Source organism: Wyeomyia smithii, chromosome 3 (assembly GCF_029784165.1).
Source record: "Wyeomyia smithii strain HCP4-BCI-WySm-NY-G18 chromosome 3, ASM2978416v1, whole genome shotgun sequence".
NCBI classification, from domain to species: Eukaryota; Metazoa; Arthropoda; class Insecta; order Diptera; family Culicidae; genus Wyeomyia; species Wyeomyia smithii.
In genome coordinates, this window is record NC_073696.1 from 146,931,894 (window position 1) to 146,994,764 (window position 62,871).

Below are 62,871 nucleotides of genomic sequence, written 5' to 3' on the forward strand. Positions count from 1 at the left end.
TCATTAACGTGTGAAAACTTTTTGTGAACCGAACGTTTTTGTTTTACCGCCGATTTGATTAAACTTTGATACTTTGTTAAATACTTGAAAATAACTTCAGAGAGTGGTAGTGTTGTATCGATGGCCAAGAGGCAGAATTTCGGTAGTTTAAACATTAATATTCTTGGCAAAACTGTATTTAATTTGTGCTCTGCAAATGGCGTTCAATTTATTGCTCGGTAGTTTTACAGTTATCTTTTTAGATCAAGAGAGTATACAAAAAGGTAGCAACATTTTACTTCTCAAAAGGTGGTAACATTTTAATGGTCAATGTAAATACAACGTAAGGTATAACAGCTCTTCCCTCCTTGCGAAATCTTCTTCATAGGTCCAACTTCCTCGGTGGCCGAATAACTCTTCCAGATCTTCTCGGTGACTGATATGTCTCCTGGATAGACTGGTCTTCAGAGCATCTCGCAGATACCGAAACGGGTATAACAGAATCTTGCCTACCTTCGATCTTAATCGGGGCTGTTGATATCGCAGGTCTCTGCTGTGAATTGGTTGGTATATGCACCGCTTATTAATCATACATGCGCGGCTATTATTTCAGAACCTGTCTGTGAGAACGGAATGTCGCGATTCATTCCTAATTTGAGGAACATGTATGGACAAAAATATTCCTGTCCATGGGAATGTAATGCAAGACTTTATAAGAATCAAAAATTTTTCCTAATTTCTTGGAAGGCCTGTTCACTAATATGTGGACAAACTCTTAGAATTTTGATGTTTGGTCTTAAAACAAAATGGCGTCGAAAAAACCGCAAAAAAATCCAGTTCCTCAAAAATTCAAAATGGCTTCATTGTTGCCCCTTAAGTTGAAATATGTTCAAACTCAGGGAAATGTATTTTCGCATCAAACTTCATCAAAAAATCATACATAGGAGCCAAGGCAAAAAAATTGTTGCACTGTGTTATTATTTCAACTTTTGAGTACATCTAGCCCAACAGTGACTCAGCTATGGTCCCATATCCACTATCAGGAGCTTAACGATGATCCCGTACTAGCTGCACAGCGATTTACCGCGTTTCACTAATGACAGCTTGACGTAAATTTTTTTAACATATCAATTCTTTCGCTGGATTCCAGCAAACCTTCGTTTACTGTTTTCTGTTCAGTAAATAGTTTTGCTGTATTTCCGCGAATTACTGAATAGATTACTGGTTTTCAGTAAATTTATCAATGAAATACTGGTTTGCAGCAAAAATAAAATTACTGAGCGAAACTCAGTAAATTGTAGAACTGAATTACAGTATACTTTTGAAAAAAATACTGTGATTCAGTGAACAAGTGGTTTGCTGATACACTTTTAGCAATGTACTTTGCTGGACCATAAAGAGAAATTTTGGTGTGTATGATTCAAAAGGTTTCAAACAAAATCAGTCATATACCTACTGTTATAACCAGTGTTGCTGATTATCAGTTCATTACACTCAAATACGTTGTCTGCAACCAGAAGTACTCAGTTCAGTGGCAACAAAGCATGCACTCATAAATGAAACGAACGCATTAATTGTCCCGTGCCATGGTGAGTGACTCACGTATGGGAAGTTTGTTTTTCTCTTCGCACCATCTTCGCTTCGGACTCGATCAGATCAATAGGGAAGACAGAGGTTTTTTTCCGTGGTAATCTCATCACTCAGAATATTCAGATGATTCGCATCATTCACTTCATTTGCATCGTTCGCACCGTTCGTACGATTTGCAACAGTCATATTTTTTGGGTCTTTTTTTTTTGGTGAACCGAAGCGATTAGCTTTCTTCAGCCAACAGTGCTACGTAGTTGTAGTTGTAAAACAAAAAGAGTCTAGCAGTGATGAACTGCCGCGCGTTAAAAACAAAGATGATGGATGTTGTTGAGGAAAAGGCTGCTGGCATAGGGGCAATAAAATATAGGTGCCTTATCGATGCTTTCAGCTTTGTTAAATTCATTCCAAATTTCAGAAACCTATAATCAGTTGACTTCAAGAAACATAAAAATTAAAACATACATTGAAAGAATGTCATTTTTTCCTTTTCAAACATCTCGAACAATACGTGCGAACATCTAAACTAATTCCTTAAACTATATTCCGCAAAATTTATTCTGTCTAAAATACATCTCTTCTCAGATGTATCGAACACCCTATTCGATAATTCGCTTGCCCACCCTAGGCGGCGACGTTTGTTTGGGTCTTGTACGAATCTATTCTTACCAAAACCATCGCTGTTTTATTTCATTTGTAAACATCATTAGTCCTTCCCGACGCTTCGTTCGCTTCGTTAGATTCGTTCGCTTCAGCTGTAAGTCGAATTGATGGTGAGTAACTTTTTTTCGGGTGGCCGAATGTGGTAACTCAGTGAGATACAATAGCAGGAGAAGAAGTAAAGGATAGAATACACCCAAACAGTTCATTAAGCACTGTTATTCGCACTTGATAATGCGATAGGCTGCAGCTCTAGTACTAAGTCACTAGTGAGCAGCGACGATGATGAATCATGAATGATTGTGATAATCAGCAACTTTGGTTATAACAAATTTTAAATTTATTGTCACTTTGATTCTCCCGCAGCAATGAGTTCAAACGATTTTACATTGCCAGAACTGTTATATACGAGTCTTATACAAGAAAGTGCAAATGGCTGGACACGTATAACTTGAGACCCTAATGTGGCCATTCACCTCTGTCCAGCAACTCCTATCCCAATCTCCAAGTGTGGCCGACTGGATACGAATAACCGTAGCGAAAATCGGGTAGCCAAATTCCCGGTGGAAACTATGGTCGTATGCTGACTGGGAAGGGTGTCGTACGCGGCTGTATCCCCATATAAGGGGCGGCGTACAACAGCGTCTGACCCGGAGCAGGCGACTGAATTATGGAATGCTGTATCCCGCCAGCTACACCTAAGATGGCAGCCCCATCAGCAGGATGTATGTATCGCGACCCGGGTAAGGTGGCATACCGAAACCTTTCTTCAACCACGACAATGAATTTAGAAACACGGAACGGATCAATCGGCAAAGACCTTAGCTACGAACACGGAAAAAGATTAAGGTAAACGATTGGAAATTGGATACTTGGAACGTCCGATCTCTCAATGAACCGGCGCGGACTGGCTTACTTGCGAGAACTACAGTGGCAGGGAGTCGGAATCGCAGCGATTTAGGAGGTTCGGTGGCCAAATTCCGGAGAAAGGGAATTCCGTGCAGTAGATACTATTGCACGCACTTCTTTCAAGTACCACATCTACTACAATGGCGGCAAAGCAGCAAACCGAGGCGTCGGTACTGCTGGGAAATCAGAAAACAAGAGTCATCCGGTGGAGGCCCGTCGATGACCGTATATGCGTGTCTAGGATTAAGGGCAAATTCTTCAACTACAGTTCAATCAACACCTACGCACCGACAAACGACAAATCCGATGAAGTCAAAGATGAGTTCTATGACAAGCTTGAGCGAATCTATGACGAGTGCCCAAAACACGACGTAAAAGTCGTCATCGGAGATGCAAACGCAGAGATTAGGAGGGAGGAATTCTTCCGTCCGGTCATTGGAAGCATAGCCTTCACTCGTCAACCAATGAAAACGGCCTGAGGCTGATAACCTTTGCCGCGGCCAGAGGAATGACCATATGTAGCTCCTATTTTCCACGTTTGAATATTCGGAAACACACCTGGAGGCATCCAAAGAGAGAAGCCTGCTCCCAGATCGATCACGTACTGATTGACGGTCGGCACTTTTCGGATATTACTGATGTTAGGTCTTTTCGGGGACCAAACATTGACTCTGACCATTATCTCGTCGTTTGTAAGATCCGCACACGGTTGTCGAACGTGCTGAAATCTCGCACAGAAAGTACGACGCGTTTCAACATTCAGCGGTTGAAAGCTGATGGCGCGGCAGCAGAATACGCCAGAGAGCTGGATCAACGGATCGCAGAACAGCAAGAGGAAGGAGTGTAAGACATAAATGGGCTGTAGAGCAGTATCCACGGCGCCATCGAAACGACTGTGAAAGAGGTGGTAGGTACGACGCGTGGAAGACAGCCTAATGACTGGTTCGATGCCGAATGCCAGAGAGCGACAGATGAGAAGAACCGTGCCAGGAGCCACATGCTCACTGCGGCCACGCGTCAGAACAGAGAGAGGTATAGGCGGGTAAGAGCTGCCGAAAATAGAACCCACCATCGGAAGAAGCGCGAGTACGAGGAGGATTTTTCGAAAAGGTCTGTTTATTGAGTAAATTTTTAACCCATCCGATGAGTAACAGCCACCAATTAGTCTTTTGATAAATTTAACATTTAATTCTTTTTTCGCGCAACTTTTTTTACGTGATTTTATTTTCACAATTTTTTTACTCTTGAAATTACGCGATTTATGACATGGTAAGCATTTCTATATGAACCAACATATAACACACATTCCGCGTCGACGACTCGACAGTTACGGACGTGCAAAGTGGTCGTTCCATTATAATTCGGTCTGTGTGTACGAATAGCCAAACAAAAGAGAAAATAATCCGTGTTTAAGGCCAACTAGCATGTGATCTGTGTCGCTACGTTGAAGTGATTCCGTACCCAGCTCACAGCAGTGGCTGTGTTGTTGTGAACCTACCAGCTGCAGCTTTTGACGAGTGAGTTGTGTCGCTACGTTGAAGTGATTCCGCACCCGGCTTGCTGTTTGGCTGTATTGTTCTGCTGTTAACGGCTACAGCTTCGAAAGGTCGGACAACCAACCCCGTTGGAAGGGAAAAGTAAAGAGGTACGTGTCCTTGTCAGCGCTAGTGCGCTAGATTTAGCGCGATGGATGTAGATCCCTCGCCTCCCGCTCCGTGTCACAGTCAGTGACCTGAAGCAGGCCAATGATATAGCTTGCTCCGAGCTCTTTACACGCGAGTATCGCGTGTATGTACCCGCACGAGACGTGGAGATCGACGGTGTCATAACCGATTCGAGTCTGACTGTCGAGTGTATTCTGGGAAGCGCCATCGGCTGCTTCAAAAATACCGAAACTCAGGCGAAGATATTGGATTGTAAGCAATTGCGGTCCATGACTATCGTCAGCGGTAAAAAAAGTTTACACTCCGTCAGACTCGTTTCGTGTTACGTTTGCCGGATCTGCACTCCCTAGCCACGTGTCGATCGACCGGGTTCGTCTGCCTGTGCGATTGTATGTACCCCGTGTTATGAATTGCACCAATTGCAAGCAGTTAGGCCACACAGCCGCCTACTGCTGCAATAAGGCACGATGTAGCAAGTGTGGAGAAACTCATGCCGAAGATTCTTGCAGTGTAAATGCTGAAAAATGCATTCACTGTAGGGAAAATCAGCATGAGCTCTCCACATGCCCGGTGTACATGCATCGCAGAGATAAAATCAAGCGGTCACTTAAGGAGCGTTAAAAGCGTTCCTACGCTGAGATGCTGAAAAAGACCGTGATCACTTCTACCATAACATCGGACCCCTTTGATCTGTTGTCCTCTGAAGAAACCGATTCTGACAATTCACCAGCGGGAACATTTTATGCCAATCCTGGGGAGTCTAGAAAGAGGAAAAATATTTCTTCTGTTAAACTTCCCCGAAAAGGTCCTAAGGTTTCCCAAAGTGGAATGAAAGATACAAATAAACCAAACAGTGCTGCGGTTAAACCGAAGCAAACTCCTCCTGGGCTTGCAATCTTACAGTCCCAGAAGGAGTTCCCAGCACTGCCAGGAACATCTAAAACCCCAGTTGTTCCTTTTGCACATCTAGTTGATGAAACAAACTCTGGACTAGTGAAATTTTCTGACATTGTGGACTGGATTTTTGAAACTTTCAATGTACCCGATCCAATTAAAATTTTTCTTACAGCATTCCTCCCAATAGTTTTGAATTCCGTAATCATTTTTTTCCGAAAAAATATCCTGAGATTGGCTCATATTACCACGGGATGTAAGTGCTTCTTACGGAAAATTTCCCGAGAAATACGATGAAACCATCAAATTTAAAATAAAATTAGCTGCATTGGCCGCAAAATGCAAATTTAATTTTATAATACAAAAATAATCCATCTGGCAACACTTCTGGTCAAAAACAATATTTTTTCTGGATTCCTTGGTATATTTTCTTCAAAATTCACCTCTCACTGTTCGGGTGTCTTACGTCTATAAATTATAAAATAAAATAATTACGAAAATTACAACCATTTTTGTAAAAATGTTATATCTCGAGATTGGCTCATATTACCTCGGGATGATAGTTGCTTCTTACGTAAAACTTTCCAAGGAACACGATGAAATTATCAAATTTAAAATAAAAAGGGCTGCATTTGCCGAAAAATGTTAATTCAATTTTCAAATACAAAAATAATTTATCTGGCAACACTTCCGGTCAAAACTTATATTTTTACTGGATTCCTTGGTTTATTTTCTTAAAAAATCATCTATCAGTATTTTTCGGACATCTTACGTCTATGAATTGTAAGAAAAAGAAAAAAGAGGTTTTTGACAAAAATTGCGTGACTTTGCAATAAAAAAAAAAAGGTCTTACAGAGCGGAGGGTATTCCAATCGACACCAAAATTGGGATTTTTCCTAAGAGACAGTAGATGAATAATTACCCAAATTTTGAGAAAAATCTGTGATGGTTGTGTCCAAGTGGCATGTGCCCTTCGTATGGAATGACCCCTATTCTAATTTCAATTACTAACAGGTTATTACTAACAACTCGCACGAGACCAATTGATATTCCGTATGACCTCACACGGAATATCGATTGGAAGTTATACAAGAGAAGGTTTCAGAAGCTGTCGAGTCGATTCAACATCATTCACTACTTGAAGAATACAACCTCCTAGCGGGCTTGATTCTCGACGCCACGTTGCAAGCCCAAACGAAAAACTATCCCGGTGTAACGATCAAAGAACCGCCTTTTACTCCGTGGTGGGACAAAGAGTGCTCCGATGTCTACATGCAAAGATCCGAAGCGTATTTGGCCTTCCGGGATACAGATAATGCCGACGACTTTCAACGTTATTCGGAGCTTGATACCAAGTTTAAAAGCTTGGCTAAAGCAAAGAAACGCGCATATTGGCGTCGGTTCGTAAACGAGACGTCGAGAGATTCATCAATGAGCACTCTTTGCGGAATCGCGTAACGGTCAATCTTATCCCTGCAACGTGCTGAGATAAAGGAGATCTTACATCATAATGTAACTTTGCAAAAGTACATATCAGACTAAAAACATATATAGAGTATAAGTTTGCACGGTTATCGGGGAGGATGTTTTCTCGGGCATAAACCACCAATCCAACCCCCCCCCCCTTGCCTAAGCTTATGAGATAGAGCAAAACTAATATTTTTGTGTTACTCCCCGTACTCGAAAACCCGTATGTACAAATTTCCACGGTAATCGGTTCAGTAGTTTTTGAGCCTATAAGGAACAGTCAAACGGACAGACATTCGCATTAATAGACATAGATTTATATTTGACTGAATTAACCGAATTTACCTGAAATAATTCACAAATAATGAAGTTCAACACACCCCCTCTTTACTACGCCACTGAGATACAGAAAAATCAATGTTATAGAATCATACCCACTTATCGAAATTGGCATGGTAATTGAATTTGAGAAGTTTACAAATAACAAATTTACTCCCCCATCCCCTCTTGCCACGCTAATGGAATATACGAAATTCAAAGTTGTTGAGATACACCAGCTACTATGGATTCTACATACCGAATTTAATGCTGATCGGTCCAGTAATTTTAAAATCATCAAAGGTTTACATTGTTCACCCTCCACCCCTCCCTCATCCTTGCAACGCCTCTGAGATACACGAAGGTCTAACATGACACGGGCAAGACTACATCTCAGACACAAAAACATTCTTGATATAAATTTGCACGGTTATCGGGGAGGAAGCTTCCAAGTTCATGAACCACAAATTCACCCCCCCTTGCCTGCGCTTATGAGATAGAGCAAAACTAATATTTTAGGATTACTCCCCGTACTCGAAAACCCCTATGTACAATTTTTCACGGTAATCGGTTCAGTAATTTTTGAGTCTACAGGGAACAGACAGACAGACAGACACACATTCGCATTTATAGATATAGATATTTATTCATTTATAAGCAACTACCAACAGACATAAATAGCTAGTCCTAATGGTTAATAATATAGAACACTACGAAACAGAGAAAAAAATTTGAGCGTAAAACTCGATGCGATTGATGAAAATCATAGGCAGATGAAACTCGGTTTAAAAGAAATGTACTTGGCTCAGTTAAACATAAATTGTATCGTGTCGTGTCAAATAAACTATTTAAAAACTAAAAAAAAAAAACAAAACTCTGCAGCAAATCGGTGCCTAAGCTTTCGCATTCATTTTTTACTGTTCCATCCTATATTGATTTTACAGTGCATCGTTCGAACAGTTCGCTCCAATAGTTTGAACATGCACCATAAAACTATTTTTTTTTTTTGCTTTAATGACCAGGCAAAAAGGTGACCTTGAATAGCTGAATCTATTAAAATCAAGTTTAGACAGAATCGCATTCAAGAGATCTTCAATGTGGAAATTCAGTAACAATTCACAATCAACGTCAATAAAACAAATTAAACTAAAAATCATTCAACCATTCAAACATTGTCTAACAAGTTTTATTGGATCGTACACCTTACGACTGTTAAAACTTTTTTAACCTGTTAGTTAGTATTTACTTGAATATTTTCGTTGGACTTAGAAACCGAATTTCTCGATCAACGACAATTTTTTTTTCGTACCGTTTTTTATACCTAACATTGCTAGAAATGCATATCAGACGCGCTGTAGCACTGCTTACGACATTAGGTACAATGTAAAAAAATGATTGTCGTCAGTTCAGTTTTCAACTTGGGCAACAATGAAATTCATTAAAAATATATCTACATAAAAACCGTTGCACGTATGCGGGTAGTACTGTACGTTTATCATGAAAAGGCACCCTTGCTATACAGTACCGGGGAGAACAAAAGATTCTCTCGATGAAAAAGCGGCGAGAGCTCATACATTCCTTTTGTTGAATGAATGGAATATAAACGTAATGAAATTTCGAGTGTAAAATGCATTCTCTCCACCGCTAGATGTCGATACTTAAAATAAAGAGATTTTGTCTCGTTTTTGGTTCTTCAGTTGAACAGATGTGACTGTAGTAAGTGCGGCGGAAAGGTAGTTGCAGCGCAGATGACCTACGCAGGTTTAGGTTGATCAAGCGGATAATGGCTGGGCAATCGATCCGGGACGTCAAAACGTCCGACACTACCATGGCGCGTGCTGTTTCTCGACGAAGCTGGAGAAGCTGGCAGCGGTCCTCATATCAGGTATTGCGCATGGACTGTCGCCAGGGGAGCATTCTAAGTGCGTAACGCCCAAACCGGCGCTGGATACTTTTGATGCGATGAATTGCGTTGTTGTAGTGAGGAATCCAGACAGTAGAGCAAAATTCTAGCGAGGACCGAACAAGCGAGCAGTAGAGTGTCGTTAAACATTGTATATTTCTAAAGTCCCGCGTCAAGCGACAAATCACACCCAGTTGCCTAGAGGCTTTAGCAACAATGAACGATATATGTTGCTTGAAGGTGAGTTTGGAATCAAGGAGGACTCCAAGATCCTTGACGTGTTCGACTCTCTGTATTGGAGACCCATCCAATGTGTAATCGAAATGTAGTGGGCGGTGCTTTCTGGTAAACGTTATCACAGAGCATTTGTCGGGGTTATGTATCATGCAATTTAACTTACACCAGCGTGCAAATAAGTTGAGCTGTTGTTGAAGATGAGTGGCTTCTACGACGTTTTTGATTTCATTGAACAGTTTCAAGTCATCAGCGAAGGCAAGGCGGGGACATTTTAGCGAGTGATGTACGTCATTGAAATACAACAAAAACACCATCGGGCCAAGATGACTGCTTTGGGCAATCCCGGAAGAAGCAACAAATGATTCCAATATTTCGTCGCCGATTTTTACTCTAAGAGTTCGTCCTCGCAGGTAGGATTCGAACCAGTGAAGCAAGCTGCCGCTAAATCCGTAGCGGTCGAGTTTGGCAACAGTGATTTGATGATTTACTTTATCGAACGCAGCTGAAAGGTCCGTGTAAATCACATCGGTTTGACATCGTTTGTCGAAGCTATCAAGCACGTAACTAGTCAGGCAAAGCAAGTTTGTAGCACAGGAACGTTTAAGAAGAAATCCGTGTTGGTCGTCCGCAATAGTGCATTGGCAATGAGAAAAAACTGGTTGGAGGACGATTAGCTCGAATAGCTTCGAAATTGCACACAAAGCCGCAATCTCTCTATAATTGTCTATTTTCGAGCGATCGCCTTTTTTGTGGACCGGAAACGAAAAGGCCTGTTTCCAAGTTGTGGGAAATCGACCAGTAGCGAGTGATAAGCGAAACAAATGAGAAAGCGGTGTGACCAAACCAGTAATGCATTTTTAAGTAGCGTTGCTGGAATACCATCCGGGCCTGGGGAGTACGAATGTTTCAATTTACTAGCAGCGGCAAGGATAGCATTGTCGTCAATGTTGACCGAGCTGATGGAGCGGCCAGGGAAATTAACGTTATTAGCAGCATTAGAAATGTCCCTATCCGTTGGTGTATCGTTGCTGAACACGCTTGAAAATTTAACTGCGAACTTTCTGCTTTCTTTTGTTCCTGCGCCAAACTTTGTTCGCGATGCGTCTCCGAGCCACGTCGCGATAGAATCACCTTTTATGAAGGCAGAATTTTCAGTTGCCCTCCTGTCCTGTAACAATAACGTGCCTGGGTTAGATAGAATCAAATTCAACTTGTTCTTCACATTGTTGAAGAATCTACCTGGCAATGCCAAGAGGCGCTTGTTGAACTTGTACAATAAGTTCCTGGAGCAAAACATTGTACCGCAAGATTGGAGGCAAGTGAAGGTGATTGCCATCCAAAAACCAGGGAAACCAGCTTCTGATCACAACTCTTAAGGCCGACTGCAATGCTATCCTGTATCCGGAAATTGATGGAAAAAAATGATACTCCGTCGTTTAGACCATTGGGTCGAATCAAATGGTCTGCTATCAGATACTCAATTTGGCTTCCGCCGTGCCAAAGGACGAATGATTGTCTTGTGTTGCTTACAACAGATATTCAGTTGGCGTATGCTCGCAAAGAACAAATGGCGTCTGCGTTCTTGGACATTAAAAGGGCTTTTAATATCGTTTCTATTGACATTCTTTCGGGTAAACTTCACCTACAAGGATTTTCTCCAATTTTGAACATTTTTTTTTGAAAAGCACATGAATTTCACGCACGGGGATTTGGCAACTTTTTGCATTAACTACATGGGTCTTCCCCAGGGCTCACGTTTAAGCCCCCTTCTTTACATTGTTTATGTAAATGACATCGACGAATGTCTGGCAAATTCATGCACTATAACACAACTTGCCATGACAGCGTGGTCTCTGTTACAAGAGCCAAAGCTGCCGATTTGCAAGGACAATTGCAAAATACCTTGGACAATTTGTCTGCTTGGGCTTTACAGCTAGGTATCGAATTCATTCTGGAGAAGACTGAGATAGTAGTTTTTTCTAGGAAGCATGAACCTGCTCAGCTCCAACCACAATTAATGAGTAAAACGATTTCTCAGGTTTTGGTACACAAATATCTTGGTGTCTGGTTCGACTCTAAGGGCACCTGGGGTTGTAGCGTGAGGAATCTGAGGAAAGAATATCAACAAAGAGTGCATTTTCTTCGTACAGTAATCGGACAATGGTGGGGAGCCCATCCAGGAGACCTTATGAGGCTTTACCAAACAACGATATTGTCTGTCATTGAGTACGGGTGTTTCTGCTTCCGCTCCGCAGCAAACACACATTCGATCAAACTGGAGCGAATCCAATATCGTTGTTTGCGTATCGCCTTAGGTTGCATGTAGTCGACCCATACGATAAGTTTGGAAGTCTTAGTTGGAGTACTACTGTCGACTTCAGGAGTTTATCAAGAAGAACGTCTTTCTTTTAAAAAGGGTTAGATTCCTCGGGTTATCTTAACCGACGTGCAAAGGTCCTTTTCGCATTCGAAAGGCTTAAACACGCAAGGGACAACCTCTGAAATCTAACGTTCGGATTAAGAAAGATCTACGCGAGTTCGATTTAGCTAGTGGTATGATTTTATTTGGTAGCAAATCGGGTATATATACAAAATTTACAAATTCGAATCTTATGAACTATGCCTACGTATGGAAGAGAAAATGAGAAAGAAGATTCTCCGAATCTTCGTAAGGGAACAAATAAGAACGCGACAGAATTTTCATTCGCCTAGTCAGGTCAAATTTGCCTTCCCCTAATCCGGTACCTGAACGGGAAAAAGGTTCCGAACGTTATCGGCTTTCTTTACACGCGCCTACGACAACATTCATTCAGATAGTTACAATGTTTTACAAAGCGTCGGATTTGCATTCCCTATTTCCCTACATAAGATGATAATGCGTACGCAGACGCGCCGGCTGATAATAGGACTTATCGCCCTTTTCTTTGAGCATTACTCGTCCATAATTCGCATAGTCATTGACGCTGGCTAAACCTAACAGACTAAGAAAACAGAACAGAAAATAGACCGCTTACGATTAGTGGCCTCGCACGGATCTATACCTGCTTCTAATCTAGCACCCGCACGAAGGGTCGGTCGGGGATTATTTATGTAGCAATCTCCTCTACGACGGGAACCTATTTGCGATTATTAAATCTATTCTAATTCCTTTTATAAGAACAATAATAAATGAGTTGCTGAATGACTATATTGTCAAGTTCTAAATAATGCGTTTGCTACATTCTGGGCCCCATAAATCTACTAAGATTTATCAAAAAACTATTACGCATTATTTCAAAATTATACATCTTCTCAAAGTAAACATATTACATTTACGGTTCAAATACATTACTAATTACAGCTACACTGTATCTTCTGTGGTGTGGTTCGCAGCCGTGTAGCGTCTTCTGGCGGCTTCCTTAATTCACGATTAGCCATATAACTGCATATAACGTAGATATACATTGCTGCTATCACTATTTTCAGTGGCAGTATCGTAGGCATCACAATCGAGACAAATGGTTGAATCTTCTGGACAGTTTTTCTGACATTTCTATGTGGACCGCTTCACGCCGTATTCGCCCAAAACGTTTTCAACTTAATTGGGAAGGATCCTTCCTGTACAATGTATTTCGACGTACCTCAGATGAGCGGCTTTGCAATTTATTCTCTTCTGCCATAACCTGATGATAAATTTGGTAGTGTAGTCTCCGCCAATCGGAGAAATCGTTTTTTATTTACGAGGTCACATTCGCCGTTGAATAAGGTTTCTTCTATTTCTGTAACAGGTTGATTACCGGGTAACGTTCAACCGTCGAACCGTAATTCGAAGTGTTTTGGCTCATTTTACCATTTAATTTCTCCGACATATTCTATAGTAGCCTCATCTGCCGTATTGTTTTCAGACTATACCCAACGCCATTGATCTTTGGCAGTGGTATCCAATATATCGCCGACTCGGACGTTATTGTATGATGTATATTTTCTTTTCGTATTAGTTATCCATGCTAGCACTGTCTTCGAATCTGTCCATAATGTGGCAGATTTTATGTCCAGACGTATCTCCTTTTGAACGACGTCTAATAGCCTTGTCCCCATGACTGCCGCATGGAGTTCCAGACGTGGAATAGATACTGGTTTAATTGGCACAACTCTTGTTTTGGCTGTAATTAACTGCGTATTGATTCCAAAGCTTGTTTCAGTTCTAGCATATACACAAGCTGCAAGTGCTTTTTCAGAGGTGTCAACAAAAACATGTAACTCTATCGGAGCGTGCTCTGTTAGAATGCATCTCGGGATCGATAAGCTTTCCGCTAGTTTAAGTTTATGTAAGAAGTTCAGCCATTGATCTTACAGCTCGTCCGGAACAAGTATATCCCATTGCTTGGAATATTTGTGTAATTCCTGCATTAGTATCTTACCATGCACCACTAAATGAGAAATTAGACCCAGTGGATCGTAAATACTCATAAGCAAAGATAGTACCTGTTTCTTCGTAGGTATTTCGTTAATATTGAGGATTCCTACTCCTATATCGTTATGATTAAATCGGTAACTTAGCGTGTCTCTACTGGTGTTCCAATACACACCTAACACCTTCTCAATTTGAGATTTCTTATCTTCGAACGGTTTTATATCCGCGCTTAACCGTCTTGTTACAGGTATACTTCTCAGAAATTCAGTATTATTCGAAGAGAAGTTTCTAATATGGAAGCCTCCTTCCTGATGAATTTCAGTTACCTTTTGTACAAGATCTTTTGCCTTTTTTGGATCCCAAAAACTATCGACGTAATCGTCGACGTAATGTTGTTTTATTATTGCATTTACAGCCTCAGGAAACTGTTCCAAGTATCTCTCTGCGTTATGGTTTTTTACTGCTTGCGCGCAGTATGGCGAACAAGTCGAACCAAAAGTTATGACTTGCATGACGTAAATATCCGGTTTTTACTACTGTTGCAGTCGCGCAATAAGAAACGTTGCGCATTTGATCTTCTCGGCGCATTTTCACTTGATGGAACATCTCCACATACAGGTATTTTTCCTTCTCGAAATCGTAGAAGAGTCCCAAATAATGAAGTCAGTTGATCTGGACCGGGCAGCAACATTGAGTTCAAAGATATTCCATTTACTTTTGCAGCTGCGTCGAAAACTTATCTTGGCTTCGGTGGAAACTTGTTTTGATTGAAAACGATGAAGTGCGGAAGATAATTTAAAGTTGGAAGTTTCGTAGCAATTCCTGTTGATTGAGCTTACGAATATATCTTTCTTCTTCTTCTTAGATTTTTACCCACGGAAGAACTGTTTAAGAGGCTGACCAAAATACTGTTCTAATAACGTTCAATCGTATTTCGGCCTCAATAGCGTTTACTGTCTTCAAAGCGTGTTGTTGCAATTCCGATGGGTCGAGTTTATCTATAGAATCCTTTAGTTTTATAATCATCGAAGGTATTGGCTTAACTTCATACAGTTCAACCTTTCAACGTGTAATCACTAGCACTTTTTATATTTATGGATATCTTCTCATAATTTCACTGCCTTTAATTCACAGGCAGACTTCGGTTACTTCTTTCAATTTTACTTCAAATTCTCCGCAGATGAGAAGCTTTTTGTTATCACTTTCAATTCTCCTTAATATACTACGGCGATAGAATCATTTTCTTCGCTCAATAATTTTTTCTATGACTTCTATGTTGAAGATTTTAACTTTCATTAATGTCTCATCGTTGCTCCAATTCGGAAACGAAAAGCTTGCAAAGTTTATTGACAGGTTGATGACTTTTTGATGTATAAGGGTTTGTTCTTTATTTTCCTTCAAACATCCAAATTTGCAACCTTTACGGAAGATTGCATAAGTATTCCTTTAGCATTCAAATAAGCAACCGTCGACTTTTAAAGGTTCCACCAATTTATTCCATTCACTTCGTTCTTTTGCCGAAGATTTCAAATTTATACGCTTTCGATTCAAAAAAATTATCTCTTGGACCTTTTTCCAACGAGTTTTAACAAGTTTGAGAATCCTCGATTCATTATGCCATGTGAGTTTTTTAATAACCTTTTTCGTAGTTTCATCGACTGAACTTGCATTGCGTTGTATCCAGCGCCTTTCATCGATGTCTTCCTGAATTCCACCAACTTTAACATTTATTAGTGATATGACGTTCTTGCTAACATCTTCATCCTGCGTTGAACAAGTTTAAAATTTAGTGGATTCTAGCATTATTTTTTCCCTTGTTGATATTCTATTGCAGCTGAATATTCCAATATGTTCATCCTTTTGGCCAATTCGTCGTATCGTGTTCCAAAGCATGTCTGGAAACTTTTCGAATTGTTCCACCTTGTCGTTAGGTGGTTCTGCAATTTCCGACGAATATGGGTTCGATATACATCCTAACATTTCAATATTATTCGATAGGATTTTGCTTTTGCTATTGAACCCATTTTCATAGAGGCTCTTGACAGCCGCGCTTAAAAGATGATTCACAAGTTTTATATCCGCATTATGATGTTTAACAATTGCATTCTCTGCGTAGGAAAATTCCTCAGGACATTTAAAACCATTGCAGCTCCAAAATTTCATTGCTGCATCAAAGAATACATTGTCCTTCATGACAATTGTAAAATTTCGACGAAAATTCAATATCAAATGATCTTTTATCAATTCCACTGATCGTTGCTTCCGAGCAACGTAGTTATTTAAAACATCATTCCTGGCCACACACTGCTTTATAGTGTCTAAGTTGTTTTCAGCGTAGTTGTAGCTTACTATCGGTTTGTTACGCCTAATTTTCCATGATGATCCTGGAGCATATCTTCCGTTTTTGGAATTGATGGCATCTGCAGGTGATACTCTCGTTTTAATAATGTTACCAGGTTTTCGTTTTAAAACCGTTGGACTTCTCAACAATTTATTATTATTCGATGAGAGTTTAATGCCCTTATGTTCATTCACTTGATAAATTTTAGGGTCTTTCTTTTTATTTTTGAGCTTCCCCTTTTGAGAGCTTATCTCTGATTTTTGGCAATCTTGATAGCCTTGTTTTACTGGACATACTTTAGTGGCATTAGCTCGTGCAGGTTTCTTTTCCACAAGCTTTGGGGAATTAATAAGAACCTTTCGCGGTTCTATTGATTCTTCAGAAATGTTTATTCTTTTAACTGCTTTGAATATTTCTTCATTTCCTTTTGAAGGCTTTGGATTAGATTCGTGGTGATCAACTCTTTGGTGATTCCCGAAAATTACAACAGATGTTGTATCCTTGTCTTTGGGTGACTGTTCATTTTGTGCGCTTTTCCTGGCGCACATAGGAATTGGCGGTGGTCGTGATCTCCGCCTCATTGCATGCGCTTCAACATGTGGTTTCAGCCAGTCGTTTAATTCATCTAAGTCTTTGACTTGAGACTTTTCCTTAGCCCAACAGATTTGTATGCCGAAAGAAAACTTTCCAATAATATCCTCCATCAGCTGAGGATTATTTAATAGGCAAATTTCATTCATGGCCTTTATACTAGACACAAATTTGTCTAGTGCTTTGGAGCAACCCGTTAGATTCGAAGTCTTACGGATGTCATTAAGCAGGTTATTATATTCCAACTCATCCTCGTACCGGATGAGTTGATCCAAACATTCTGGATCTGCTAGCCTGTTCTCTGCTGGAACATGATTTGCTTCTCCACTGAAGCGAATCTGTGATGATTCTGTCTTCGTTTGATAAACTGAATACATCTTTCTTACCATAGTTTCTCCATGGTCTTTAAATCTTTGCGATATCGTATCGCTGGTCTTTAAACATTGCATTATTGCAAGACCCATTTCGATGTTTGTGCATTTAACACAAATCCATCGTTCTTCAGGTAATGGTAGCCTTCTAAGGTGTCCACAGTTTAAATGAAATCTGCGATCGCACTCATCACATGCGACCATGTTTTCCTAAGAATCTTTCTCCTTACACAAGCGGCAACTACCGTTAGGATTGTTAACAAAATAACTCATCGTTGAGTAATGAGGGCGGTAGCGGCTTTCTGATGATTTTCTCTGTGGCTTCGTAGGGTTGATCGTCCTGATGACTTCCAAAGTTGATCGCCGTAGAAAGAATCGTCGCAAGGTTGAAAGAAAGGACCGATACCAACTAGCTCCTCTCTGGAGTGACGCCAAATGTCGACTTCAGGAGTTTATCAAGGAGAACGTCTTTCTTTTAAAAAGGGTTAGATTCCTCGAGTTATCTTAACCGACGTGCAAAGGTCCTTTTCGCATTCGAAAGGCTTAAACACGCAAGGGACAACCTCTGAAATCTAACGTTCGGATCAAGAAAGATCTACGCGAGTTCGATTTTGCTAGTGGTATGATTTTATTTGGTAGCAAATCGGGTTTATATACAAAATTTACAAATTTGAATCTTATGAACTATGCCTACGTTAGAAGAGAAAATGAGAGAGAAGATTCTCCGAATCTTCGTAAGGGAACAAATAAGAACGCGACAGAATTTCCATTCGCCTAGTCAGGTCAAATTTGCCTTCCCCTAATCCGGTACCTGAACGGGAAAAAGGTTTCGAACATTATCGGCTTTCTTTACACGCGCCTACGACAACATTCATTCAGATAGTTACAATGTTTTACAAAGCGCCGGATTTGCATTCCCTATTTCCCTACTTAAGATTATAATGCGTACGCAGACGCGCCGGCTGATAATAGGACTTATCGCCCTTTTCTTTGAGCATTACTCGTCCATAATTCGCATAGTCATTGACGCTGGCTAAACCTAACAGACTAAGAAAACAAAACAGAACAGAAAATAGACCGCTTACGATTAGTGGCCTCGCACGGATCTAGAAATTCTATACCTGCTTCTTATCTAGCACCCGCACGAAGGGTCGGTCGGGGATTATTTATGTAGCAATCTCCTCTATGACGGGAACCTATTTGCGATTGTTAAATCTATTCTAATTCCTTTTATAAGAACAATAATAAATGAGTTGCTGAATGACTATATTGTCAAGTTCTAAATAATGCGTTTGCTACAACTACCATTGAAAAACCGCTTCTGGAGCCTGTCTTCTCGTATTCTTATCAAATGTGAAGTCTTGAACCGTCCTGTGATTGAAAGTTTTGAAAGGTTAATCGAACTTAGATCTCAAACCCGTTTTATGACATTGTACTTCAATCACATGTCCCAAAATATTAACCCTTCTTCGAATATTCCAAATCGTGTCGACTTATCAAATACTTCTGATTCTGCGTGCAGCAGATCCCCAAATTTTTTTCCAATCAATATTGAAACACAAACTGCGACAATATGTTCTACACTGACGGATCACTGGCTTCGGTATTTTCAATAACAATTTAACCTTCTCCCATAAGCTCGATAATCCTGCTTCTGTTTACGTCGCAAAATTAGCTGCAATTCAGTACACCCTAGGGGTTATCGAAAAAATGCCCACGGACCATTATTTCATCTTTACGGATAGTCTCAGTTCCATTGAGGCTCTCAGATCTATGAAAGATGTTAAGCACTCTCCGTATTTCCTGGGGAAATACGGGTACATCTGAGTGCTTTATCCGAAAAATCGTTTCAGATTACTTTAGCGTGGGTCCCTTCTTGCTGCTCGATACCGGGCAATGAGAAAACGGACTCTTTGGCTAAGGTGGGCGCAACAAAAGGTGGAATTTATGAAAGACCAATTGCCTTTAATGAATTTTTCGCATTTGTACGTCAGAATACGATCATCAGTTGGCAAAATTCATGGACTAAAGGGGAACTGGGAAGGTGGTTACATTCCATAATCCCCAAGGTGTCGACGAACCCGTGGTTCAAGGGGTTGGATGTAGGTCAGGATTTAATTTGCATGATGTCCCGGCTTATGCCCAATCACTATAGATTTGAAGCGCATCTCCGTCGTGTTGGGCTCGGGGAGAGTGGTATCTGTGCCTGTGGTGAAGGTTATCACGACATAGAGCACGTCGAGGGAGATAACCACGTTAAGACCCCGGATCCTGAACCAACAACCAGACCCGCACGATACTCCCAGCGCCCGAGGAAGATAACCAATATATGCCAGTCCGTAATATCTCGGCCCAGCAGCGGAACATATTGCATATGCTGCTCACCTAAGACAATGGAAACCCATCAAATAACAAACCATTCTAGCTTAAGTTAGCTTTAATTTCAGATCGTAGTCGGCAGCGAAGATAAAAAATTTGCTTTTAGTTATTAAGATACTTTAGAGAGTAAGAAATCAGATATAATTGGCGCCGTTAAACATCAATTTGTATTTGTACCGTGTCAAATAAATATTAGATGAAGAAAAAATAACATATAACACACATATGCATAAACATACATACACACACATATGTACACATATACACCCCGCATACACACATACACGCACACATACACGCACACATACACACACACTCACCACGTAGCGAAAGATTTTGTCAAAACGACGCGATCTTTTTTACATAATCCGCTCGAAATTACGCGATCTTTCTTTACACGATCGCGTATTTGAAGAATGTGTAGTTGATTTTCAGAAATTGAATTTTGCACTTTGTAAAATATCATTCTAGGGGAACTGCATTTAATCACGCTTGATTCATATGAAATACATTATGAAAAACACGAACACAGATTTGCCAAAAAAAATTACATCTTGATAATTTCTAATGGATTCATAGTTTATTCTAAATAATTAAATTGGGTAGCCAACAGCACAATACATCCTAGGATTGCCAAATACGATCCAGTAAAGGGGCCATCCACATACCACGTGGACAGCTTTTGGAGGGGGGGTTGGCTAATGTCCGCGATCCATTTTTTTAAAATTGTTATGGGCTGTTGTCCACGAAGGGGGAGTGGGGGGGGGGTCAAAATCGTAAAAAATCTGTCCACGTGGTATGTGGATGGCCCCAAAGTAATTTCCACTCTTTGCGTTCCAAGAATAGCGATATTGTATATCATATAAATGAATTTCATAATTTCAACTAATTATTTATTTATTTATTCAACTTCAACTGACAAAGTCTAAATGAAGTGTGCAATGGGAAAAGCCGACTTGAGCTGATAACATCATAACCACTCTCAAATCGGCATAAAAACCCATTTTTAAATAAAGTGTACAGAGTTTACAATTACAGATCACATACAAAAATCAGTCGAGAATTATAAAAAGTAATGACACTATAACACATTTTCGACGATTAATCAAACATATCACTTCGAAGGATTCGGTTTTTAAAATGCTCTATTGTTAAAGAACAGTCAAACAAATGATATACAATATTAAAAACACAACACATCGCTTGAACTGGTTCATGTTTCCCATAGTCGGTTCGATGAAACGCAGGTCGAAGGAAGTCTCGAGATCTTAGAGGCCTGAAACCGACGTTTAAATTCAACAGCGACAAGAGCTCAGGAGCATCAATTTCACCCATTAGCAGTTTAGCGACGAAAACAGCTCTTGAAGCATACCTCCGTTTGTTTAAAGTGTCGATATTCAACAGGTTGCATCTGTCTTCATATGGTGATAGGTTTACTGTGTTAGACCAAGGAAGATGTTTTAGGGCGAATCTGATGAATCCGTGTTGTACAGCTTCTATTCTGGATTTCCAAATTTGTATATGCGGGCTCCATACAACAGATGGAGCGTACTAGCGAGAAGTAGAGAGCTCGCAAGCAGTACGGGTCGCGAAAGTCCTTGGCCATGTGCATAATGAAACCTAGGTTGCGGTTAGCTTTCGAAATGATGCAAGAGTAGTGGTTCTGGAATGTAAGCTTGGAATCCAGTTTCACTCCCAAATCTTTTACAACGTCAACTCTTCCAAGAGGAGCATCGTCAATTTTATAATTGAACAATATAAGATTTTTACGTCGAGTGAAGCTAATAATAGAGCATTTGGAAACACTAATCGTAAGGTTGTTCAAGCGGCACCATTCTGCAAACTGATTAATAACATTTTGTAATTGCTTGCAGTCTTCTGAACACCGTACAGCAAGAAATATCTTTAAATCGTCAGCATATAGTAGTTTACATCCAGATGGAATTATAAAACAAACATCGTCAAAAAATATCAGGAAGAGTAACGGTCCTAAGTAGCTACCCTGTGGAACTCCAGACTGGTTGCAGAAGGTACGAGATTCAGTGGGTCCAATCTTCACTGAAAGGCTGCGGTTTGTCAGGTAAGTATGTAGCCAATTAACAAAACCGTCAGAAGCACCGAGTCGGCTTAGTTTCCGTAACAATATGTGGTGGTCAATGCGGTCAAAAGCCGCCTTAAGATCTGTGTACACTGTGTCAACTTGAGCATTTTCCTCTATTTTCTCAATGCAAGACGAGCAGAATTGAAGCAGGTTTGTGTTAATCGAGCGTTTGGGAAAAAAGCCGTGTTGTTCTATTGTGATGTACGGTTTCACTTTACTAAATAAAAGCTCACCCACGAGAATCTCCAACAGTTTTTACCCGGCACATAGAGATGTGATTCCGCGGTAATTCGTAATGTTGCATTTATCTCCTTTTTTATATACTGGGAAGATATATGATTTTTTCCATGATTCAGGAAACTTATTTTGTAAAAGTGACATATTACAAATTTTTTGTAGTGGCTTGCATAACACTTCAGCACATTTTTCAAGTACAATTGACGGTATTCCGTCCGGCCCCCCTTTTAGAAGTCTTAAGCTTTAGGAGACCGGCTTTGATATCAGCTTCGCTGAAGTGAATTGAGTTTAACTCGAAAACATTTTTAGGGAATATTACGCATGGCGTCGTCAATTTGTAAATCAGAAGCTACGGTAGGACTGAAAACACTAGCAAAGTGTTTCGCGAACAGGTCACAGGTAGTTTGAGTATTAGCAGACACCAGGTCCTCAAGAAACATATTAGATGGGAGTCCACTCTGCTTACGCTTCTCGTTAACAAACGACCAAAATCGTTTAGGCTTCTTTTTCAAGTCGTTTTGCGTACGTCTCACGTATTCGGAATACCGAAATTGATTATAAGCTCTATACTCATTACTTATCTGGAAAAAATGTTGCTTTGTCGTGGGATTACGCCTGTAAGTATACTTTTTCAGAGCCGCAGATCTTTTGCGCTTCAAAAATCGTAGTCTAGCATTAGACCAAGGTGGATTCATGCGTGGACCAAAAGTTGGTACGTGATGTCGAAAAAATTGCCTAAGCGTGTCACTGAAGAAGTCAGCCGCTAAGTCAACGTTTCCAAAATCGTCGAGTACAGACCAATCCGTTTCAAGCAGTGATTGGTTTACTCCAACAAAGTCAGCGTGTCCGAAATTGAATTCGTTACTAACGCTGCAGGACTCATACGACGTAGGCAACGAGATGCACAAAGTGAGCAGCAGCGGAGGATGAAACAGATCGGCTTCGATAATTGGCTCATGGGCCTCAGATAGGGTACACGCATCTTTAGCTACATCATTGACAAATACTGGATCCAACGTGTGATTTCTGTTGTTCACTATTGTACTCATTTGTCTAATGCCCAATAGAGCAAATCCATCGACGAGTGCTGAACTGGCTCCAGAAAAAGCTGATGTGTTGGGATCGGGAAACGCATATCCATTCGAGCAACTTATCCAGGACAAGTTAGGTTGATTATAATCTCCAAAAACAACGTGCATATCGTTAGGCTGCAAAGAGTTCGATTGTCTTAGTGCAGATTCTATGTGTGCATCGATTGAAATCACATTCGAAGCGCAATCAGAGCTGATATAAACAACACCAAGACTAATAGTTCTGTATAAGCCGACAATTTTAACCCATAGCTGCTCCACTATATCAGATATTCGTACAGGAGATATTTGCGAGTTTAATCGATTCGTAACTGCTATCAAAACACCACCGCCTCTTTTCTTATTTGTGCTGTGTGGATTCCGATCGCAACGGTACACGTTGTAAGCATCACCAAACAGTTGCACGGAGTGAAAGCATTCATTGAGCCAAGTGTCGGTCAGCACTATGACGTCGTATTGGGCATCAGATACCGCAACAAAGAATTCATCTACTTTTGTGCGCAATCCTCTCACATTTTGGTATAAGACGCTGATAGCGTTATCAGACACACTGCGCCGACTCGTAGCCGTAAACGGTGTCAGAATTTCAGTATCTGGAGCAGGGGAGAGAATAGCAGACAGCTCACTTGCAGTGCAACGCTGAAAATTCACTTTATTTAAATTGAGTGTAGAATCCAGCCTAGGTTCGACAGGACATATACTATGCATTTTTTTACCTGGCAGAGCAGGTAATTCGTCTAACTCTGTGTCTTTGGGTTACGTTTCATTCCAAATTTTTCGAACCACATAAAAATTAATATGAAATAAATTACTTGTTAGAGACAACCCGTTCGTATGACACCTATTCTGTTCAAATAAGTTATATAATCTTCGACATAAGAGACTCCTGTTATTTTTACAATTTGATACATAATGGTTAAAGCAAAAGTCTGACTGTAATAAAATGATTGAGAAGCTTTTGGACAACTCGACCTTTTATTTGTTTAGTCATGCCCTGTACACCGCGACGCCAGGTCTAAATTAATAGCTTCCCTACAGGCCGAAGGTAGGCAGCCGGCTGTTCCTGTTCATGATGTCTTGGCGAGTCGTGACCCACCCTACATGTCCCTTATATACGTTTTCCTGAAATCCATCCATGCCCCATTCTAGTCCCATTCCCTTCCGCCTACATCCAACCAAAGGACAAGAGCACGTTAAGACCCTGGATTCGGAACCAACAACCAGACCCGCACGGTACTCCCAGCGCCCGAGGGAGATAACCAATATATGCCAGTCCGTAATATCTCGGCCCAGCAGCGGAACATATTGCATATGCTGCTCACCTAAGGCAATGGAAAACCATCAAATAACAAACCACTCTGGCTTAAGTTAGCTTTAATTTCAGCTCGTAGTCGGCAGCGAAGATAAAAAATTGCTTGTAGTTATTGAGATACTTTAGAGAATAAGAAATCAGATATAATTAGCGCCGTTAAACATTAATTTGTATTTGTAAAAATCGACCACATTTTGAATTCTAAGATGGCGACTGCCGGTTTCTGAAAAACAGCTGAAAATGACCAAATATAAGTATCTCCGGAGCTAGAATGTTGCAAGAAGCTAAAAATTGACCTCAGACACCATTATGTATTGCAGGATGGCAAAAATGGCCGATTTCCATCTAACATGAGTATCTCCGGATCTAGAATTATACACAGCAGCTGAAATCGACCACATACCCCATTCTAGATTCTAGGTTGTTTTCCGGTTCCTGGGAAACAGCCGAAAATGATTGAAGAACACCCAATATGGGTGTTTCTTCAACCAGAATGACGCTCAGAGGCCAGAAATTATCTTAAATACAATTTTTAAATCCAAGATGGCGACTTCCGGTTTGTGAAAAACAGCCAAAAGTAAATAATTACCATCCAATATGAGTATCTCTGGAACCAGAATGATTCAATGAGCTAACAATTGACCTCAGGCACCATTTTGAATTGCTAAATGGCAACTTCAACACACATATACATACAATATGGATATTTCCGTGATCGAGATGATGCATAGAAACCAAACATAGGCCCTGGACACCATTTTGAATTCAAAGACGACCACTCTTAGTTTCTGAAAAAACAACCAAAATAACTAAATACCTCCCAATATGGGTATTTCCGGCGTCAGATTGATGCCAGAAAATCTGCTGAAAATGACCGAATACCACCCAATATGAATATATTTAGAATTAGAGCGATGTACAGAACCCAAAAGTCGAGGATGTTGTCATTTCGATAAAACCAATTATTTCAAACGATTTGTTGTTCGACTTTGATCATATCCTGTGGCTGATAGTACGATACCAAATTTAAATTATGTTTACTTATTTATTTATTTATTCATGTGTCAGCAGATAAAATAACTACCCCAATGACAGATTAAAATTAAGATTACCTAAGATTAATTACGTGATCGTTGGCGCGGTCACCATATCTCGGCGGTAGAGGAAATGCTTCGCCAACCCGGGCGTCTGTCCACCAAGATGGTGCGGCTCAAAACAGCGTCTGATCTCCATGTTAGGAGCGGCTGATCAACGTCCTGGTGTCAGCGTGGGACTCTAATCAGAGCTGACACGATGGCCCTCCGGCGAGACAGGGGGTTGGGGAAGGCCCAACAAGCCGCGATGCCAACGATGTGTGAACTTTGCAGCCTCTCGCGGTATGGTATTCAGAAGTACCTTCTTCCCCCGCAAAGACATCCACAAAGCCACCTGGAGATCACCTGACTTACAAGTGGAGAACCAAATCGACCACGTTCTAATCGATGGTAAATTCTTCTCTGATATCATCAACGTTCGCACCTACCGCAGTGCGAATATTGATTCGGACCATTACCTTGTTGCAGTATGCATGCGCTCAAAACTTTCGACGGTGCGAAACACACGTCAAAGTCGCCCACCGCGACCAAACATCGGGCAACTACGGGACACCGAGGTTGCACGGGAGTACGCGCAGCAGCTGGAAGCAGCATTACCAACGGAAGAGCAGCTTGGCGCAGCTACTCTTGAAGATGGCTGAAGGGACATTCGATCAGCCATAGGTAGTACTGCTGTAGCGGCGCTTGGTACTATGGCTCTGAACAGGAGAAACGACTGGTTTGACGACGAGTGCAAACAGTTAGTGGAAGAGAAGAATGCAGCACGAGCGAGAATGCTGCAACACCAAACGAGGGCGAACGTGGAGCGCTACCAACGCGCACGGAACAGGCAAAACTCGGTCCTACGGAAGAAGAAGTGCCAGGAGGAAGATCGAGATCGCGAGGCGATGGAGGCACTGTACCGTGCGAATGACACACGAAAGTTCTACGAGAAGCTGAATTGTTCCCGCAAAGGCTATGTGCCACAAGCCGACATGTGCAGGGACCTGGGCGGCAACCTTCTCACGAACAAGTGTGAAGTGATTGACAGGTGGAAGCAGTACTACGATGAGCACCTTAATGGCGATGTAGCAGAGGACGACGACGGAGTGGTAGTAGATCTCGGTGTACGCGCAGATGACGACAGAATCCCAGCCCCTGACCTCCAGGAGGTTAGAGAGAAGATCGGCCGGCTGAAAAACAATAAAGCCGCTGGAGCTGACCAACTCCCCAGCGAGCTGTTAAAACACGGTGGTGAATCACTGGCTAAGGCGCTACACTGGGTTATTGCCAAGATTTGGGAGGAGGAGGTAGTACCGGAGGAGTGGATGGAAGGTACAGTGTGCCCCATCTACAAAAAAGGCGACAAGTTGGATTGCTGCAACTACCGCGCAATCACGTTGCTGAACGCCACCTACAAGGTACTCTCTCAAATTCTGTGCCGTCGACTCTCCCCATTTGCAAGGGAATTCGTGGGGCAATACCAAGCGGGATTTATGGGTGCCCGCGCCACCACGGACCAAATATTCGCGGTACGGCAGGTCCTACGGAAGTGCCGTGAGTATAACGTGCCCACACATCACTTGTTCATCGATTTTAAATCGGCATACGACACAATCGTTCGAGACCAGCAATGGCTGATTATGCACGATTACGGCTTTCCGGATAAACTGACAAGGTTGGTCAAATCGACGATGGATCGGGTGATGTGCGTAGTTCGAGTTTCGGGGACACTCTCGAGTCCCTTCGAATCTCGAAGATGGTTACGGCAAGGTGATGGATTATCGTGCTTGCTATTCAACATCGCTTTGGAAGGTGTGATACGTAGGGCTGGTATCGACACGAGTGGCACGATTTTTAGAAGGTCTGTTTAGCTCTTTGGTTTCGCCGATGACATTGATATTGTAGCACGAACCCTTGAAAAGATGACGGAGACGCACATCAGACTGAAGGCTGAAGCCGGACGAATTGGACTGGCCATGAACGCATCGAAGACCAAGTACATGAGAGGAAGAGGCCCCAGAGAAGACAGTGTCAACCTCCTGCCACGAATTCATATTAGCGGTGATGAAATCGAGGTGGTAGACGAGTTTGTGTACCTGGGCTCACTGGTGACTGCTGACAACGACACAAGCAGAGAAATTCGTCGACGCCTTATGGCAGGAAATCGTGCCTACTTTGGGCTCCGGAGGACACTCCGCTCGAATAAAAACCGCCGTCGCACGCAGTTAACCATCTACAAAACACTGATCAGACCGGTAGTCCTCTACGGCCACGAAACCTGGACTATGCTCGTGGAGGACCAACGCGCCATTGGGGTTTTCGAACGAAAGGTGTCCATCTGTGGTGGAGTGCAGATGGAAGATGGATCATGGCGGAGGCGGATGAACCACGAGTTGCATCAGCTGCTGGGAGAACCACTCATCGTTCAAACGGCGAAAATCGGGAGACTACGGTGGGCTGGGCATGTCGTTAGGATGTCGGACGACAACCCGGTGAAAATGGTTCTTGATAACAACCCGACTGGAACAAGGCAACGGGGCACGCAGCGAGCAAGGTGGCTCGATCAAGTGGAAGACGACCTGCGGGGCCTCCGCAGACAACATGGCTGGCGAGCTGCAGCCATGGACCGAGTTGAATTGAGACGACTTCTTCGAACAGCAAGGGACACTTCGGCCTGGAGCTGACTGGTAAGGTAAGGTAAGATAAATCAACTGAAAATAAGCTTAAAGCTATTCTTATTCCTAACACGAGAGACATTAAAATCAAACACAAAATAGCAACGATTGAACACACGAGACATACTACGCAGCGGTTCATTTAACCCGTAATTGGTTCTCGAAGGCTGGATATGAAGGAAAGTATGAGAGCGAGTATTGCAACGCCGTGTGTTTATGTCAAGAAGACCCAGTAGAGCATTGCAGTCAATGTTTCTTGCAGCAGATCGCCTACAATCGCCTCGCTTCTAGAAACTTTAAATTGATAAGTTTGCAACGATCGGCAAACCCAGGTAAGTTGAGGGGGTCTCGCCAAGGAAGCCTACGCAGGGCAAAGCGAACAAACTTCTGCTTAACGACTTCAATCCTCTGTGTGTCATTTTGATAAAAACGACACCAAATTATTTCAGAATAGTCCAGTATTGGGCGTACCAGAGCACAGAATAGAGCCTTTAGGTAATAAATGTCGCGGAATTGTTTTAGAAAATCTTGAGATAAACCCTAACTGGGAAGAAGCCTCCGAAACGATGAATGAAACGTGTTCTTTAAAGTTTAGCTTCGAATCAAGTAGCAATCCTAGATCTTTAACTGTCGTTTCACGCTTCAAATCAGTACCAAAAAGCGAGTAGTTGTGATGGTATAGAGCACGCTTACGGCCAAACGAGATTTCTGAGCATTTAGACACGTTCCACCCCAATATAATAATATCCGTATCAAGAATGATACACAGGAGCTAAAATCGACCTCAGATACCATTTTGAGTTTTAAGATGGCGACTTCCGGTTTCTGAAAAACAGCTGAAAATGACCAAATACCACCAAATATGAGTTTTTCTTTAACCAGTATGACGTTCAAAATCCAGAAATTGTCTCCATATGCCATTAAGGAATCCAAAATGGCAACTTCCGGTTTCGGAAAAGCAGCGGCAAACGACCAAATACCACCCAATATGGGTATTTCCGGAATCGTAATGATGCACTGGAGCCACAAATCGACTTTAGACGACATTTTGAATTGTAAGATGACAACTTCCGGTTTCTGGCGACACAGAACAGGTCCTGAAATGGCCGATTCCCATTAAATATGTGTATCTCCGGATGCACAGAAGTTAAAAATTGATCACAGACACAATCTTGAATTTTAAGATGGTGACTTCCGGTGTCTGGCAAACAGCCGGAAATGAACAAATGCCATTCAATATGAATGTTTTCGGAACCAGAATGACGCCCAGATGACAGAAAGTGACCAAATACCACCCAATATAAGTATCTCCGAAGCCAAAATGTTGCAAGAAGCTAAAAATTGACCTCAGACACCATTTTGTATTGTAGGATGGCAACTTTTGGTTTCTGGAAAACAGCTAAAAATGGCCGATTTACGTCTAACATGAGTATCTCCGGATCTAGAATTATACACAGCAGCTGAAATCGACCACAAACCCCATTTTAGATCCTAGGTTGGTGATTTCCGGTTCCTGGGAAACAGCCGAAAATGATCGAAGAACACCCAATATGGGTGTTTCTTCAACCAGAATGACGCTCAGAGGCCAGAAATTATCTTAAATACAATTTTTAAATCCAAGATGGCGACTTCCGGTTTGTGAAAAACAGCATTAAATAACCAAATACCATCCCACATATCTCTGGAACCAGAATGATTCAATGAGCTAACAATTGACCTCAGGCACCATTTTGAATTGCTTGATAGCAACTTCAACACACACATACATACAATATGGATATTTCCGTAATCGAGATGATGCATAGAAACCAAACATTGACCCTGGACACCATTTTGAATTTAAAGACGACCACTCTTAGTTTCTGAAAAAACAACAAAAATAACTAAATACCTCCCAATATGGGTATTTCCGGCGTCAGATTGATGCCAGAAAATCTGCTGAAAATGACCGAATACCACCCAATTTGAATATATTTAGAATTGAGGCGATGTACAGAAGCCAAAAGTCGAGGATGTTGTCATTTCGATAAAACCAATCCTTTTAAACGATTTGTTATTCGACTTTGATTATATCCTATGGCCGATAGTACGATACCACATTTAAATTATGTTTTTTTTTTATTTATTTATTCATTTATATGTCAACATATAAAATACCCCAATGACAGATTAAAATTAAGATTACTAAAGATTAATCAACTGAAAATACTCTTGAAGCTGTTCTTATTCCTAACACGAGAGACATTAAAATCAAACACAAAATAGCAACAATTGAACACATGAGACATACTACGCATCGGTTCATTTTTAGAGGCTGTATCTTACCTCTACCAGGACTTTCTGACAGATCCTGTACGCACAGTCGGCGCGGAATTAATACACCAGATTAGAGCTGATGATAATTAATTTTTATTTTGTACATCACTGCTTAAATATACCCTGCAGGTAACTCAGAGCGAAAGGCTTTTCCCCTTCTATCCGGTCACCACATACCTAGCTGTTCTATACTGGCCTATGGCATTTCTTGGCCTGTCTCTTTCTTGTGCTTAACATTTATTTACCTGTATGGACTTCCTCACTGCGACCAGAATCGTAGATCTATTGTGAGATATGCCGGGTGTCTGCTGTACCTCGCACTTCTGTTAATAGCAATACCTCTATTGAGAAGTGGCATGCTTATTATTATTGTTCATCAGTGCTTGTGTGTAATGTGCTACTCTTCCTTACACGCTTACTGATCTACTATACCGATACTCGTTCCTCTTGCCAAATATCACCAATTATAATTCCCTGGAGAAGTTTCGTCGTGCGTCCTTCTGGCCAGTTTTATTGATAGGAGGGACTTATTTTTTGTTTAGAGGAAGTCACGCAAAGGTATTTGTAGATTTCAGCGTAAAGGGAGGGTAACTGGTGGGGAGCCTGGGAATAAACCCATGCTTAAAGTCCTTTTTGAAATCGGATGGCCTGGTTCTACTAAGATTCAAACCCACGACCATCCGCTTGACAAAGCGGACTCTGTAACCTTGTGGCTACGCAGCTCCCCTTAACATTTAATACATTTTGGGCATTCTGATTGAGAGCGCCATAACATTTGTTCCCAAACACGTGCGCCAGCGTAAGCGCTAAGAATCCGCGCGTAAGCATGGGCGACGCTGAGCGACGCTACCGTTTGTCTAGTTCTTTATTTTTGTTTATTCAATGCCTCGGTGGCTTTGGTGACTATTCATCGCGGAAGGCAAAGTGCTATCGCCAACGCTTGCATAGCAGAACCGTTCGCGGTCTTTCTTCAAGATCTTTCCTGCTTTCTTCACAAATGATCTTGTTTTGGGGGACAACGGCAGGCGGCCGTGGTCACATGGTCCGTTCTGACGGCCGATAGGTGTGCTATTTTATTACAATTATTTTCGCGTTTTTATGAAACTATGTACATATTCGTTCTTATGTAATATGCCTTAATTCTTCGGCACGTAAAATTCAATGAAGTACAATGGTGATACATATCGTTTCTACATAAATTAACAATATCGGACATGGAATATCTTCATTAAAAAACGTTCGCTAGCCTGGTGCGTTGCGCCTTGTAGATATCCGCTGCTTGGCTGTCGTGTTCAAGCGTCGGGTTACAGGGGGTTTGGAACGGGAGGTTGCGTCTGGCAATAGAGGTTCTCATCGGTTGGTTGTGGTGTCATCCTCGCGAACTCATCCTTAAGACTTCATCGAGTTATTTACAATAGTTCAATGGTTGCCATTGCACTCTAATTAAGGCTGCAGTTCAGCTGGTTGTTTTACGATTGTTCAGAGTTTGTTGTTGAACTTCAATGTTGGATTAGCCGTGTCCCTTTGACATAAATCAGCTGTATTTTGTTTGGCATATAATATTATTACGCACCGTGTGGCGAAAAGATTTGCGAATGTCACCGGCTCTGTTGCATAATGCAGTCACTTGGTTTAGCATCCTTAACCGCCTGCGCGGGGTGTCCAATTACCCGCTAACATATGTGCGTACACTTTCAAATCGTAGTGCGGAAAGAACATTGTAGATTTCAAAAGAGCAAAATTTTATAGCGTCATTTTGCTTGTTTGGCTTTGACCTCGAATCCTCGAATTTGTAGAAGTCAATAACTCTCAATGAGTAATATATATTTAAAACAAATTATTACGCCCTTTGCTGTGTAGTTTGCTGTATTCGTCTTCGCGCTGAAGTCTCGATTCTGGCTCGACCATGAGCCGCATTGATTGAGTTCGGTTGCACATCTGGCCTCTTCAGGGGTCAAAAACTGGATACTGCTCGTCTCCTCTTGGTAATATCGTTTGGCTTTATCTCCATCTCGACCATAGACACCCGCCATTCAACTCCCCTCGCAACCGTCTGTTTTCCTTTTCGCGCTGTATTGGGCATCATGGTATGCCCCCATCTCAGCGTCCCTTGTAATCGCCTCGGTAGTCTTCGATGATCGGGAACTCGTCTCGTTGTCATTTCTTAGATGCTAGCTGCCCTACTAAGCAAGTGGTGCATTTTTTGCCATTATTTCTTCAAACCTTTTTTTGGTTTCGTTACTTTTTCCACTTACTGTTTAAAATTACTGTTTACTCGTGTACGGGCTTCTTACATTCTATTATCTACCTACTTCTACTTACAATCAAGGCCCGTATTTTTCTTCTTTTCGGATGACATAATTCGGTTTCTTTTCCCCTACTAAGTTGTACATCGTTTTTAGTATTTGATTTATTTATCCGATTCTACAAACGTAACATTTCAAATGTGCATTTTTTACTAATTTTTTCCATCGTGCATCCTCTAACATTGATATTCGATATTTTTTTTTTGTTTTACATTAAAAATCATTTCCGTCCGAAGGTGCGACTACTCGCTCTAGTGATTCCTGAAAGATAATAAGGTTAGGAAATAAAAGAAAAATCTTGCACTTTCATTCATACTGGGTTGACAACTCCCTTGTCCGTTCACCTGATACGCATTCATCTCAATCGTTCCGTGTAGTCACTCCCGTTGTTTCCACTCGCCCGATCTTAGCTAACAATAGATAGGTGGAATCTTTTAACACCAGTTCCACCCTCGTCTGAAAGGTTTAGCCTTCTTGTCCAAAGTCTCTCCTAGTTTTATTGTCGTCCGTTATTTAGCTTATCTCCATCACAAAAAATTTCCCAATAGATGATCAATCGATTTTCTTCTTCTATTTATTATTGGGCCATTAGCTATTTTAAATTAATCTCGTTTTCATGAGGTCTTTTGTTCGCTATATAATTTTTCCATGTTAACATTTGCATTTTACAAAACAAAAAACAAACAAATGCTGTTCTAATTTCTTTTAACTCTTTATTTTCCATTACCACCTTACAGGTCATTCTAGTCATTCAAATTCCCCAAGTTTTCTATTTATTTTAACTGTTATCGGCTGGGTTCCTCGTCTCTTATGCCTCCATTCGTATTTTAATTTTTCCAATTTTGTTATGCCATTTGACCGCTATCCTCACAGGCTATATATCTCTTTCGGCGACTTTTCGTATTTTTTCACGTCATTTCCTTCTTTAAACCCTGTCAAGCCTTTTGATTCCTGTCATTGAAAGGCTCTTTATATTTTCGGCGACTTTTTCTATTTCTTCACGCCTTTACTTCAGTATACTTTATTCCGTTTGGTTCTGCCTATTAACTCCCGTCAATAAAATCATTCATCTTTTTCGGCGACTTTTCGTATTTCTTCACGCCTATATTTTAATTCCTCCTTACTTTTTCATACAGGTTTAGGTGCTTGCTATTATATGCCATCCAATGCCATCCAATATCGTATTTCATTAAATATATTCTGTCCGTTAACCTTGAAAGAATAGTTTAAGTTCATATAATCAGTCATAATAACGCTTAAGCCGGTTATTATGAACTTTTTCTAAACGATTGCCGTTTCTAATTACTGTGGTCATTTCACTTGGAATGTCCACTACTTCATATGGTCCCTTCCATATGTTCTGAAGCTTTTGGCCTGCACCAGTCGCTACGGCCTTCACTAATACTTGTTCACCCCACATGGGTTTGTAATCATTAGATGACCTGTCGTAAATTTGTTTGCGACTCTCTTTACTCCTTTTCAGGTTGACTTGTGCGTTTGCATGTAAATCGTAAAATATTTTCTTCATTTCATGTGTGTATGCGTCATATGTCATCTTTTCCACTCCGTTCCGCTTATAGATTGAAGTCGGGATTCGAGCTATCCGTCCGTACAATAATTCGAACGGCGTATATCCTGTGGACGAGTTTACTAATATATTGGATTCAAACGTGTAAAACGGTAACAACTCGTCCCATGTGTGCGGCTTTCCGCCAATAAATTGTCTCAAATACGTTTTTAACTCGAGGTTTGATCTTTCTACTAAGTTAACCTGTGGATGATACGGGCTAGTAGTAATTTTCTTGATCTTTAAAATGTGCACACCTCTTTCATCAGTGAGCTCACAAAATTTGCGCTGTTGTCTGTGACTAGCTCCAACGGGGCACCAAATTTACAAATAAAATTTTCTACGAAAGTCTTGGCTACCGTCTGGCTTTCTTGATTCTCCATTGGAGCGACAATTAGGTATCTCGTCAAGTCATCCTGCATGACTAGACCATAACGGTTTCCCATATCGGACTCGGGTAACACCACGATATCCATGTTTAAATAAATAGTTTAAATAGTTTATTTGACACGGCACGATACAATTTATGTTTAACTGAGCCAAGTACATTTTTTTTAAATTCTAAATTAGCAGGGAAAAGAGGGAGGCCTTTTCTTTTGGGGATTTAAGGTGAGAGGAGGGGAGTTACAATTTTGATTTTAACTATATTGAGTTATACGATTTATTTATTTGTACATGGCTAAGCAGTGATGTTCTATTTGAGCAGTTTGGACTGAGGTGTCTGCGTGAACATAAAGATGCCGAGTCTTCGTTTGAGTGTCTCCAGCTTAGTGTATCATCTTCTTTCAGCGTGTAGCGGGAATGGTAATCTAACAAATAGATAGAAGAGTTTCATATTTTAATACCAGCGTGTTTTATGAACACGTATAGCTGTGTCATGTACTGGAGATCACCGCTTCCCAGAATGTCTCTAACGGGTACGTTCGGTTGTTTTCCTCGGGCCCGAAGGGAATCTATAAGCACAGACCTAACACCACAGTATTCGGTACACGACCAAACAACATGCTCGATGTCATGGTAGCCATCGCCACAAACGCAGTGATTACTGTCTACAAGCCCTATACGAAAGAGATGCGTGTTTAACGTATAGTGATTGGACATAAGTCTGGACATCACGCGAATGAAGTCCCGACCTACATCCAACCCCTTGAACCATGCTTTCGTCGATACCTTAGGAAAAACGGAATGTATCCACCGTCCCAGTTCATCTGAGTTCCATGATGATTGCCAACTGTTGAGTGTTCTCTGACGCAAAATGCTATAAAATTCATCATAAGCAATTGGTCTTACATAAATATCGCCATCAATAGCACCCACCTTAGCTAAAGCGTCAGCCTTTTCATTGCCCGGAATGGAACAATGAGAAGGGACCCACGCTAAGGTAACCCGGTAATTTTTATCTGTTAAAGCACTTAAAAACCGCCGTATTTACCCAGGAAATACGGGGTGCGCTTCACAGTCTTCATCGATCGCAAAGCCTCAATGGCACTGAGACTGTCTGTGAAGATGAAGTAGTGGTCTATGGGCAGGGTTTCGATGATCCCAAGAGAGTACTGAATGGCAGCAAGTTCTGCGACGTACACGGAAGCATGAGCATCGAGTTTGTAGGAGGCGGTAAAATTTTCGTGGAAAACACCGAAGCCAGTGAACTCATCTAGATTAGGTCCGTCAGTGTAAAACCTTTTATCATAACTAACATGTTTAAACTTATTGGAAAAAATGACTATAAATATATATATATATATATATATATATATATATATATATATATATATATATATATATATATATATATATATATATATATATATATATATATAATTGTACGCTTTTTTATATTATTGAATGTTATTAGCTTTCGCAGTTAAGTTAATGTAATTGTAGGAAAATAATTAAACCTACTTGTCAAGGAGAGAAAAAAAGGAATAAAACAAAACTTAAAATAAACTTAAAACTATCTTACTGACTATAGACTGAGCTAATCGGTGCAATTGAGGATTGCAACGATTTTGTCGGAATTTGTTGATAATTTGGCTTGACATATTTTCTAATGTTTCTACATTAGTGAGCCTATGTAGCTCGTTCGTGCTGAACCAGGGAGGACGCTTCAAAATCATTTTCAAAAGTTTATTCTGAATCCTTTGAAGTGTCTTCTTCCTGGTTGCACAACAACTTGTCCAGATGGGAACTGCATATAACATTGCTGGCCTAAATATTTGTTAGTAAATTAACAGTTTGTTCTTGAGACAAAGTCTAGAATTCCTGTTGAACTGGTTCGGCATTTTGTTAATAAACTTGAGACTATATATTGGTCAATATGGATAACTTCGTTTTTAAATTATTAAGGCTTTGTATGCATGAAACTTTGCCAATTTTTCTATTAAATAGGTAACATTCACATCGAAATGTCGTATCCCCGAGCGTCTGCGTCGGTAGAAGGAAAAATAGCGGTCGTGCGTAATGCTTCGGTGTAAACCGCGTTTCCGGTTCGGGAGAGTTTTGCTCATATGAACGTTTTCGAAATTAAGTGATTTCGCGGAGTTTACCCAGATGCTTGTTCATGTCTCACCGAAGATTTCGTTCGGTCGATAAATATCGTGACTAACGAAAACGCGATGTATACCTTCCAAAGAATCGCGGCCAACGTGTACTCGAGATTAACAAATATCTGGTTGCAACAAGTGGTAAAGGCTACTTCACGCGCGTCGTACGCAGAGGATCGCGGTGTTTGGCAAGAAAGATACTCATGGTTCGTTTCCGTAACAAGCGCGCATCATTTTTATATTCCGTTTTTCAGGTGTGTTTTTCGCGGGATCGTTTTTTTAGAGCAGACGAAGTGAATACGAGAGACGTCGTTAGTCGATCTGTTATATAGAAAATATCCGGTTGACCGAACCTAGAGAGACTCCGTGTTTATACATTTCAAGTGGCCTATTTTTAGATAGATCAACAACGCGCAATAGCTTTCGGTATAAAGAGGATCACCTTACGTGGAGATATCCGATCATTTGAAGTTGTCTCGATTCGGTCAAAGATCCAGTATCCTTGCGTACGATTTATTGTTGCGGTGTTACATTTTCAAACTGAATAAGTTCGAATCGCATTATGAATATCGTGGCGGATGTAATGAACTCAATGGCGCGACACTTGTATATATATATATATATATATATATATATATATATATATATATATATATATATATATATATATATATATATATATATATATATATATATATATATATATATACACTATATATACACTTGTATATATATATATATATATATATATATATATATATATATATATATATATATATATATATATATATATATATATATATATATATATATATATATATATATATATATATATATATATATATACTATATATACACTTGTATATATATATATATATATATATATATATATATATATATATATATATATATATATATATATATATATATATATATATATATATATATATATATATATATATATATATATATATATATATATATATATATATATATATAAAAGTGTTGAAATGTCACCATTTGTGGCAGAACACACAATATTAATTATAAATTTAAAGTAAAATTTCATGTAGTAGACAAAATGCCTAACTACGTAGCAGGTTTGCTCGGAACCGATTTCCTACTAAATCATAAGGCAAATATAGATTTCGATGCCCTAACATTATCCTTATACTCAGAACATAATATTTGTAAAATCCCATTTAGTATACACTATCACCTTTTTTTTTTATTTATAGGAGGAGGGGGAGTTTGTAATGATTTATTTATGTACTAAAATATCTATTCGGAATTGGTATTGTGTGTTCTGCCACAAATGGTGACATTTCAACACTATTATATATATTTGTACGCTTTTTAGTATTATTGAATGTTATTAGCTTTCGCAGTTAAGATAATGTAATTGTAGAAAAATTATTAAACCTACTTATCAAGAAAAAAAAAAGGAAAAAAACGAAACTTAAAATAAACTTAAAATAAACTTAAAACTATCTTACATACTATAAAGTGAGCTAATCGTTGCAATTGAGGACTGCAACGATTTTTGTCGGAATTTGTGCATATATCAAGATGGCTTGACAAAGTACTTACTTTACTTTACTTTTTTGGCTAACGGACCGTTCACCGGTCTAGGGCCGAACGAATTAGAGATGTCCAGCTTCTTTTGTCTTGGGCAGCCGTTCTCCAGTCTCCCCGTACACCAGCAGGTCGTGCATCTTCTTCCACCGCGCACATCCACCGCGTGCGAGGCCTACCACGGAGTCGACGGCCTCTTCCTGGTTCTCTACTGAAGATAGTTTTGGCGGCTCTCTCGTCAGGCATCCTGGCTACATGTCCAACCCACTGAAGCCTTCCCGCTGTATTACCTTCACTATATCAGCATGTTTGTATACCTGGTACAACTCGTGATTCATGCGTCTGCGCCACACTCCATCTTCCAGTTTACCGCCAAGTATCGATCGCAGAACTTTACGCTCAAAAACTCCGAGCACTCGTCGATCAGCTTCCTTCAGCGTCCATGCTTCATGTCCGTAAAGGGCCACCGGGAGTATCAGCGTCCTATACAGCGCTAGTTTTGTGCGAGTTTGCAAACTACGGGACCTTAGCTGGTTACGCAGTAGAAAGCCCTGTTCGCAGCTGCAACTCGTCGTTTTACTTCACGGCTCATATCGTTTTCACATGTCACAAGCGTACCAAGATAAACGAATTTGTCAACCACTTCAAATCGTTCCCCATCTATCTCCACCTCAGCACCAACACCACGGGGACTCCCACGCTCTCTGCTAGCTACCATGTACTTCGTTTTGGCAGAGTTAATGACAAGTCCCAATCTCGCTGCTTCTCTCTTAAATGGTACGAAGGCCTCCTCCACGGCCTTACGGTTGATACCGATGATATCGATGTCGTCCGCAAAGCCAAGAAGCATGTGAGATTTCGTGATGATCGTACCGTTTCTTTCGACGTTTGCTCTTCGTACTGCACCCTCAAGAGCGATGTTAAACAGTAGGTTGGAGAGCGCATCCCCCTGCTTCAGTCCATCCAACGTTACGAACGCGGCTGATGTCTCGCCAGCTATCCGCACGCACGATTTTGATCCCTCCAGTGTCATACGACTCAGTTTTATTAGTTTCGCAGGAAACCTTGTTCCAGCATAATCTGCCACAGCTCGTTTCTTTTCACTGAGTCGTATGCCGCCCTGAAGTCCACAAAAAGATGGTGAGTCGATAAGTTGTACTCCCGGAACTTATCGAGGATCTGTCGCAGGGTGAAAATTTGATCCGTCGTGGAACGCCCTTGTCGGAAACCAGCCTGGTATTCGCCAACAAAAGATTCAATCTGAAGAACAGGATACGGGAGAGCACTTTATATGCGGAGTTGAGCAACGTTATCCCTCGATAGTTGCCACAATCCAATCGATGGCCCTTCTTATAGATAGGGCATATGAGGCCTTCCAACCAGTCGTTCGGCAGAGCTGAATGCCACCACGGGTCGGTAGTTGGCGATTACCGAAGGCCACGGAAGTGCTCACTGCTAGCAAGCAGTCCCGGACCATCAGCGGGAGCTAGCCTAGGTCGTGGCGAGATTCAGGCACTGGGCCGCTGAATTCTCGCAAAAGCCACACTGGCCGGAAGCAGCTCCGACGGAGCGAGTAGTGCCGCTCCCACCACCCAAATGCACTATACCGCCCATTGGGACTGATGCCAGTAATGTTCCCAATTACGGCAACTGGTCGCATCACTATAGGATAAGAGTCGGACTTCGTTTTCGTACCATGATTTTGGGCTGGCACCTGCGCCGAGCTCCCTTAGTAATGTCGTGTGATAACGGCTTGAAACGGCGAGATTACAACCGGTGCAGGGGTCTCCGTCCCGTAAAACCTGACAGGCCTTCCAGTACGTTCCGAGTCCATTGCCGGGTGGGAACCCGGCAGGAGTAGGATCAGATGTCTTTTCCTGACTTGCGCCGGTCGGGGGTGTCATAGTTGCCCATAAGGCGCTATGGCAGCCGCCCCTAGCCATGGCCTCACTGCTCCGGCATAGACTACCTTGGGACCATTTAGGCGACTACTCCATTATGGATAAGGATAGCGGCTGGTAGGGGGACCCAATAAACAAAAATGTTCAACTCAAAAACAAAAGAGACGGGTGCGGAGGGGTTGCCAAATCCCTTCGCACGAGGTGGCATCCAGCGGTCTCCGCAGAAGAAAGCGGAGACGGATGCGGCGAAGTCTGGAGGTGGAAAAACGGCGAATCCGTCGGTGTCCACACCAGACATCTCGGTAGACGGTCCCTTGCTAGTCAAGGCCGTCGAAAGGTGTATGGACACGCGGCCAAGAGTGGCGGCGCTGTATGAACAACTCGATGCCATAATCGAGTTCTTGGCGAACAGGCGATACATCGCTGGCGACCTGAAGCAGAGCCTCCTCCTGCTTCGGAGCACCATTGATGAAGCCAGAAAGGAGCACGAAGAACTCGTAGCTCGGGTGAAGGCGGCCGAGAAAGCGGCCAGGACCGGGAGGGCGACTGCATCTAAAGAGGTGCAGACAGACGGCCCCCGGGAACACCAAGAAACGATTGGTCGTGCTACTCCCACGGGAACACACGCCAACCGGTTCAAGGTCCACCGCGGAAAAGGCACAGGTGGAGGCTACGGGCAACCCTTGGACTACCGTAGAGGGTAGGAAGCGTCGGGAAGGTGCGACGCGACTTGATGGCGGAGCGGCCAGAGGACCAAAAAAGGTCAAAAAGGCGCGGAGTAGGGGTGATGCCCTCATACTCAAGACGGATGGGTCGAAGTACTCAGAAGTCTTGAAGAAGATGAGGGGGGAAACCCAGCTCAAGGATCTGGGGGCGGATGTGCGGAGTATCCGCCGATCTCGCACTGGCGAGATGATACTTGAGCTCCGGAAGGACGCCAAGAACAAGGGGGCTACCTACAAAACGGTAGCTGAGAAGGTCCTAGGGAAGGAGGTGCAAGTGCGGGCACTCACCTCAGAAGTGACTCTCCAGCTTAAAAACCTGGACAAAATCACTGAGGGGTGTGACATTGCACAAGCCCTAAAAGCGAAGTGCGGGGTGGAGGTGGCTAAGGAGTCAATCCGCCTCCGCAAAGGTCCGGCGGGGACCCAGATAGCTACCTTCCGACTACCGTCGGCGGACGCTAACCTGGCCCTGAAAGAGGGCAAGTTGAAGGTCGGCTGGTCTGTATGTCCTCTGGGCATACTACAGCAACCAGACATTTGCTTCCGGTGCTTTGAGGGCGGACATAAGTCCTGGACCTGCAAGGGGCCCGATAGGAGCCAGCTGTGCAGGTGCAGGCCATAAAGCAAAGGACTGTGTGGAGTCTCCCAAGTGCATGGTATGTTCCGGGAAACGGGACGCCAAACACTTTATGGGAGGCCCCAGGTGCCCAGCTGGTAAGCCGGCTGCGAAACCACGGGCGTAAGGGTGACGCAACTGAACCTGAACCATTGCTTCGCGGCTCAGCAGCTGCTACACCAAGCAGCCACTGAGTCGTTGTCAGACATCGCCGTCATATCGGATCCCTACCGCATCCCTCCCGGAAACGGTAACTGGGTTGCGGATAGGTCCAGTTTGGCGGCCATATGTACGACGAGCAAGTTCCCGGTTCAGGAGGTTGTCTCAACCTCAGAAGAAGGGTACGTAGTTGCTAAGGTAAACGGAGTGTTCTACTGCAGTTGCTATGCTCCGTCACGTTGGTCTACCGAAAGGTTCACCCAGATGGTCGACCTCCTATCCATGGAGCTAACGGGCCTAACGCCGTTGGTGGTGGCGGGCGACTTCAACGCTTGGGCTGTTGAGTGGGGAAGTCGCTTCACGAACCAGAGGGGCCAGATCCTGTTGGGGGCTTTTGCAAAGCTCAACCTAGATCTGGCCAACGTTGGGAACAAAAGTACATTTAGCAGAAATGGTGCGGAGTCGATCATCGACGTGACGTTCTCCAGCCCAGGACTGATCAAGAACTGGAGGATAGACGATGGCTACACTAATAGCGACAACCAGGCGGTCTGTTATAGTGTAGACAACAACGAGAGGCGGCAAGCGACGGGTAGAGCCAACACTCCGACCGTTCGCGGGTGGAAGACATCGCACTTTGATGCCGAGGTATTCGAAGAGGCAATGAGAAGGGAGCGCGAGGGAGGCAGTTGGATCCGCCCGACTGCTGACCAACTAGTTGCTATGCTATCGCGGGCGTGCGACGCCACCATGCCTAGGACTCGCCAACCTAGGAATGGAAAGCCACCGGTTTACTGGTGGACGGACGCGATAGCCGACCTTCGCAGTGCGTGCCTCCGTGCAAGACGGAGGATGCAGCGTGCGCGAAACGAAGAAGAGAGGACAGAGCGCCGCGCAGCATTCAGTTCGGCAAGATCGATGCTAAAGAGTGCGATAAAGGCCAGCAAGAGGGCCTGCTTCGATAGGCTATGTGCGAGTGCCAATACAAATCCGTGGGGTAACGCCTACAGGATCGTAATGGCCAAGACTAAAGGCGCGCTGGAGCGTATCATCGAGGGACTCTTTCCACGCCACGAGCCAAGTCCTTGGCCTCCGGCAGTCGAGTCTCACGTCCGACGTTCCAGTATCTCAGACATAGACCAGAGATGGTCGGCCAACCTGCCGAGCATCCAATCCGTGAGCGACGACAGCCGTGTCGAGGCAGGGGAGGAGGCAAGGGTTACGAATGAGGAACTCATCGTGATCGCCAAATCCCTAAAGGTGAGCAAGGCATCGGGACCGGATGGTATCCCTTACCTGGCGATCAGGCTGGCGATAAAAACGGCCCCCGGGCTGTTCAGGGCAGTCATGCAGAGGTGCCTGGATGACTGTCTCTTTCCGGACAGGTGGAAATGGCAGAGACTGGTCTTATTGCCGAAGGCTGGGAAACCGCCAGGGGACCCATCGGCATATAGGCCTATCTGCCTGCTGGACACCGCGGGCAAGGTGCTTGAGAGGATCATCCTCAACAGACTGGTGAGGTACATGGAGGGTGTACACGGTCTGGCAAGTAACCAGTTCGGCTTCCGGAAGGGCAGGTCCACGCTGGACGCAATCTCTTCCGTCATCAAGACGGCGGAGGTAGCAAACCAGCGCAAGAGAAGGGGAATACGCTACTGCGCAATCGTCACGCTCGACGTGAAGAATGCGTTCAATAGTGCCAGTTGGGACTCCATAGCGCTCGCGCTCAGGAGCATCCATGTACCGGTGTCGCTGTACAAGATTCTGGAAAATTATTTCCAGAATCGAGTACTTGTTTACGACACGGAGGAGGGTCAGAAGTGCGTCCCAATTACCGCAGGAGTTCCGCAAGGTTCTATCCTGGGCCCGGTGTTGTGGAATGTCATGTATGACGGAGTGTTGAAACTCAAGTTCCCTGTAGGGGTTGTGATCGTCGGCTTTGCAGACGACATAACGCTGGAGGTTTACGGCGAGTCTATCGAGGAGGTCGAGTTGACGGCCGCGCACTGTATACGCAAGGTCGAGGACTGGATGCGCTCCAGGAAACTGGAGCTCGCGCATCATAAGACGGAGGTCACGGTTGTGAACAACCGTAAATCGGAGCAACAGGCGGTGGTCAGAGTCGGAGACTGCACCATCACCTCGAAGCGATCCCTGAAGCTCTTGGGGGTTATGGTGGACGACAAGCTCACGTTCAGGAGTCACTTCGACTATGCCTGTAAGAGGGCCTCATCGGCTATTGCAGCACTATCTCTTATGATGTCCAATAGCTCAGCGGTTTATGGCAGCAAGCGAAGACTTTTTGCCAGCGTGGTTTCGTCCATACTTAGGTATGGTGGGCCAGTGTGGTCCAGAGCGCTAGGTACTAACAGTTACCGTGGTAAACTGGAAAGTACCTACAGGCTCATGTGCCTGAGAGTTGCGAGTGCGTATCGTACGGTGTCATACGATGCAATCTGTGTCTTGGCATGATGCCTATCAGCATCGCCATCAAGGAGGACAGAGTGTTTCGACCAACGTGACACAAGGGGCATACGAGGTACCAGAAGGTCATTCTCGATGCTCCGCTGGCAGCGGGAATGGTCCAACTCCACAAAGGGCAGATGGACGCACCGACTCATACCGGCGATATCCGGCTGGGTCGGGAGACGACATGGTGAAGTGAACTTCCACCTGACACAAATCCTGTCAGGCCATGGTTGTTTCAGGCAATATCTGCACAGGTTCGGACACGCGGTGTCCCCCATGTGTCCCGAGTGCGTGGAGGAGGAGGAGACTGCTGAGCATGTCTTCTTCGTATGCCACCGTTTCGCAAGAGCGAGGAGCAACATGATGGCTGTGAGCGGGCCTGGCACTACCCCGGACAATCTAGTCCGGAGGATGTGCGACGACCCGGACATCTGGAACGCGGTCTGTGCGGCCGCCTCTCAGATTATTCTGGAGCTGCAACGTGTGTGGCGGGTCAACCACCAACACGCCAGTGGTAGCTTATTACCAGTCTCCAGGTAGTTAGCTAGGAGGTTATAAGAGTAAAGAGAGTGCATCACGCACAAAAGCCACTCCCCGACGTAATACTGAACCGTCGTTCCGGGAAGACCAGGGCTGGAGACTGGAGGGGTTTTAGTGGGTCGGGACAGGGATCAGTAGGTGTCTGGGCGAGTGTAACTACCCCAGCATCTCTCCACTAGTCTCATCCCCACACCCTGAGTTCTCTTCTCAGGTGTCTGTTTGCAGATTTCCCCGCCACATTTAAAAAAAAAAAAAAAAAAAAAAAAAACCAGTCGTTCGGCATTTGTTCGTCCGCCCAGATTCTTAGTATTATCTGGTGGACCGCATAGTACAGCCACTCGCTTCCCGCTTTTGGAAGTTCGGCCGGGATACCGTCCTTCCCAGCGGCCTTGCCGTTTTTCAGCTCACTAATCGCCTTTTTCACCTCCTCCTGTGTTGGTGGCTCCACAGCTTGTTCATCACTCATAATCGTCATCCTGTTTCTGCTCTGCTCATCCGGCTCCTCACCGTTCAATAGCGCCTGAAAATGCTCCTTCCACCTGGCTGCAACCGTCGGTTTATCAGTAAGCAGGTTGCCGTCCTTGTCATTACACATGACCGGCACCGGGAAATTCCTGCTTCTGACTCTGTTGACAGTTCTATAGAATCTCCGCACGTCGTTTTGAGCATAGCTGTCCTCTGCGCTGGCGAGCACCTGCTCTTCGTACTCGCGCTTCTTCCGACGGTGGGTTCTATTTTCGGCAGCTCTTGCCACCCTGTAATTCTCTCTGTTCTGACGCGTAGCCGCAGTGAGCATGCGGCTCCAGGCACGGTTCTTCTCATCTGTCGCTCTCTGGCACTCAGCATCGAATCAGCCGTTAGGCTGTCTTCCACGCGTCGTACCTACCACCTCTCTGGCAGTCGTTTCGATGGCGCCGTGAATACTGCTCCACAGCCCATTTATGTCTTCTACTCCTTCCTCCTGCTGTTCTGCGATCCGTTGATCCAGCTCTCTGGCGTATTCTGCTGCCACGCCATCGATCTGGGAGCAGGCTCCTCCATTTGGATGCCTCCAGGTGTGTTTCCGAATATTCAAACGTGGAAAATAAGAGCTACATATGGCCATTCCTCTGGCCGCGGCAAAGTTTATCAGCCTCAGGCCGTTTTCATTGGTTGACGAGGGGAGGCTATGCCTTCCAATGACCGGACGGAAGAATTTCTCCCTCCCAACCTGTTGCGTCTTCGATGACGACTTTTACTACGTATTTTGGGCACTCGTCATAGATTCGCTCAAGCTTGTCATAGAACTCATCTTTGACTTCATCGGATTTGTCGTTTGTAGCCACGTACGACCCCCTTCCCAGTCAGCATACGACCATAGTTTCCACCGGGATTGGTTTTTTTCATCATCAATCAATCAAAATTCAAATCATCAATCTGTATATCCGATATAATTCCCTAAAAGAAACATTATCTAGTATATATGTTTTACAACGTTGAACAGAATACTTAGCTCTTAATGATTGTCACGATTCCATATGAGTAAAGTGTCGAGCTCATCCTTACGGGTTGAAAAATTCTCTAGTCTACCTCGAGTCTCGGCGTGTTCTGATGCGGCGACTGCGCCCAGCATGTAGAGTGTTTCCAGGACCCGGGTATAAGCTGCCACTTCCCTTTTTGTGAACAAACGTGGGGTGTTGAGCAGTCTTTGGAGATCTTCCTCCAACAGGTCCAGTTGACGTTCACAAAATTCGAACAATATGTTATTCTCTTCGAAACTGTTCATCGAACTCATTGCTTTCACTTAATTATAGTTCGGTATAGTCACTATTATTGCTTTTGGTACTCGCTGTCTTTACTTTGTTACACTTTGCAGTAGCACTATGCAGGCGTATCGCACGGTCGGGGACTCGCTCAGTTTCTTGCCGATGCAGTTTTGCGAGCAATTTAATGGCTAAATAGCCCACAGCGACCGCCGCCAGCACGCAGGCTGCTATGGCGAGTGCGGTTTGATTTCGTTCACTACTGTTGGTGTTGGTCACCGGCGCGATAATTTCATCGGCTGAAAACCAGCCCATCTTTGTTGTAATAAATAAATAAATTTCACTGATTACAAAACGGTGTTTCAAAAGGTACACCTCGTCGCAGATTACGCCTTGAATCTTCTTATATTATATTTTATCTTCTCCGGACAGAGTTATTCGTTACCTCCTGGCAGGATCGCCATCAAGTGTACCAATTTTAGAAGTCAATTAGGAACATTTCTTTCGTCGATATAATGAACCTACCACGTCGAGGTTCGGTATAATTCTATTTATTCAATTCATTCTTGCTTAGCGCTAAACGGCTCGCGGCCGATATGTTTATGTTTAACATTAACTGGTATGCGCTGGGTCAGCATATGATTTCCGTTCGCTGGAGTGTCGCGCATTGTTTGTGTCTGTGTGTCATTTTGATAAAAACGACACCAAATTATTGCAGCATACTCCAGTATTGGGCGTACCAGAGCACAAAATAGAGCCTTTAGGCAATAAATGTTGCGGAACGTTTAAAGAAAATCTTAATATAAACCCTAACTGGGAAGAAGCCTTCGATACGATGAATGAAACGTGTTCTTTAAAGTTTAGCTTCGAATCAAGTAGCAATCCTAGATCTTTTACTGTCGTTTCACGCTTCAACTCAGTACCAAAAAAGCGAGTAGTTGTGATGGTATAGAGCATGCTTACGGCCAAACGAGATTGCTGAGCATTTAGACACGTTCAGGGACATCCGGTTGATGCAGCACCAAGTTCCAAACAGCTCCAGTTGCTGATGGAGGAATGAAGCGTGGTCCTTTATGACGAAGTATAGCTTAAGGTCGACAGAGTACGATAGCTTGAAGCATTTGATGGTGCTGTGAACATCGTTCATGTATAGCAGGAAAAGGAAAGGACCGAGATGGCTGCCTTTAGGGACTCCAGACGAGACAGCAATTGGCGATGAGTTGAGGCCACATATATCGATCAAAACAGGTATAGTTTTAAATAGTCGTGGAATTTCTTTTCTTTCCATAACTTTTGAGCCACATATAATATTGTTATGAAGTTTGTTATTTGTAAGCTTGAGAGATGACTCGTTCGTATGACACTAGTTATGTTCCAATGAGTCATGTAATCTTTGGGATAATAGACTTTCGTTGTTTTATTAACAATTTAATACATAACGGTTGCTTAAGTTCGATTATAATCAAATGAAATGGGAACGTATAGGGCAGCCAAACTTTGAAACCACGTATTCAATCATAGTTCATTAGTTTACCCTCAACTAGTAAAATTCAATAGGGTGTTATGAGACAGCTAGACTTATTATTTGACACTATTTTGTGGAAATCGGGTCAGCCATCTCTGAGAAAAGTAGGTGAGTTCAAGTAGTCTTCGGAATATGTTCCTTTCTATAGCTGGGTTTCACATTTTTAAACATAACAGGAAAAGTAATAGTCCAATTACAAAACAAATCAATACGGTCTTATGTGGCAACTAGACCTTCCATTTGACACTAATTTTATGAAAATCGGTCCATCCATCTCTGAGAAACATGAGTGAGATTGAACAGTCTTTAGAACACGCTTCTTTTCATACCTTTTGAACCACAATTTCAATCTTTATAAAAGTCAAAAGTTAAGGGTATTTCAGGTAGCCCGTTCATTTGAAACTAATTTTGTTCAATTCGGTTGTGTAATTTTCGAGATAATGATGTTTCATGATTTTTGCATTTTGAAACATAATCTCTAAACTAAAAATCCGATTACAATAAAATTGATTAAGATCTTATGGGACAACAAGACCTTTCATTTGACACTAATTTTATGAAAATCGGTCCGGCTATTTTCGAGAGAAGTGAGTGAGAATAAAAATCTGCACATACACACACTGTGACTGTCGGTATGATTTCTAATTAAGAATGGTATGGAAACCCGTACAGTATCGAAATCCGTACTCCTTGATGTTTTTCTTCAGTTTTAAGCATTATAAAAGTGAAAATTCATATGATAGTTACATGTACATATCAGTTGAGTTGTTGGCCTTCTGTTAAATTAAACTATGCGCCAGTAGGCCATGAAAAAAAAAATATTAAAAATGAAAAATCAATCGTGTATCGGTTTCAGTTGTCATTTCGTTGTATCGTTAGAGAATTTACTAAGGAAACGTTCTTCAGATAAAAACGATTTTCAAGTGGGATATAAGTGTTTTACTCTGCGAATCATTTTAAAATTGATGGAAAAGCTAAGTCTTTGTCATTTTCGAGCTGTATATTGTCTAATAAATAGTGTAAGTTGTATTTATTCAACAAAAACTCTGCCGTACGGATGTTGGTTCTTTTTATTTGCTTGAATCGAAATCCGTACAGCGTGTGTATCATGCATATATTGTTGAACTTTCTTCTTGTTTTCAGCATATAATGGAAGAAAACAAGTATGAATATACGGCAAACAATTTTAAACGAGCAGTGACTGAGGTGCGCGAGGGAAAGTCGTACCGGGAAGCTTCGAGAGGTTGCGGCGTTCCGGTTACTACGAAACGCTACGAAAATTGCACTATTTCAGCTGATGTCAAAAATTAGAAAACCGTGTGAAGCTTTAGGAGCCAGTTGATCCTCAAAATATACTTATTCGGTAATTTAAAGATAAATTATAAATAAGAGATGTTCATTTTTGTACTTCTTCATCTATACGGAGTTTGATTTAATGTTGTATGGACTTTGATCCAGTCTATAACGCGTGTGTGCGGATTTCGATTCAAAAGTGTACGGGTTTTGATTCAGACAAAAAACTGTGTACGGATTTCGATTCAAAACAGGTTCTATTTGAACATGATTTTTTCGAGTTTCGGAGCAATTTCAATCATTTTGCTAAAAATAGTGATAAAATATAAGTAGACCTATAAATAAACATGTCAGTTTAAAGCAAAATGTGATTTCTTGATTTTATATTGACCGTCGAAGATTATCATGTGCTTAGGTGTACGGATTTCCAGCACGGTATATATATATAAATTATGCTGTGATTTATCGCGGGAACTAAAAAAAACTTTATTACTACGATTAACACTTTAATGTCCGATCACTACTGAATTACACACAAGACTGAATTGAAAATTAAATCTAGAAAGCTTAAATAAACTAAATCCGCTGACTCGTCGTTCCTCCGGTGGTTCAATTCTGATGCAGCCTTTGTCCGCGTGGTTCGATCGAATCCTGCAGTCGTCATCGATTGTCAATTTATGGTTTCGTTGCTGGTTTGGTTCCTCCGCTTGTTGCTACGGGCCTCAGCTGGGTTTTTGCTGACGTCTCGGCTCCGGGTGCGCCTAGGCCGGTCGGTCGTGGTGTAACGTCTCCCCCCTTAGATTGTCGTCCGTCCTCGGACGATTTTTCGAAAAGGACGAGCCTCGGTAAGGTTGCGGGTTCTCCTTTTCTAATGGTTCCTTTAGGTTCCGTGGTGGTTTCAGCATGCTTATGGGTTTTCAGGATGGTATCTTCCTTAGATTTGGTTCTTCTGTTGATGGTATAAATTGCAAAAGAGCAGAAAAAGGTTAGTGTGAGGAGAATTCCTCCTCCGATGGTTGTTGTCCTCTTCGAGCGATGCAGGTCCAACTTTATCTCTTGAAGACTGTTTAAGTGTTCCAGTTTGATGTGGGTGATCTCATTCCGCTCTTCCGAGTAGTTGAGTTGAATGAATTTCCTTCCATAGATTGGTATGAGGTATTCTTCGTGGTCTGTTAGATGCTTTTGACCATTAAATGTGAGATTCATCACCTTAATCGTACAATTGTCTGTTTCGACAATAGTCGGGGTGTTGACTAATCTCGAGTTATTACATGAGTCGGAAATCAATACTTGTTGATTCGTATCCAATAGTATGATTCCTTTTTTGATTTCTTGTATTCTGATATGTTGCCTGACGGGTTTTAGGACACATTTTGGTGTCAAATGATACAAAAGGTTGTTGATACAGTCGTCTTCGATAAGAGTTGTTGCTTCGCAGATGTCACAAATGTGCTCTTGTTTATAGATAATGTCTCTGTGCTTTGCCACCAGCTTGATGTCTGTACTGATTCGTGTGTTGTTTAAGTTGAGCGTCTGGATGTTGATCAGGTCGAACTCGTTGTCTTCTAGGATGGGTATTTTCGCCAAAATTAGGATTTCGTCGCCTTTTACAATTACGCTTCCTGAGCTGTATTGGAATATTTGATCTAAGTAATCCAGATTCAATTTTTGTGCTTTAAGTCTGTTATAAATATACAATTTATCATCTAATGAAAATAAGTTTCTATTCAAAATGTTTAGCTTTGCAAATTCGATTTGTTCTTCTACGCTAGTGAGAATTTGAATTAACATGTCAAGGTTCATAATAAGATTAATGTATTCCAAGTCCGTATTGGTCGTAAGTGAGTTATTATTTTGGTCTACAATTTGTTTGTTTATTTTCTTGAGAATATCTGTAATATTATTCAGTTTATTCTGAATTCATTCGTTTATAATTATTTGCCTTGATAAAGATTGAGAGAGTAAGTTTCCCTGCTTTTCTAACGTTTCTAAATTATGATTTATAATTTCCATATCATCGTTATCTGGATTGCCTGCAATAAGTTTAATTACTGATCCTAAAGCGTTAACTAATGCTCTTCTATTTCTGCGGGGATATAAACTCAACAATTTTCCTCTTGCGTATTGGATTTTGTAATCAAGGGTCCTTCTGAGATGATCTATTATTTTCAGGTTTTCTGTCGTTTTTTCTATGTAGTCAATGTTGTTTGTAATGGATTTAATATTGATTTTGTGTATAACTCTCTCAAACCCTATTCTTATCCTAACTTGTTTTAGTTTTATGGCAATTATGCCATTATTATATGATATTTTTTTAAATTTTGTGCCGTGTATTAGGATGATGTAAGTTAATCTGTAACGAGAGTTAAGTTATTGATTTAAACGATTATTTTTTTATTCTGTTTTTGTGTATTTTTACGTCATTGATGTCTTTAAATGTAAGATCGTTATTCTCTTTTATGGTAGTTATTTTGTAAGGGTTTACGTCTTTAGTTATTCGTTGGGAAATTTTAATGTATTTAGCATCGCCTGGGTTGTATTGTTCAGGTTGTTCGTTATCTTTATTTTGTTGTTCATATTTAGCTTTCCTTTTATCCAGTTCGATTTTAGCCGCTGATTGCAAGCTTTTAAATTTTTCCGAAATTTCTTCCATGTTTGTCGAGCCCGAATGATTGAATACCAAATTACGCGGTAAATTTTTTATAGCGGTGTGAAAACTGTTGTTATAAATATCGACGGCGATATTAATTTGATCTCTTGTAGACAAATCGTTGAATTTAATTTTGTTTGTTCGATAAATTTCGATTAGGGTAGAATGAAACCGTTCTACAATACCGTTTGAATTTGAACTACTCGCGAAATGTAACTCGACTCATAGGTCGTTAAGGAATCCGATGAAATCAATAGACCTGAAAGAAGGTTCCTGGTCACTCACAATAGTCTTCGGTCTGCCAAATTGTCTAATGTGTTCTGTAATAGCATTTTTTACGTCCACTATTGTTCTAGTTTCCAAAGGTATGGCATTTGCAAATTTGGAAAACGAATCGACTATGGTGAGCCACTTTTGACCTTTTAAAAAGAATATGTCAATGTGGACTCGATCGAAAGGGTTATTGCCGAAAATGCTTTTTCTTATCAAATTCGGTGGCTTCCTGTCATATTTGGCTTTTTTGCAGATATCACAGGAATCTATCAAAATTTTAATCTTTCGATCAAGTTGTGGGAAGAAATATTTTTGCATTATCTGGTTCTTATTTTCTTTGATTCCTCTGTGGCCACGATTATGAGTTTCCCTCACAATTTCATCCTGTTGTTCATCTAGGCGTATGTCCTCTAGAAGGGTTTCTGAAATAAAAACTTTGTAGGGGCTATTAGTTGAAAAATGTTTCCGGTAAGTTTCTTGAACTAATTGAACTAAAGAGATTGGAATTTTGAGGCAACTTGAACCTCTGGGGTTAAGAGTCCGCTTTAATATTTCTACTATTTCTTCTTCCGTATAACTTTGTTTGACTATTATGTGCCTGTGAAATTTGGGAAAGATCTGTTCATATGCCGTAATCTCTATTTTTCCGATTTTAAAAATAATTTGGGTCCTGAATGTGTTGATTGGTCTCTCAGTGCACGGAATAAAGTAATCATCGCTTGTATCCGCTGAGTGTACTGTCATGTCGTCACTTTCATCATCTGAAAGTTCCTCTTCTCGTTCGGAGGGTTCCACGTTTAAAGACATCGATGATTGTGAATGTGCGTTTAATTGATTATGTTTTTTTAGGTTTATCCGAGACAACGCGTCTGCGACGACGTTTTGTTTCCCTGGTTTATAGATTAATTCGTAGTCAAATTCTTCTAAAGCCAGTTTACCTCTTATGATTCGGTGATTTGCATTAGTCATAGAGAAGGTAAGTGGTTGGTGATCTGTAAACATTTTGAATTTCCGTCCGTATAGATACGGTCTGAAATGTTTGACCGCCCAAACGATTGCCAAAAATTCCTTTTCCGTTGTTGAGTATCGTTCCTCTGTTTTACTTAAAGTTCGCGATGCGTATGCTATGGGTCTGTCATTGCCTGCGGGCCCTTGCGACAGTACTGCCCCTATTGCATAATCGCTTGCATCGGTAGTAAGAATAAATTCCTTGCTGAAATCGGGGTAAATTAACACAGGATCTAGCGTTAGAATTTGTTTACACTTTTCGAAGCATGCGTTTATTTCAGGTGTTATCTCAAACTCCGCGTCTTTTCTAAGAAGTGCTGTCAACGGTTTCACTATTTTAGCGAAGTCTTTTATAAATCTCCTATAATAGCCTAGCGTTCCTAAGAATTGACGAACTTCTTTTTCTGTTTTAGGGATTGGCCATTTTTTTATGATTTCTATTTTGTCACTGTTTGGTCTTACTCCATCTTCAGAGACAGTATGACCTAGAAACTGCGTTTCTTTTTTAAAAAATTCGCACTTGTCTAGCTGAATTTTTAGTCTAGCTTCTTTAAGTCTTTTTAGAACTTGTGCTAAATTTTTCTTGTGTTCCTGAAGTGAACTGGAAAATATGATTATATCGTCCATATAGACGAAACAACATACTCCAATTAAATCCCTTAGTATACAGTCCATTACCCTTTGAAAAGTTGCCGGGGCGTTTTTCAACCCAAATGGCATGCGAGTAAACTCGTACTTTCCTCCGTTCACAGAAAATGCTGTTTTCTCTGTGTCTTCTTCTGCCAGCTGGATCTGGTGGAAGCCAGAAACTAAATCAATAGTTGAGAAATATGTAGCCCTTCCCAGTTTATCCAAGATGTCGGTAATCTCGGGTATGGGGTACTTGTCGTTGATAGTTTTTTCATTTAGCTTTCTGTAGTCGATCACTAAACGAAATTTCTTGTGACCAGATGCATCTGCCTTTTTCGGGACTATCCATACGGGTGAGGTGTATGGTGAGATTGATTCTCTTATAATTCCATCGTTTAGCATCTTTTTAACTTGCTTTTGTACTTCGCTTTCATAAACGTAGGGATATTTATATGATTTCGTATGGACTGGGATACTATCTACCGTTCGAATTTTATGTCTTATTTTGTGTGTGAATGACAGTTTGTCGGACTCCACGTATAAAACATCTCTGTACTGATCGATCACCGTTTCGAGGGCTTGTTTTTCTTCCCTATTCATGTGGTCGTCACGAAAGGTATAGTTTGTCATGTTTATTTGCTTTGGCAATTCGGTTAAATCGAACGGATCCTCATCCATTTCGATTTCACTCGAATTTATTTCTTGTGAAGATTTTGAGAAATTTTGAATCGCTACAAAAGCTTTATTATTGCTGCTTCTGTAGATACCAGGTAAAATAGTGAATGAATTGTATTTCTTTTCATTCGCTATTATGAAATCACCGTTCTTTTTGGTTTTCAGTGCGATGTACTGAAATTCTTGTTCATTTATGTTAATTGCTTGCTCTTCAGGGAATTTTTTTTGCATTTTTATTGTTTTTCGTCCGATTTTCAAGGAATTATTACGAATGTCGATTTGAGCATTTAAGTCTCTTAATGACTCGTAACCTATTAATCCATCGAAAAACTTGTGGAATTTAAAAATATAAAATTTCAATTTCTTCTTGATCTGAAATGGATCAAAAGAAGCTGATTTGTTTATTATGTGTGTTCCACTTATATTCGTTACCCTGATTCCATTCTCAGTTCTGCAATTTTCAATGTTTACGTGCTCGGGTGAAATATAATTTTTGTTCGCTCCCGTGTCGATCAAAAATTTCATCTCACCTTTCGAGGTTTGAATTATTATATAAGGTACAAAATTGTTATCGCTTTTTATATTTTTCGACGTGGCTCTTCTACCACGTGAAAATTTAACTCCTCGCCGATGAAGTAATCGTCGTCTTCCGAGTTCAGAGCTGATTCCTCCAGCTGATTAGAGGTGTCGTACTCATCCTCGTGGTTTTTGCTGAATTCGCTTTCTTGTTTTGGTTTGGTTTCGTGGTTGTTCACCTCCGTACGGGACTTTGCGGTTTTCATTGAAACGTCGTCGTCCACCGGTGGACCTCTAGGGGTTTTAAATTTCCCTGATCCGTTCGGTTTCGCGTTGAACGTGTTACCGTGCTTGTTGTTGCTGTTGTTGTTGTTGTTCGTGTAGTTGGGTTTTGTATTCGTCTGATTACCGTTGTTGGAATTTGAAAACGGTTTTGAATTGAATGAATTGTTAGAGGTTGAACTGGAATGTTTGTTAAATTTTTGCCTGTACGCGGCATTCGCGTATTGCGTTGTTATAGCGTAGGCTTCTTCCAATGTTTTTGGTCGATAGCTCCTCACATGCATAGACAATTCGTCTGTGAGGCCATCTATGAATCTAGTAAGCGTCATCAAGCTTACTTAATTGTTTATTGCCTTAGTTGCATTCTGATAATCTTCCATCGTCGCCGCTGTCGATTTGATAGCGGTGTCGATGGTTTTGATTTTATTATAATACTCAGGAATTGTCTTTTTCCCTTGTGTTATGTAAAATAATGATTGGATGTGTGACGTAAGGTCACGTCTATCCCCGTAGGAATTCAAAATCACCTCTTTAATTTCTAGCCAGCTTTTCGGGTTGCCAGCAGCGATCAAAATCTCTTTGGCTTCGCCCGTAATTTTATTTTTCACTGCCCTGACTAATTGGCTATACACTGGTTCATCTCGGTATCTTCTAAAAAGTTCGAGAGTATTTTCCGCGTCTTCCAGCCATGCATGGGTCTCTTTTTTATTTCCACTAAATGTTGTTAGATTTTTGATTGGGTCTGGAGTCCTGAATTGCATAAAAGGATCATCCGCCTTCTCTTTTAAATTTCTGAGTTGTTCAATCAACTCATTTAGGTTCTGGGTTAAACTTCTTATGTGCTGAAGTAAACCCTCAATTGTGATTGCCGGTTGTGGGGCTGGTTGAGGAGCTGGTTGTGGCTCTTCTTCATAAAGTTCTGGGGCTGCGAGATCTGGTGAGATCATTAAGTCGCGCTCGGCCATTATAATAAATTAACTTCGTTTGCTTTGTATTGCGTATAGATTTGTTGTCAGTATTCACTTACACTGCACTTTCACGGTTAGTTGTTAGTTTTGTTTTTTCACTTTGTGATATTTCAGGTGTCCGCTTACCGCTGGTGGGGGCTCGCACCTCTGAATTAGTATGGTTTTGTTTGTGTTAATCTTAGAAAAATGATTGTGGTTACTTACAGGAAGATTACTGCTTTCATCTCCTGGAGTCTTGGTGTGAAGTGACGGATGGATGGGGTAGGTTTCCAAATGGCGGGATCGGTCCTCTGATATCCGCAAGTCCTTGATGTTCACTCAGGGGTTGTTCTTGCTGGGTGTATCAGTTGTCTGCCATAGACGTGGGCTGTTCCTCTTTGTAGAACTCGGTGACTGTGATACTAGATATTCACTCTGTTAACACTGTTCACTTTGTCTAACCACTTGGCCTTGCGACTGCGCCAATTATGCTGTGATTTATCGCGGGAACTAAAAAAAACTTTATTACTACGATTAACACTTTAATGTCCGATCACTACTGAATTACACACAAGACTGAATTGAAAATTAAATCTAGAAAGCTTAAATAAACTAAATCCGCTGACTCGTCGTTCCTCCGGTGGTTCAATTCTGATGCAGCCTTTGTCCGCGTGGTTCGATCGAATCCTGCAGTCGTCATCGATTGTCAATTTATGGTTTCGTTGCTGGTTTGGTTCCTCCGCTTGTTGCTACGGGCCTCAGCTGGGTTTTTGCTGACGTCTCGGCTCCGGGTGCGCCTAGGCCGGTCGGTCGTGGTGTAACGTATATATATATATATGTATATATATATATATATATATATATATGGTGTAACGTATATATATATATATATATATATATATATATATATATATATATATATATATATATATATATATATATATATATATATATATATATATATATATATATATATATATATTTATATATATATATATGTATATATATATATATATATATATATATATATATATATATATATATATATATATATATATATATATAATATATATATATATATATATATATATATATATATATATATATATATATATATATATATATATATATATATATATATATATATATATATATATATATATATTTGGCAGAGCTGTATGCCACCACGGGTCGGTATTTGGCGATTACCGTAGGCCACGGAAGTGCTAACTGCAAGAACGCAGTCCCGGACCATCAGCGAGAGCTAGCCTAGGTTGTGGTGAGGCTCAGGCATTGGGACGCCGAATTCTCACAAAAGCCACATTATCCGGAAGCAGCTCTGACGGAGCGAATAGTGCCGCTCCCACCACCCAAATGCACTATTTCGCCCATTGGGATTGATGCCAGTAAGTTCCCAATTACGGTAACTGGTCGCAACGCCATATGATAAGAGTCGGATTTCGTTTTCGTACCACGATTCTGGGCTGGCACCTGCGCCGAGCTCCCTTAGTAAGGTCGTGTGACAACGGCTTGAAACGGCGAGACAACAACCGGTGCAGGGGTCTCCGTCCCGTAAAACCTGGCAGGCCTTCCAGTACGTTCCAAATTCATTGCCCGGTGGGAGCCGGGCAGGAGTGGGATCAGATGTCCTTTCCTGACTTGCGCCGGTCGGGGGTGTCATAGTTGCTCATAAGGCGCTATGGCAGCCGCCCCTAGCCATGGCCTCACTGCTTCGGCATAGACTACCATGGGACCAGATAGGCGACCACTCCAGTATGGATAAGGATAGCGGCTGGAAGGGGGACCCAATTAACAAGAATGAATATTGAAAAAAATGAAGATCAACAATTGGGTGCAGATGGGTTGAAAAACCCGTTTGCACGAGGAGGCATCCAGAGGTCTCCGCCGAGAAAGGCGGAGATGGATGCAGTAAAGGACGCCTGCGAAGACGGCAAAGGCAGTACGCCTACCGGATCGACGCAAGACATCGCAGTGGCTGGTTGATAAAGGCGGTCGGAAGACAGCGAGACACGCTACCGAAGGTAGTAGCGCTGTCGGAGCAGCTCGATGCCATAATCGAGTTTGCGAAAAGTCGCACCAACACGACGAAGTACCTGAAGCAGGCTCTCTACATGCTTCGGTCCTCCGTCGATGCTGCGAAGAAGGAGCACGCCGAGCTCAAGGCAAGAGCGGTGGCTGCAGAGAAGAATGCAACGGAGGTGACCGGAAGGGCGACGAAGTCGGTCCAAACGGACACCTGCACGTTTGCAGCGGTTCGCGCCTCCGGGTCAGCCGCAAAAAGAGCAAGGCAGTCTCCGGGGGAAGCCCCCGAGAACAGCAAGAAACGGTTGGTTGTGCTAAGCCCGCGAGATAGCACACCAACGGCCTCCAAGTCCGCCGAAAAGTCTGCCGAAGTGGCAGCTACGGGAAACCCTTGGGTTACCGTGGGAGGAAGGAAGCGCCAAAAAGACAGCAAGCGCAACGACGAGAAGGCGACAAATCGGCCAAAAATGGGAAAGAAGGTGCGAAGCAGGGGCGACGCCCTCATACTTAAGACGGAGGGGTCCAAGTACTCCGAAGTCTTGAAGAAAATGAGAGGCGAAACCCAGCTCAAGGATCTGGAAGCGGATGTGCGGACCATCCGTCGTTCTCGCACCGGCGAGATGATCCTTGAGCTCCGTAAGGATGCTAAAAACAAGGGCGCTGCCTACAAGACGGTAGCCGAGCAGGTCCTCGGGAAAGATGTGCAAATTAGGGCACTCACCTCAGAGGTGACTCTCCAGCTCAAAAACCTGGATGAAATCACCGAGAGGTGCGATATTGCACAGGCCCTCAAGGAGAAGTGCGGAGTGGAAGTAGCCACTGAGGTAATTCGCCTCCGAAAGGGTCCAGCGGGGACCCAGGTGGCCACTTTCCGGCTTGCAACGGCCGATGCAACTCTGGCCCTGAAGACAGCCAAACTTAAGGTTGGCTGGTCAGTATGTCCCCTGAGCATACTCCAGCAGCCGGACGTTTGCTTCAGGTGTTTCGAGGGAGGACACAAGTCCTGGACCTGCAAGGGGCCCGATAGGAGCCAGTTATGTAGGCGTTGTGGTGGTGCTGGCCATAAAGCTAAAGACTGCGGGGAGCCTCCCAAGTGCTTGGTATGTACTGGAAAACGGGACGCCAAGCACTTTATGGGAGGCCCACGGTGCCCAGCCGGTAAGGCGGCCACGAAACCACGGGCGTGAGGGTGACACAATTGAACCTGAACCATTGCTATGCGGCACAGCAGCTGCTATACCAAGCAGCGTCTGAGTCGCGGTCGGACATCGCAATCGTATCGGACCCCTACTGCATTCCTCCCGGAAACGGTAATTGGGTTGCAGATAAGTCCAGTACGGCGGCCATATGCACGACCAGCAAGTTCCCGGTTCAGGAGGTTGTGTCAACCTCAAATGAAGGATACGCGGTTGCCAAGGTGGACGGAGTGTTCTACTGCAGTTGTTATGCTCCGCCGCGTTGGTCTATCGAAAGGTTCACCCAGATGGTCGATTTGTTATCTATGGAGCTGACGGGACTAACACCCTTAGTAGTGGCGGGCGACTTCAACGCTTGGGCTGTTGAGTGGGGAAGCCGCCGCACGAACCGGAGGGGTCAGATCTTGTTGGAAGCTTTGGCAAAGCTCAACCTAGATCTGGCCAACGTTGGAACCAAGTGTACATTCAGCAGAAATGGTGCGGAGTCGATCATCGACGTGACGTTCTCCAGCCCAGGACTGATCGTGAACTGGAGGGTAGACGATGGCTACACCTATAGTGACCACCAGTCGGTCTGCTATAGCGTAGTCCAGAACGTGAGGCGGCAGGCGACGGGTAGAGCCAATACTCCGACCGTCCGCGGGTGGAAGACATCGCATTTCGATGCCGAGGTATTTGCAGAAGCAATGAGAAGAGAGCGCGAGGGGGGCAGTTGGCTCCGCCCGAGTGCTGACCAATTAGTTGCCACATTATCGCGGGCGTGCGACGCCACCATGCCTAGGACCCACCAACCTAGGAATGGTAAGTCACCGGTATACTGGTGGACCGACGCGATAGCGGACCTCCGTAGCGCGTGCCTCCGTGCAAGACGGATGTTGCAACGTGCACGTACCGATGCACAGAGGGTAGAGCGCCGTGTAGTATTCGGATCTGGCGCTTAAAAGTGCGATAAAGGCAAGCAAAAGGGCCTGCTTCGATAGGCTATGCGCGAGTGCCAATACGAATCCGTGGGGCAACGCCTACAGAGTCGTAATGGCGAAGACCAAAGGCGTGTTGGCGCCTGCAGAGCGATCACCAGCGATGCTGGAGCGTATCATCGAGGGACTCTTTCCACGACACGAGCCAAATCCTTGGGCTCCGGTTGCTGAGTCTCACGTCCGACGTTCCAGTATCTCAGACACAGACCAGGGATGGTCGGCCAACCTGCCGGGCATCCAATCCGTGAGAGACGGCAGCCGTGCAGAGGTTGTGGAGGAGGTAAGGGTTACGAATGAGGAACTCATCGTGATCGCCAACTCCCTAAAGGTGAGCAAGGCACCGGGACCGGATGGAATCCCGAACTTGGCCATCAGGACGGCCATGAAAGTGGCCCCCGATCTATTTCGAGCAGTCATGCAGAAGTGCCTGGATGACTGCCTCTTTCCGGACAGGTGGAAGCGACAGAGATTGGTGCTGTTGCCGAAGGCTGGGAAACCGCCAGGGGACCCATCGGCATACAGACCTATCTGTCTGCTGGACACTACGGGCAAGGTGCTTGAGAGGATTATCCTCAACAGACTGGTGAAGTACACAGAGGGTGTAAACGGTCTGGCAAGTAACCAGTTCGGCTTCCGGAAAGGTAGATCCACGCTGGATGCTATTCTCTCTGTCACCAAGACGGCAGAGGTAGCACTCCAGCGTAAGAGTTGGGGCATTCGCTATTGCGCAATCGTCACGCTTGACGTGAAGAATGCATTCAATAGCGCCAGTTGGGACTCCATAGCGCTCGCGCTTAGGAGCATCCACGTACCGGTGTCGTTGTACAAGATTTTGGAAAATTATTTCCAGAATCGGGTACTAGTTTACAACACGGAGGAGGGTCAGAAGTGCGTCCCAATCACCGCAGGGGTACCGCAAGGTTCCATCCTGGGCCCGGTGTTGTGGAATGTCATGTATTACGGGGTGTTGAAACTAAAGTTCCCTGTAGGGGTTGCGATCGTCGGTTTCGCAGACGACATCACGCTAGAGGTCTACGGCGAGTCGATAGAAGAGGTCGAGTTGACGGCCGCGCACTGCATACGCAAGGTCGAAGACTGGATGCACTCTAGGAAACTGGAGTTAGCGCACCATAAAACGGAGGCTACGGTTGTGAACAACCGCAAATTAGAGCAACAGGCGGTGGTCAGAGTCGGTGACTGCACCATTACCTCAAGGCGTTCCTTGAAGCTCTTGGGGGTTATGGTTGACGATAAGCTCACATTTAAGAGTCACGTCGACTATGCCTGTAAGAGGGCTTCAACGGCCGCTGCAGGACTATCTCGAATGATGTCCAATAGCTCAGCGGTATATGGCAGCAAGCGTAAACTTCTTGCCAGCGTGGTTTCGTCCATACTTAGGTATGGTGGGCCAGCGTGGTCCAAAGCGTTAGGTACCAACAGTCCTCGTCGAAAACTGGAAAGTACCTACAGGCTCATGTGCCTGAGGGTTGTGAGCGCATACCGTACAATGTCATACGACGCAATCTGCGTCCTGTCCGGCATGATGCCTATCAGCATAGCCATTAAGGAGGACGTAGAATGCTTCGATCAACGTGACACAATGGGTATACGAGGCACCAGAAGGTCATTCTCGATGATCAGATGGCAGCAGGAATGGTCCAATTCCGCAAAGGGTAGATGGACGCATCGACTTATTCCGGACGTATCCGGATGGGTCGGGAGGCGCCATGGAGAAGTTAACTTCCACTTGACACAGATTCTGTCAGGTCATGGTTGCTTCAGGCAGTATCTACACAGATTCGGGCATGCGGGGTCCCCCATGTGTCCCGAGTGCGCGGATGCGGAAGAAACTGCTGAGCATGTCTTCTTCGTGTGCCCTCGTTTTGTGCATGCGCGGAGCGACATGATGGTAGTGAGCGGGCCAGACACCACTCCGGACAACCTAGTTCGGAGGATGTGTAAAGACCCAAACATTTGGAGGGCGGTTTGTACAGCCGCCTCTCAAATAGTTTTAGAATTGCAAAACAGGCGACAGGTTGACCACCGACACGCCAGTGTTAGCTAACGGCCAGTCTCCAGGTTAGTTAGCTAAGTTAGCAAAGAGATCTATAGAACCAAGAGAGTGCACAGAGCACAAAAGCCGCTCCCCGAAGCAATACCTAGCGGTGGTCCCGGGGAGTATTATGGGCTGGAGACTGGAGGGGTTTTAGTG

The 62,871-nt window shown here is 42.8% G+C and overlaps 1 protein-coding gene across 1 annotated transcript; it reads right to left on the minus strand.

Moving 5' to 3' along the window:
- Positions 1 to 22,336: 22,336 nt before the first annotated feature.
- On the minus strand, positions 22,337 to 46,676 carry LOC129728666 (uncharacterized). The gene is made up of 2 exons (XM_055687118.1): positions 46,472 to 46,676; positions 22,337 to 23,715 (listed from the first exon to the last, which is right to left on the minus strand). Exons 1-2 carry the CDS (start codon positions 46,674 to 46,676, stop codon positions 22,337 to 22,339), a joined length of 1,584 nt encoding a protein of 527 aa, XP_055543093.1.
- Between the last annotated feature and the right edge of the window lie 16,195 nt (positions 46,677 to 62,871).

Coding starts and splice junctions, on each gene's coding strand:
- LOC129728666 (XM_055687118.1), bottom strand. CDS start 46,676: ATGAGTTCGATGAACAGTTTCGAAGAGAATAACATATTGTTCGAATTT. Junction 23,716..46,471: donor AGAACACGCCGAGACTCGAG/GTAGACTAGAGA, acceptor CCCCTGCTCCAG/ATACTGAAATTCTGACACCG.